Below are 72,089 nucleotides of genomic sequence, written 5' to 3'. Positions count from 1 at the left end.
CTGGACCGGTCATCTCTTCCTGGGTCAGAGCCGCTGACCCCCTCCACCAGCTGTAATAACTGTGTAGCGTTAGATTTCTTTTTTCTATCGTTCTATACCCAAACAAATACATAACATGTTTTTTGACAAGTTTGTCTGTACACTGGAAGAAAAAGAGCAGGACATGTGGGGTTTTTTCTGATGGGTAACGACAGCCTGGATCCCCGAATCGTCGCCAAGCAACGAGTGTGGTGGCCAGAGAACCTACGTTACAAACGACAGAGAGTTCTCAGTAAGACGAGTCCCCAGTACCACAAGAACCACTTTATGTTAGGGTGACCAGAAAGGCTTCTCCCAGGATGCTTGTTCTGTTATGTTAATCTGTCCCAGTTTGGATTCCCCGGTTGGCTGTTAGCCTCTATCCCTCATCGCTCCCCCAGAGCTTCCCCACTGGGTCCCCGTTCCCTAGTCCTGCCTTTCCCCTGCCCCTGGATAAAACCCCTGAGTTCAGCATTGTTCTCGCTTTTGCCTCTGGACCCTTTCGCAGTGGGGAAGCAATAAACTGCTCCTGTGGAATGCCACACAAAGACCCTTCCCATCTGTTTTGTCACCGACTTTATACTGAAGCTAGCCGAGCGTTTGTGCATGCACACGTGTGAGCCACAGAGCTGGACAGAGCAGTAATAACGAGAGTACATATTTGCTGTGCTTGGATTGATATTTCTTAGTTTAGACAGCAGCATTTGAGGCTGCATTGTCAGTGGGAAGTACAAAAAGCTTAACTCAGAAAGTGCTAAGCCCTTTTAATGAGCCCTCAAGGATGTCACACCTTGTTTGTCCAGCTCTCAGACGCACACTCTGACATATCTAAAAGCTGGTACTTTTGTCAAAACAGCCAACTCAAGTCCCCACGAGCCTTTCACGTCACAGTGTCAGTACTTGGCTCCAAGTGTGCAGGAGCTGCCACAGCACATCAAACACGGTCTGTGTGTCTGGTCACACAGCCTGTCCCTGGCACTTCCTGGCATTGGTGGCCTTGGAGGAATCTCTGTGGTGGGCAGTCACCAGGAATCTCTCCAGCAAGGGCGTCTCCTGACCACTTGAGCATGAGGGGCTAACTGTATGGGTCCATATGTCCCAGACACAGAAGGAGTTTGAGGTTTGCCGGTTGTTTTAATCTCCTTTAATGTAACTTGTGGTTCATTTTGTTCTCCTGTTTTTAAATAAGTTGCATAAATGTCTGCACACTACAGTATCTTTTGGCAAGGAGTTCCATATAATGCTCTCTATATGTGTGATCTGCTTGCTAATTTTAAACCATCATGATTTATTTTAGGGGAGGGGAAGTTTCTATATGCTTTGTATATCCTATATGCCCTTCTTTATTATACATTATGCTTTTGTCCAGCCTTCTCCCATTGTCCTGGGTTGCAGTGTATTCTATTGCCATCCTCATGAGGTGTTGAAATCAGGTGGGACAGTGTTTCCTTGCCTCCTCCCCCCAGACTATCTTGCTGTTAATGGCCCATCATTGTCCTGCCACATGACTCAGAGATAACTCCCTCCGGACCATCTTCTGTTAATGAGCCCAATCAACACCTGGCCTCATGACTCATTACCCCATTGTGAGATGCTCCACCCAGAGGGAGGAACCAAGCATTCCATCCTGGATATAATCTGAGATTCTGAACACCAGAGACAACCTTTCCACTGGATTCCCAGAGGACAGGAGCTACACAGCCACCACTGGACCTTCTGAGGAAGAGCAGACCCCTCTACAGGATCACTGCTTCAACAGAACCACATCCATCACTTCAGGAGGACTGCAGCCACCATCTTATCAGACTGCCACCACCACCCTGACTAACAGGGTGTCAGGTTGTATCCTGACTCTGTCCGTTTAACCCAGTGTTTTCTGCCTTTATCTTTTTGATTTCCCTATTAAATTGTTATTCTGACTTGGTGCCTCCCACTGGTTTGTTTTCAAACTAGTACACCCATTTGCTGTGCAGTGTGAAACATCTGACCTATTCTTTCCCTCCCTGAAAAAATTGTCATTAAATAATAAAGCATCTTGATCAATTTTGCTGTAATTCTTCATATTTTTATTTTCAATTTTTCATTTGCTTTTTTTTTAAATTTTGACAATGCGACTAGAAGTCAGAAGAAAACTTGGGATGGCTTAAGCAGAAATGATGAAGACCATGGATCTATATATAGAGCTAATTTACAGATGGAGATAAATTTTATAATTTAGCTGTTCTGAAAGAATAAAAGGCTTAGTCTGTCTTCACTGCTGCTCTTATTCTTGTTCCTCAAATTGATGGCCATTCTTTCTGACTCTTTAGTCCTCATTCTTTCTGCTTCAGAGATAAACTCTCAGCTCTATTAAAACCAAAGGAGTTTTGCAATTCAGCAGAGCGAGGACTTGACACTTAGGATGAAGATGCTGAAGAAACTGGAACATCAACTGTGGCTCAACAGATGATAGAAGCTGATGTGTTGACACTTAAAGGAAATATTATGTATAAATAAAATATACATTCTCTAGTCAATAGCCTTTTGAAGTACCAAGATACCTAGTTCCAAGGGCACCTAAGCCACACCTGGGCCTGCAACTGCCTGAGGTTTGGCAGTATTGTGCAAATAAGCACCCCAGACTGAAGGTGAGCCAGTGACATGCTATTGGGCTACTGAACAAAAGAAACTTAATGTATCTGCCTCCTTACATGCACTTTATATAATAGTCTCTTCTTCATAAAGTAGGGACCTTGGAGAGAGCTGGAAAAGGCAGAATCACACCCATGAAACACAGAATAAATTGTTTAAGGCCAAGATAAGAGCAGACCTGCTCATTTTTCAGTGTTTTCTTTGTCTGTTTCCTGCTCTGCATGCATTGGTATCACCTTGGGTATCTAATTCTTCTCATGCATCACAGAGGAATCCTAAAATCCTAGCCCTGGACTGTGATTTTACTGGGACAGACCAGGTGCCTTCAAGGTTATATGTAGCACTACTACGTACTGTACAATCAGATGCACATTTCTATTTCTAGCTTTTAACTTGCTTGAAGTCATAATAGTAATAAAAATAATAACATATAATAATAATTACACAAAGAAGAAGCCAGCTTTTATTAGATGAACTTATATGGCCAGGGAAAAAAGGCCAAAATTCCAGATCCATAAGTTCTCCTAGTCTAATGTATTCCTTCTCTTTATAAATATTGATGAATATATTCTTAGCTTTAGTGCATTTTTACCAGGAGAATTGGAATGGATCTAAAAAAAGACATTTATCATTCTCTTTTAAGCAAGCTAGGCACAGACAGGTTCTCCCCTAGCATGCAGCTTCATCACATTCCTGGATGCTGTAACATAGCCCATCTTATGAGGTCTGATACTGGAGAAAAAGCACTTTGCTTTTGCTGTCAGGTATACAATAGTTAATCCTTTCTACAGAGGCCTTGCATTTCTCCCCAGACTAATTACCATCAACTGAAATTTGCTGCAAGGTAACTCGTGGTGCAGAAATAACGTGCCTGAATGGCCGGGACGTAATTTAGTTACGTCTACAGCAAGTGAGCAATGCTCAACCCCAAGAGCAGCACGCTCCAAATGTACTGCACAGTACAAAATAATTCTATGGATAGTTTGGATCAAGCTCTGCTTGCATTTGCATCATTTTTGCAATGGTGACATCCTTGCATGAGAACAAGTCAGAGCCGATTCTTCTGTGAGAAGAACGTATCTTCTGTGAGATGATTAGCAATAAACAAACTCAGCCCAGGTATGATCATTATGCTGTCATTCATCAAATGCCTATGAAGGAACATTTGCATTTGAGCCAAGATCTTTACTTGAATGAAAAATGATCCCCACTGGAATCAAACAAGGCTATTTGACATAAGTACAGGAATCAATTTAGTATCTCTCTCTGCCAAGGGTCTCTGGGCCTAAGCCTGCTGCTGTTGAACTCATCAGATAGATAGGGCTCATTATCCTTGTAGGAGATTAAGGACCACTTCTACAGTCCTGCAGAAGGCTTCTCATCAGCATTAAGACTTAAATATCCTCATATGTGACTTTCATTCCTGCACAGGCATAAGGTTGCAAATACTTCTAGTGGTATTTCCAATGCCAGAGGAAAATCCTGCCCTCAGACTTTCAGGCTGTAGGGTCATGCTGTGGCTGTATGAAGAGGGTGTAACCTCAGTATGAAATTTTTCTCTTCCCACTGTTTCGGTGAGGAGAAATTGCAATTAATATACTTCAGTTTCAAAAGAGAAAAAAAGTAATTACAAAAATTACAGTAATTGGGACATTCAGCTGCACTTCAAAGGATATTCATTTCTTTAGCATCGTTGCTGAAATGTACTTTCAGATTTCCTAAAGAAATGTCCTCCCTCCATCATTAGTCTTCTGTAAAATGAATCCTAAACAAATATTATGGCATGAGTATGAGGTCACTGAAATCAAAGCATACAAGTCAATGACTCGTTATGTTTAAAAGTCCTTGATCTTAAGGGAAAAAACAGCAAGGGATTACATAAAAATTAAATCCATATAGTTGATATTGTAAATGAAAATATGTTTGAGCTTTGGACAATGCTCTCAGGCACATGGTGGGATTCTTGGGCTGTCCTGAGCAGGGCCAGCAGTTGGACTCGTGATCCTGATTGGTCCCTTCCAACTCAGGATATTCTGTGGTTCTACTATCTAGGTAAAATTGCAGTCATACCATACAAAGACAAACAAGGACAAAAAGCATGGGCATAGCCACCTGGTCATTGGAAAGCATGCTGTTACACCTAAAATACATGTAGACTAAGCTTCAGGCAGGCCAAGACAAGTTTAAACTAAAGAAATCTGACAAGTCTTCATCCTGAGGTCTTGCAAAATCCGTACAATTCCTGTGACCAGTTACTAGCAGTAGTTTTTACCAAACTACTACGCTGCAGTACAGTCACTGTAAGCTTTTGTCTGTAGAAACCAAGGTAAGATGCAGAAAAGGAAGTAGTTAATTTCCTTTGTGAGTTGTCTTTTTTCTTTACCGTAGTTCTATACATATCTTTCATTTGTGTCTTTCTGTGGGGGGAAAAAAAAGCAATTAAAATGTTGGCACAGGTAGGAAGCCAGTCTGAGTACAAAAGAGAAAACAATGTCTAACAGAGGCCTCAGAGGCATGGAAATGAGGCATAGAAATGCCAGAAATCACTGCAGCCCTTCTCCTCAGTTTTCTTTACATTTAGGGTTTGCAGGTTCCCAGTCAGCCACACTCTCCTGTTTCACCTGCAGGTGCTGCTCCCTGATTTCACAGAGGTGCCACAAAACATCAGAGACTTCCTCTGGGAACTGCAGAACTTACTGGGCCCCACTCAAGTACCTTCCTAGATCCACACAAGGAGCAGCTGAGGTCTCTTGGTTTGTTCAGCCTGGAGAAGAGGAGATTGAGGGGAGACCTCATTGGGGTCTGCAGCTTTCTCACGAGGAGAAAAGGAGGGGCAGACACTGATCTCTGCTCTGTGCCCAGTGACAGGGCCCAAGGAAATGGCCTGAAGCTGTGCCAGGGGAGGATTAGGCTGGATATCAGGAAAAGGTTCTTCACCCAAAGGGAGGTTGGGCCCTAGAACAAGCTCACAGGGAAGTGGTCACAGCACCAAACCTGACTGAATTCAAGAAGTGTTTGGACAACACTCTCAGGCACATGGTGGGATTCTTGGAGCTGTTCTATGCAGGGCCAGGAGCTGGACTTGGGTGACCCTTAAGGGTCCCTTCCCACTCAGCATATTCTGTGATTCTATGTTCCCATTTTTTCACATGTTACTTTATAACCCAGACCACATGGGTCATGTCTGAGCCTGACAAATGATCCACATTCCAGAGAGATGCAGGATGACCAGGGAAGAGACAGCAGGAAAAGCCATGAGCTGTCCCTGGATTGCTTTAGGACTGCGGGCAGGCTACTGCAGCCTAGAAAAGGCTGTGGGGGCTCAGGTGTGTCTAGAGGTGTTTGGAAACACAGCAAAATTCTCCAGCATGTGAGAGCATGTGCATCGCATGATCACGCTCTAAGGAGTCAGTGGGAACAGCAGCCAACCTTCCTCTCCCAGCCTGCCAATCCCCATAACTTCCACTGCCAGTGGGCCTGGCTTTTCTCACACCCAGACACCAGCCAAGATGCCATTGCCTGAGCTGTGTTTAGCCATTCTGTGGCTGATCCATGGCACTCACTGGCTGCTTTCTGCTCCACATCAGGCAGTGGGATCTTCCCTTTGAAACAGAATCATCAAATGGCCTGGGTTGGAAGGGACCTCAAAGACCAGCTAGTTCCAACCCCACTGCCATGGGCAGAGACACCTTCCTCTAGACCAGGTTGCTCAGAGCCCCAGGTTGCTCAGAGCCCCATCCAACCTGACCTTGAACACTTGAACCCACAAGGATGGGGCAGCCACAGCTTCTCTGGACAACCTGTGCCAGGGTCTCACCACCCTCACAGGGAAGAATTTCTTCTTCATATCTAATCTAAACCTACTCTCTGTCAGTTTGAAGACATTTCCCCTTGTCCTGTCACTCCAGGCCCTTGTAAATAGTCCCTCTCCTCATGGTCCAGCACCTGGGGTACTACCAAGTGGGTGTTCCAAAGGGAGGCACCACCATGGAAAAGCCATGGGCAAAATGCTCCCCAGAGGCTGAGTCCTTGAAGAGACCTTTGAATCAGGAGGGCATTGCAACTGCATCCTACTGATCCCATTTCCATAATTGAGAGACAGATCTGTTGGCCCTTAATACGGATTTTTATGCTAATCCTTCGCAAAGACTAAGGCAGTTGGACAAACACTTTAGGAAGATGAGGGCAAGGGAACTGCTCTGGGAGAGATCCCTGGCAGAAAAAGGCTGCGTGTTTCCTTGGCAGCTATTTCATTTCCTACCTGGATGTGCTGATCTGTTTATCCACTGCTTTTCTGATACCATATCCACCCTCCCGCTTTCCCCTGCCCCCAGCCCTTGCCACTCCCTCGGGCTCTCCCTATTGGTTCCTGTACCCCAACCCCGCCCATGGACCACCCCTGAGCCCCTGAGAAAACCCCCCTGCACCCGGATCACGAGGTCTCTCTGCCTCTGAGGGTCGCCTGGACAAGATGTAACTATTGAAGGATCCTCTTAAACCCTTTTGAGAGACCCTTCTGGCCTCCTTCGCCGTCACTGGTTGTAGCACTGCGAGCTGCCGGAGTGAAACCGCGGAGCCGTCCGAAATGGACTGCGGGAGGGCGACACGGTCACACTGCCCTAAGCAGCTCCGCTGAGCTCTCAGGAAAGCTGCAGCCTGCTAAACTAAACCTAGCACTACAACAACTGGAATGTATTTAAGGACTAATAAGAAATAAACATAGTTATGGGAGGGAGCAGTTGACTGTGAAAATGTTTAAAAGTAATAGACACAGGTTTCCGTGGCCTTTTGTGAGATGTGAGTAACATTGTTGAGTCTTCCCACATCCTCAGAAGATCCATTTAGACTAAGAGTGAGCTCCCTGCAGTTTTATGGGCTCAAAAACCTCATCTCTAAAACTAGTGAATTACCAATTAAAAGAGATAGTGCTAACTGCAGCAAAGAAGCCATGACAGATAGTAATAAGATCTTTTGTGTTTAAAGAAGAAAATGAAAAGTGCATTTGCTTTCAAGAAATGGTGATTCTCATAAGGCATTAAGAACAGCTTACCACAAGCTCCATGTGGAGCAGATGGAAAGAAAAATAATACTTTAGATTTGGGAATGAGTCCCCTGTGGGGCTGGTCCACTGAAAGATCTAGTTCATTATCTGTGGAAATGTAAATGTTATGTCACCACTACAGGGAAAAAAAAATGGAGTGGGCTTCTGTTTTAAAAGTCAGAACCTTGCATTTTCTTTAATTTAGCTGCAGTAAGATTATTTGCAATCTTAATTCCCTCTTATAAAGTGGTGCTCCAAAATCTAGGTTTTTATCTAAACCAGCAGATTACATTTCTGCACCGCTGCTGCGAAGAAAGTCTTCAAAATGTCACCTTATCTGAACCAATAGACTATCACTGTCCTTAAGCAGAAAATTATTTGAAAAAACAAAGCCCATTTCCAGTTTTACTGATGTTTTTTCACACTGCTGAGGTGTTGTAAAGGTTCCTCAAAGGGCAAGGACATGGTCTGTGCACAGATGATTTCCTGTTTTGACCTCTGCTGTTTCTGCCGACTTTGCCTCTGTCACCTGTGTCAGCTGCAGAACTAAAGCACAGTGCGCAACAACAAAGCCACTTCCAGGGGCCCACAGGAATTTCTTTAGCAAATAGGTATCACTAACCACACCACTGTTAACATTTCCTGTACAGAGAACATTAATTGAAATAAGATTTGGATGTTCTTGTCTCTTGCTGCAGTTCTTTCCCCCAAAACTGTTTACCACAGTCTGCACTTCAGCAGCTCCAGAACAAAATAAATGAGTCCATTGGTCTGTCTACTCTTGTAACTTATGCTACCAATTAACAGGGCAGTTAAGTGGAAGTTAATGACCAATTTTGAAATGTAATAATCACTTCTCCTGTGCTCTTATTTTTATTCACTATATTGTACATAAAATATGTCTATATGAATTTGTACATCATTTTCATGGGCAATTTGATGTAAATTTATCACTGTAAAGTAGAAATTGACATATAAAATTTATTTCTTTATTAAAATTCAGCTCAGAGTTTCCTGATGACCATTTACTTTAAATTCCCTCATAATAAGCTTTCTGTTTAATGACATGTGATGCTGTTTAGGCAATTAATTTTCATTTCTCCAAGAAGGCCATATTCGTAAAAGGATGTTTATTGCGTCCCCAGCCTGGTGCCATGCAGAATTGGAGGAGGACAGTATGAGTGACAATTGTAGTGTTATGCTTACAGGAAAACACTATAAATAGAGCAGCTAAACTTAGGGACACAACTGCTGTGCTCTCAGAATTTAATCCTCACACAAGGTGCTGAGCACCATGAAGCAGAAAGCTTAGAGAAATCACTAGGCATTAAGGTGATCCATCCACTGCAGAGTGGGGCACACATGACAGAAATGCAAGTGTTGCTGCAAAACCTTCATAGTGTGTTTTTTCTGAGCATATTGAAACATCGTGTGCAGAACTTTCATGGCATGGATACATGCTAAAACATAAAAGACCAGAGGATGACTAATGAGCCACACCATCATTTCCAGTGTAATGTAAGGGGTGCATAAATGTGAATTTCTCCCATAGTGCTTCCAAAAGTACCAGCTCTTCCCAAGAGTAAGCTCTCTGGGTAACTGCCAGGGAAGAAATTCCCTCAGAACCAACATTTAAAGCCACTGTGTAGATCTTTGTGGGAAAATGCCCATCTAGGTACCTTCAACAGTTTCAAATCTTTTTTTCGTGCCTGCCTGTTTTTCAACTAGTGCAGTGCACTCATGCTCTTAACAGGGATTTGTGAGCCTGCCCTTTAGCTAAAAGAAAAATCAATGTCATGTACATCCAGGGAATTGGGAATTAAATAAAAATGTCATATGGTGTGAAAAATCGAGGCTGAAATGTGAAAAACTGGTGAAAGGGAAACATATATTGCCTGCATCATAGCTTCATCTCCATTTGTGCTTTTTATATGTATACAACATTATCACAGAATCATAGAAGGGCCTGGACTGGAAGGGACCTCAAAGATCACCTCATTCCAACCCTCCTGCCATGGGCAGGGACACCTTCCACTAGACCAGGTTGCTCAAAGCTCCTGGCCCTGAACACTTCCAGGGATGGGACATCCACAGCTTCTCTGGGCAACCTGTGCCAGGGCCTCATCACCCTCACAGGAAAGAATTTTTTCCTAATATCTGATCTAAACCTACTCTCTGTCAGTTTGAAGCCATTCCCCCTTGTCCTGTCACTCCAGGCCCTTGTCAATAGTCTCTCTCCATCTTTTCCTGTGGGCTCCCTTCAGGTACCGGAAGGCCATAATTAGGTCACCCCAAAGCCTTCTCTTTTCCAGGCTGAACAATCCCAGTTCTCTCAGCCTTTCCTCATAGCAGAGCTGTTCCATCTCTCTGATCACCTTGGTGGCCTCATCTGGAGTGGCTCCAACAGCTCCATGTCCTTCCATGAGGATATTAAGGACAAAGGACCTCAGAAATAAGACAAGAATGGAAAATTTCAGTCACTTAGTCCAGCATGCTGCTCTCACAGATATTAATATAATTTCTTCCATAAACTTTAGAAACACCCATCTGAAAGCTGTCTAGATTTCTCATCACACTGCTTCAAGAACCTTATTTTTCCTGATTATTAGGACATTTTGCTAGGTTTCAAGATGAACTGTGCCAGCTTATATACATTTGTTTCTATATCCCCACCATTCTTCAGTGTTTGAGCTTTTTCCATCCCATTCATCTGCTCAGTGCACTAAAAAAGAGCAATCATATCCCTTCAGGCCTTCCTGCTACAAGCTGAACAGAACAAAAGCTTACCTTCATACTTTTAGAGAAAGAATGGTATAATTAATAGGAAAAGAGACACATAGGGAAAAATCCCAGTTCTGCCTGGAATAATGACAAAACTATTGTTCATTTATCCATCACAGACAGAGATGTCCAGAAAACACTTCTAAGTCATATAATCAAAGAGGGACAAGCCAGTGGGAATGTTAAATGCAGAGTAACATCTTATTATGAGGTTGTGATTAGTTGTTTCTAGGTGTATGAAAGGGGAGTTTTCTGCTAAGTCAGAGGCTAAAACCTTTGTGAACCATACAAGATGAGGGGGCTGAGAATGCTTTGTGTGAGCTTTTTCCCAGGATGGAAGCAGGGTTGGGATTTTTCATTTTCGAAAGAAGATAAGGGATGCATACAGGTGGTTCTGTTTGGAGAATGTGCTACCAACATGTGTGGGGCCCACAACAACCAATTCAGTCATAGATTCTGCTCAAGCTTGAGCTACAGGCAATGTAAATGCACTGATCTCATCACCAGCTCCAAACATAATCATTTTGCTTTATCTTCTATTATTTTAATTTAAAAAGCACAGAATTTTCAATACCTTATAGTTTTGGTTTGCAAAAAAAAAAAAAGAAGAGCTGAAAAACGTCTTGCATCTGCCATAAACAGAGTGGCACGCTCCAAATAGCTGATGAATTATTGCACGCAAATATTCCATAAATAATAATGTCAGCTTTCCAAATCTAGTTTTCTTTTCTTCCATTTCCTCTGATCTTTACTGCAGTAATGGAGATTGCCACTAGGAACTGTAAATTCACTCAGGAGCTAAAGAGTGTCTGAGTTTTGCAATATTGACTGGAGGGATGTTATGTGGCAATCACTAGTATATCAACCCAAACAGCTATTATGCCTTCCATGGGTCCCATGAAGCCTACCTGGAAGTTTGTGGAGTTCTCATTTCCTAAGATAAAAGAAATTCCATTTAGAAGAAACTCACAAGGGACTTCCAAACTCGAGAAAATAGCACAAGTCAGGCAGTTAAGAAATAAAGCCAGAAAAGGTGGCCATAAATAAAAAGCTGCTGGCAGACCTGGGTGCTCCACTGAGAGCTTCCAGGGAGAGATAATTTTGCATGGCAGGTCAGAGTTGAAGGAGGAAGACAAGGTGGGTTTCTTAGGCTGCCATCCCACGAGTGTGCATGTGTCATCTCGATTTAAAATTAACATCATTTGAGGATATTAACTTGTAAGTTACACAGTGCTTTATACTAAGCAAAATATGTGAAGAAAATTAACACCAAGTCTTCAGTTCTCCTCAAGGGAGACATTTTTTAGCATTGTTTCCAGTTGATTTAGCCTTTAAATGAGTAAGGTTATAATTGGTAATTAAGCTTGCTGCATTTTGGGCATAAAAATGAAGACAAAAAGTGGAGTTGCATCTTCTGAGGGGAAAATGAGAGTAAGCATAAAGGAAGCTAATGAGGCTAATATGACACAATTCACAGCTTCATTAACATCAGCATGCAAGTCAGGCAGGCTCCCTTGGACGTTAACACTTCACTTGCTGAACTTCAGCATCAGGTGTTCTGTAACAAGCCTAAAGAAAGTAAAGAGGTAAAACAGATATGAGATGAGAAAGTGATGAAACACAAAATATCCTCAGGCCTCACTCATGCTTTGAAGTGTAAAGATAAGCCAGAATCACACTACTGAGTTGTAGAAGAGGATCTGGAGCTCTCCATAACTTAGAAAATATATCAATCAGGTTTGTCTGCTAAAGATATAAAGCTGCTTTGGATATCACTGTTCATTGCATTTTGTAAAATAAACCATTTCAATTTTTTGTATTTGGCCAAATCTTCTGTATTAGCACATTGGTTGAGTATCCAATGGATTTGCAGCAAGAAACAGGAAGTTTCTATACATCCAAGTGACAGAGCAAATGGAAAACTGAGAAAGACAACAACTGAATGGACAACTACCCTTTGGGCCAAAACCCACTGAAATGACTAGGAATCCTTCAATTGAATTAGTGAAGTTTTATGTGAGTGAGCTGTATAACTACATGGTAGCACCAAAATTTGGGATACTCATGATAGAGGTCACTTCCCAATAGCAGACTGTGATTTTCCCTTTCTTCCAACTGTATATTACTAGTCCTTCCAACTAACAGCTTTGGTTGCTTCTGCCTCTATTCATCCAGGCAGTTCCCTCCAGATTTTGGCATTAATGTCTCTTGGGTGCTTTTCTCAATGTGCGCAGTCAGAAACAGCTGCATTCAGGATCATGCCATGTGCAAAACCTGCTGCAGTTCAAAAGAGAAACATGCTACCTTGGCCTCTCCTACACTCAGCAGTAATTTAATTCTACTTATGAAAGAGCTTTCTAAATACTTGAGCTCCAGAAAACCTCTAGGTCAACAATCTTTCTCTGCTAGGATTTTTATAGCTGGTACAAAAATGTGCCTTTGATAAATATATCAGGAAGGATAGAGATTGAGTGAACCAATTTTTCTTAAAAACAGTAACCAGAAATATTAAAAGCTGACAGAGCATTTGGCAGACTTGTGAAATGTTAGTTCTAAATCCTGTATGTCTTGGGAATGTAAACATCATCTAAGCAAACCTGCACTGAAAAGCAAGAGAAGTTTCATCCAGACTGCTCAAGATTTCATCAAGACAGTTGTTGCCTTTGCCTTCAACAAATGAGTAGCAGTGCTATTTGACACACCTGTTCACCAGCTTACTTTGCCAAGAAACATCCTAAGGAATAAATTTCTAACAGTTTCTCATAGCAAGACCATTCCTTATGGCCAGAATACATCATTCCACTTTTTTCTTTTCCTTCCCAATGAAGCTATGCTTTAAGGGTTTTTGATGTGTGGGCAGATGGAAGAGAGAAAGAGTAGCAAAGAGAGATGGCAGGTAGAGTGAGGGAGTCGGAGAGTTAATGAAAATACCTCCCCTCTGCAGATATTTGTGTCTGCTTTTTGCAGCCAATGTCCTTGGCTGGCAGAAAATTGGCTTTCAATTAGTAGGCATTGCATCAGTGTGATGTAAGAGGTGGCTTTGTGGGCTGGAGATAAAGTCAGAAGTTAATAACTGCATTGCCAAAAGATATGTCTGGTCATTCAGTGTCTCAAATTACATTCCAGTTTGGGAGGTCACACACTGTTTTGCTGAAATAGAGCCAGAGCTGCATGCTGGTTGCACACAGCTTGCTCAAGTAGGTCAGCACTGCTGTGCTGCCAGGGTGGCGTGTCTGTCCTTTCGCTGCTCTGCTCCATGGATCGTAGCTTTTTTGTACTGAAACATGACTTTATACCTGACACATATTTACAGGTGGAAACCTCCTGTAGTTCCAGCCACTTTTAAGTCTTCTGATAATCATGACAGCCCATCATTTGCAAACTTGTATTCTTTTCTCAATGTTATGAGAAACAATCATATCACAGTATCACAGAGAACTGCTAAGCTTTTGTTTCATCCATCCAAAAAACATTTTGCCTTTTAGGCTGTTGCACAGAAGAAGGAAGACTCATTCAAACTACATGGAAAATTAGCAATGATTTGGTATGATGGTAGATACTTTTATGCAAGTCACTGATCCCAAGATGCAAAGCCTGAAATGCATGAAAAATACAAAAATTGGTCTGCTGACAATTGTGTGGTGAAGTGACTGAATGCACTGGCCTTATTTACCTGATCTTTAGTGTCACAAGCTTCCTATTCATGACGTCAGGTCTTATTAGGACATCAGGTATTTTGCAAATATGCTACTGCAAGTATTTTGCTATTGAGGGAATTCTTTGGGCTGACTGTATACATAAATAGGCTGCCCTGGCTTGAAAACTGAACAAATAAACCAACAGAGGATGATGAGAATGTCTAGGCTGAAGAGAATTGAACAAATTATTACTGCAAGCATTCTCTTACATAGACACCTGTATACGTATATGTATATGTATATGTATATGTACTTTTTAATTAAGGCTCTACCATTTTAACATGTTCTGTGTTATTTTAACAAATTTCTAGATATCATCCAAGATAAAGACATTTTGGGGAATGAGGATATTTTTTTCCCCAGGAATTCTGAAGCAGACAGAAAATTAATATAGTAGATGCTGAGAGAATAAACAGTACTAGGATAATAGCTGATGTCTACATTGAATAACAGAATTTACATAAATATACTTTTGTTTCCCCTAATGTCATGATATAGCTATCAGAACAATATCAAGCTAATATTGATAATCAATAGAATTGGGTCACTATTTCTTCATTATCCTGGATTCTGTATGAGCATTGCTGTCAAGGGATATAAACATTGCTAAATTAAAATGGTACACGACACACTGTCATGTTTTGATACTCATTCTGCTGACATGGCCTTTGGCACAGGGTAATGAAAAATGCCCCTCCTTAACCTCTGTTAATAGTTTTTAGACCTTTCTCCAATTTTAGCCTTATTTGGCAGTGAGACAAAAGTGCCAATATTTTTTTTGCAAATTTAATGGAAGTGGGCACATAGGGTGGAGAGATCTTGACAGAGCATCTACACAGGAAAAGAGTGCAGTGTGAGCGTATAAAATATTTATTGAATACTAAAGATGTGTGAAGAGAAAGATGTTTTTAATGTCTCAGCTCAAAGACAATCTCCCATACCTTTATTTCTTCCTACACACCAGAGTTTACTCACAAGGTACAAATCTGTAGGAAATTTCATTAGTACCAGTGCTCACAGGACTCTGTGCTAATTCAATTTTCTGGGTATTTTCATATGAATGAAGTTCAGTGTGTGGTTTGGCAGTAAATATGGTAGTTAGCAATCCATCACTGGTCCAGCTATAGAAGCAAATACCTTAACAGAATTGATAAAAAACAAAATAATTTTTTAAAGCAGAATACTGTTATAGAAATAAAAATATTTTAGGGCTAAAAAAGAAACAGACATAATGCTCATTAAATGGAACCAGCAGGCATCTGATTTGAAATGGGATTAGTTCTCCAGTCCTGCTGTGCTGTTTTCATGTACATGGATGGATTAACAAAACAGGTTGGGTTTGAGCTTTTTTTCTTTTCCCCTTATTTCAGATCAGGACTATCAGCCACTACTTTTTCCTGACTTTGCAGACTAAAACTTTTAATGACTCCATCAATGGAAACTAGGCCACTGTCAATAATGAGCCTAATACTAACTGGCACTCTTCGGAGATTAAGGCTCGGCCAGCACATACAGTGATGTGTCATTTTAATTTTAACTAAGTAAAAAGACACAACTAAACACAGCCTTTGCTTCTCATTAAGTTTATTAGAGACAACATGTATGTTGAGCAGCTGCAGGGGGTACCACCTGCATTCTTCAGAGGCTGATAAATGGAATCAATAAGATAGTCAGGAATCTGGTATGTCCAGGGTTAGTGTCAGGAAATCCAACAACCAATGGGTTGCTGGGTCTGGTGAGGGATGTGAAAGGCAAAAAGAGCTCCTACAGGTGCATCAGCAGCAAAAAGAGGACCAGGAAAATTGTGAGCTCACTATTTAACAGGGTAAGGGATCTGGTGACACAGGACGTGGAAAAGGCCATGGTATAGGATGCCTTTGATTAAGACTAAAACCAGCCTGCGGAAATCCCAGGCCCATGAGACCTGGGACCTTGTGGAAAAGTCTGGAGCAAGGAGGGTTTAACTTTCATTGGGGGAGAACCACTTAGAGAGCATATAAACAACCTGGACATACCCAAAGCCCTGACACCTGATGGGACCCACCTATGACTGCTGAGGGAGCTGCACAATGTCACTGTGAGGCCACTCTCCATCCTGTTTGAAAGGCTGTGGCAATCAGGAGGGGTTTCTGAGGACTGGAAGAAAGCAAGCATCACCCCTGGCTTCAAGAAGGGCTATAAGGTGCATGAAGTGTAGGTAAAAAATGCTGCTAGCGAGGATTTTCTTGTTATTTTCTAAGTCCGTGAGAGATTTTTCTCTCTCACAGAAGAGGTAGCAGAGTATGTAAATAACCAAGCCACCTGCAACCTTGGAAAGTCTTGTTTATGGTATAGTAGAAAATATTTTGACAATGGATGTTTTAGGATTTTGGCTATAAAACAAAAAGGGGGAATTATAGGTACAAAAATCCTCGCTAGCAGCATTTTTGTACCTACACATGAAGAACTAGAGGCTGGTCAGCTTTCCCTTGATCCCCAGGATGAAGATGTGACATGTCATCCTGGAAATCATTTCCAAACACATGAAGGACAAGAAGGTAACTAGGACTAGCAAGGATTTATGAAAGGAAAATCATGCCTCATGACCTGAAAGCCTTCTTCCAAAAATAACTAGTTCAGAGGATAAGGTACAATCAGTGGTGTTCTTTATCTTGAGTTTAACAAGGCTTTCAACATTGTCTCTGATGACATTCTCATAGAGAAATTGGTGTCATATGGACTAGATAAAAGTATGTGAGGTGGACTGAAAACTGATGGAATTGGGCTCAAAGAGTTGTGATCAGTAGCAGTTAGTTCAGCTGGAAACCAATTCCTAAAGGTGGAGCCCAGGGACTGATGCAGAGCCAAGACTGGTTAACATCTTCAACAGCCACCTGGATGATGGGACAGTGTGTCTTCAGCCAGTCTGCCATTGGCACAGAACTGGGAGGGGTGTGTTCCCCTTCAGATGGCCCTTGACAGGCTGGAGAAATTGGCTGGTGGGAACCCCACAAACTTCGACACAGAAGTGCAAAGTCCTGAACCCCAGGAGGAATAACCCCATGCACCAGGACAAGCTGGAACCAGCTGGCTGGAAAACAGCTTTGTGGAAAAGGAGCTGAGGCCTCTGGTGGGCAAGAAGTGGGACATAATCCAGCAGAGTGCCCTTGCTGTATAGAAGGCCAACATCCTCCTGAGCTGAATTAAGCAGAGTGTTGCCAGCAGGTCAAGGGAGGCAATCCTTCCCCTCTGCTCAGCCCTGCTGAGAATATAAACACCCTGCAGGGCTGGGTCAAGCACTGGGCTCTCACTGCAAGAGAGGTGTAGTGTCACTGCAGCCAGCCAGTGAGTGCCACAATGATTGATGGTGTTTGTCCTACAGGGAGACGCAGAGAACTGAGAGTGTCCAGCCTGGAGCAGAGAAGGCTCAGAGGGATCTCTTCAGTGTGTAAAAAGACCTGATGAGGGGAATAAAGGGGAGGGATCCAGGCTGTTCATAGTGGTATCCAGCAACAAGACAAGAGGCAACGGGTACTAAGTGAAATATGGGAAATTTCACTGAAACATAAGGAAAACCTGTTTACTGTGAGGGTGGTTGGACACAGGCACAGGTGCCCAGAGTGGCCAAGGAGTCTGCAACCTTGAAGGTATTGAAAACCCAGGCAGACACAGCCCTGAGCAACCTGCTCTGGCTGAGCTGCCCTGGGCAGGGGTTGAACCAGGCAATCTCCTGAGGTACCTTCCTGGCTCAGCCAGTCCCCAGCTGCGTGTGTGATTAGAAATATTGCAGAGTGTGTCATGCCCAGGTGATTCTAAAATTGACAGCCCACATTCTCCCTTGTTTTTCATTTTCTCCAATGTTTAGGCATCTAGGCTGGATTAGTAATGGTCTCTTTCAACACTGTGGTATGGCACTAACTCTTCCTCCTGCTGATGTAGGCAGTTTCTGGATGTACAGTTGGTGCAAATACACCCAAACATATCCACCAGAGCTGGAAGGCAGGACTAAGCTAACAACCTGGACACAGGGATGCCAACAGCCATGCTACAGTGAAACTGTCTCCACATAAACACACAGGAAAAGCCTTTGCAACAGGGAACCTCAGTGGCCCAGAGTATTATGGTGAGTTCACCATCCACAGAGGGGCAAATTCATATTGCTGGAAAGTGCTGCTTGCTTCTGCAAGTACTGATGCCCGACTGACGCTTTCCGCTGAAGCAGTAACTTTTAAACGTGTGTGTGTGTGTATAAATACATAAACAGCAACAGCAACAGGAGGCATAAGTAGCAGCAGTGTCACTGGTTAAATGAGTTTCCAAAGACAATGATTGTGTTGCAGCAGTAACTGGAGTTAGTGTTGCAGTGAAAAATTCACGCACTTCAAGCAGTTTCTTGAGGCAAGCCTTACCATCACAGAGGAATCCTACCACCTGGAGGATTATTATCACCAAAATACAGAGGATATACAGAGGATAGAGAAGAAATAATTCAAACAATGTCATTGAAAGAGAAGGTGGTACTCATTTTTGACAGCCTTCACTAAAGGTTTTTAGTTTGTCATTACAATTTTACACCGGCATCTGATTTTTCCTTTTTTTTTTTTTTTAATGCACTGAATCTTCACTCTGGGAAATAAATGGGGGAAGGAACCACATAATGGATCAGTCCCTTCTGATATCCTGTTAAAGAACAGTTTAGGATTAAAAAGAAAATGTGAGTTCAGTACTATGAGGATGCTGTTTTCTTTGCATTTGCTGCTACAGAAGACTGTAGTATGAGGACAGCATATTCTGTATTTCAATAGCACAACTGATGCTGCCAGTTCTCTAGGAAAGTATAGAGCATTTGCCAAGATCCTGGAACACCAATATGCTTCAGAAGCCACTCCTTAATCTGTATAGTAGCGATACCCATTTCTCTGCTCTCTTGGACAGGTAACTATATTACTGTGTCCTTTCCATGTTGATATTTCAACATGTGGAAAGCCATTAAAGACCACAGAACTGTCATAATGCTGTAGGTGTATATGGAGTTTCATAACTCTGTGTTGATGTTGTTACAAAATATTATTACAAAGATTCTCTCAAAAATCAGCGCTTTCTGTGCTAGTCAAGTGGCCCTCACATTTAAGGCACTCCATCTTTTTGCAAAATTTCTCACATAATGTTATTTACCAGTTAGACAAAACTTCCACAAAACTTTTACTCAAGCAACATGAGACTAGCAGACTACCTAAGATGATTTTCAGAAGACCACAGTTTGGTGGCTTAAGACTTGTTAAGAACTGCATTAGTATTTGTAATAAAAAGAAGACTAGAATCTGTAGGTTGCAAAACCAGGAGGAGTAGAACTGGTGAAGAGAATGGAGGGTACAGAGCACAACGACTGCATTTTACATGTTCAGCTCTGGGCAACAATGCAGAAATAAGTCTTGGGTGAGATAATAGCATGGATTAATTCCTTTGAAGTTTGCAAGGAACTTCCAGCAAAGGAGGAGGTACTTTGTGAAAAGGCCAGAGGTGGCTGTGTGAGAAACAACTAATGAGACAGTGAAGGCAAGTGTTACTGACAGAGAGCAGCGAGGGCTGTGCTCAGGGCGACAATAACGCTGAGTCATTGCAGAGCCGATTGATCAGAACCTTTGAAGAGGACAATGAGCTTGCCTTTCATGCTGATGAACCAGAAAGCCAGAAGAGAGACATAGACATTATGTCAGCAAGGAAGATAATCCTCACAGTGCAGTTCTGAATGAGCTTTCAGAGAACACGGTGGAAGTCGCAGGAGACACACAGAGAAGTTGGTAATAGCTGAGGTGTGAAGTGACAGGGGCACGGGGACAGTCAACAAGGCTGAATCTCTTAATTGACATGTAGGAAGAAACAAGATACTATAGGCACGTTGTTCATGTATAGCTCCACAGAGACTGCAAGCAGTATTCAATTTAAAGACCTAAATGGCTGGAAGGGCAGTGAGGCATTTACAGTACAAAGAGGGAGAAAGAAAGGTTTGTGACAGAAGAAAAACAGGACCTGAAAGTACTGTGCCAAATATAAGCTGTGGTAGCTGCCCTCAAGGAGGTGGCAAAAAGGTACTGATTTTAACTGGGTGTGAAAAGACAGGCCAGCAACAGAGCAGAAGAGCTGTGAATCACCCCAGTAAGATATGAGTCAATGCCAAATTCATGGATAAGAGACCTAGAGACAGGGCTCACAGTCATGAGGACTTCAGGGGATGTATTACAGATCCTGATTAAAAGCTAATTAACAAGAGTCAGCTGCTTGAAGAGAAATAGCCAAGAATTAGAAGTCATACTGGACAAAACGCAAAAGCCAATACGAAATCTTGATTTTGGAAATGATGGAATGACTTGCATTGTCAGACGATACTGAGAAGTCAAGGGAGATTCAGGTGGAATTGGAGGGCTGAGATTTGGGCAGGAGGAAGGCATGCTCAGCTTGGGACAGCACTTTCTGTGACTTGCAGACATCCACAACTTGTGCATTGTTGTGATGATCAAGAAGGAAGATGAAGCTGTGCCAGAAACAAGGCTGTGGAAGTGGACAACACATTCCATTAACCTTGGAAAAAGAAGTGTAAAGAGCTTTAAAGAGCACTGTTGATCATTAAAGGGGCAAGAGGCATTGTAAAGGATATCTAAATCTATGGATGAAAAAGGAATGCATAAACACCACTTAGAAATTAAGTGCTATTTCATCATTACAATTAATCAATGAGTTCTTGTTAGGATTAGGAAATCTTGTGCTCTTCTGAATAGAAAATCAGGATAAACTAGTTACCAGAAAGTCTTTTACCAGAGTGTGAAGGCATAGAAGTCACTCCCCTCCTCTGTCTCTCATTCATGACTTGTTTGAATACCCACATACTCATCTATCATGTCTCTGATCCACTGTAGCCAGCAACCTGCTGCAAGCCTTTGTTTAGAAGACACAAATTATTGCTCCACCCTTGTGTGCTGTGACTCACGTGTAATTTTAGGTTGGCTCAGCTTCTTTCATTTTGTGGCCAATAGATGAGTGGCAGATTTGTTTTTCTAACCTCAAAAAATACAGGACATGACTTTCCAAGGAATATTTTTTCACACTAGCTTGGCATTTCATTTCAGAGGCCAATAAATATGAGCCAAAAACCAATGAGTAACCTATCCTTTTCTCACTGCTTTGCTGAGATGACATCTGTGAATCAGAACAGTGGTATTATGGAAAGCTTCTGAAATTTTCCCTTGCAGTGTCTCTTCAAGTCCTGAAGTTTACTGAGTGTTCTGAATAGCCCTGTATCTTCTGGCACTAATTAATGAACAAAACTAAACTTCCACAGGAGGAGATCATAAGGAAGGCATGCAGTTCAGTGAGCTCGAGAAGAAAAAGAAGAGATAAGGGAGAAAGTCTGGTGGTGTGCCACAGCACAGACAGGGTGTTTTACAGTAGGAGCAGTGGAGAAACTGTGTGGTTTCGTATGGCAGAACAGGAGGAAAGGGACAGGAGAAATACAGTCACAAGGAGAAGAGAAAACCAGAAAAAGGCTGGAGAAGAAAGACTTGGGCTGTCTTTACCCAGGTATTCAGGCAGTTGGCTTAAATTGACACTACTACTGCTCTCTTGAGGGTCTGGGCAATCACGAAGGAAACTGGACAGGAATCTGACTGATGCTGATTACTTTAGAGGATCATGAGATCATGGCCTGGAGGTAAGATGAAGCAAAGGGACTGGATAAAGGAACAGAAGGACTAGGAGCAAGAGATAAACCTAGTGTTTACATCAAGTTTGATGCAATTTCAGGCTGCTCAAAGGTCAGTCACATTCCCACCCTGAAAACCCTTACACCAAATCTACCAGTGATATATATAGCTGAATATACAGATATTTCAGCGAGCTGATGAAGAAAGGCATTGATTTTTCTTTTTAATTTTGTTTTCTTCCTTTTTGTATCACCTCAGTGACTCATTTCACCTTGCAGCAGCCATGGGATCACCAGATCCAACACAAAGAAAATGGCAGGGACAGGGAATGTGGAACTACCCCTTTTCAATTAGGTTTTATGCCACAGAGTAAGGGGGCAAAGACCAGTCAATAAAGATTTTAAATAGGACATTAGTAAAGGTTGCACACTGAATGAAGTTGAAAGAGGACTGGGAGAATAAGAAGAGATAACAGGTCACAAAATAGAGGAGTGGGTACAGGATAGGCGCTACGGCAAATCATTCCTATCTGTACTTGTCTTCCAGGGGTGAAAGATAAAATAAACTAGGAAAGGTTAAAGAACATAAGAACGAAAGATCTGTAAAAAAAATGGACAGCAACAAGTAAAAGAAATTAGGAAAAATCCACCACAACACAAAAAAAAAGCAAAACAGAAGAGTTGGAGAAAATGCATGTCTTTATTGATTGCAGACAGAAATGCCTGAGAAACATGAAGATCTGCCAGAGTGCCTGGAAAAGCCACAGTCGCCTGACCTACCAAGTGGAAAAATATCCCCAAGCCCAGGGGACAGCAGAAGGGAGAGAGCAGAGAGGGCAGACAAAAATGTCAGGGAGGCAAACCTACTTCATCTAGTCTGAGTTGAACATTCAATTTTTTTACAAACTTTTCTCATTTCTTGACTCTCTTAATATACAAACCTACACAGATACTTTCATTTGGGCAGTGTCAATATTATTGGTGATCTCCACTGGGGATCTCCACTGCAGTATTTTTGATAATGCCCAAGAAACCCCACCTTCCCCTGGACTCCTGTTTAACACTGTATTTTTCAGTAAAAATGCCTTTTAGCTTTAGAACTCCTAAATCTTTGCTCAGGAAACTGGAACTAAGTATGTCTATAAAACGCTGCCACAAGCTTTCATTTCCAACATTTCAGTATTTGGAGGGAAGACCCTGATGAAGCTCAAGCCATGATTTTATGATACAGGGTTCAGAGTACTCATTTTCGTCTATGCATTACCCCTTCAGCTGCCTTCCCCCAGTGTTTGTAGGGCTGCCCTGTGAGCCACAGTGAATCAGCCAGAGGTAGAATTAACTCTCTTCCTTTAAATCAGCGATCCAGTCCCTTGTGTCACCTCACAAACACAGAAATACAGAGAGAAAACACTGTGGGAACATGACCAAGCAGCTGGGGGAAGGTGAAGCAGTGGGAATTACTGAAACATGATCACTGCCAAAGCCTCCCTGTTAAGAAAATGCAAACTCAGTAGGGAAAAAGAAACATAGAAAGACCAGATTTGTTTCCTACTAAAATGATTTTCCAATGTAAGTAAACTGTTAGCTAGAATTACATGCACTATCTGATAAACCAAGGGAGGAAATACAAATGTGTATGAATACGTATAAACCACACCATGGGCTGCAGCTATGATTGCACAACCTTCATCTTGGTATTTGCTGTCTTTTTTTCAGAAATTTGTGCCTGAAACATTAGTTCTCCTTCACTACTTTTACTGCAATGACCTCTATATTTTAGAGCAATATTTGACAAGAAAAGCAGCTCAGTTACCGAGAGCCATACTGTCTCCCACATGTCATTTATTAACAAGATTCATGACTTTTTTGCCCTTGGATTTCACAGCAGCTGCTGCTGCTGCACTGTGGCGATGAGCTGTTGAGACTCAATAGACACCAGATTCTGGAGGGGAAAGTATTTCAATAATTATAGATTTTATAAAGCTCTACCATCATTTGTCCAGTCTCTCCTTTCTGTTTCTAAATCTTCCACCCCAGGCTGATGTGCCTTTTTCTGTCTTAATATTTCTTCTGCAATGAAGTCAAGGTGTCGCTTCTTTGCTACCTTTCGTGTATATCAAAAAAGCAGATGACAATGGGAGAAGGAAATGCAGCCCCTCTCCCAGATCCAGTTCTCAGCTTGTGGCAGAAACAATTTCAGGAAGATTCCAGTGAGCTCTGTCATAAAATATGCTTCATCATCCTCCAGCAGAAGCAAATCTAAAGTCAGCTTGCTGTCTAAGAGCAGTAAAGGATGGCACTCTAGCACAGTGTGGGACTTCTTTTTTTCAGAAAATCATACAAGCATAGAATGGCCTGGGTTGGAAGGGACTTTAAAGATGTTCTAGTTCCAACCATGGCAAGGACACCTTCCATTGGACCAGGGTGCTCAGAACCCCATCCAACCTGGCCTTGAACACTTCCAGGGATGGAGCAGCCACAACTTCTCTGGACAACCTGTGCCAGGGCCTCATCACCCTCACAGGAAAGAATTTTTCCTAATCTCATCTAAACCTACCATCGTTCAGTTTGAAGCCATTTCCCTTTGTCCTGTCACTCCAGGCCCTTGTAAATAGTCTCTCTCCATCTTTCCTGTGGGCTCCCTTCAGGTACTGGAAGGCCGCAATTAGGTCACCCCCAAGCCTTCTCTTTTCCAGCCTGAACAATCCCAGTTATCCCACCCTTTCCTCATGGCAGAGCTGCTCCAGCCCTCTGATCACCTTGGTGGCCTCCTCTGGGCTGGCTCCAGCAGGTCCCTGTCCTTCCTGTGCTGGGACCCCAGAGCTGGATGCAGCACTGCAGGTGGGGTCTCAGCAGAGCGGGGCAGAGGGGCAGAATCCCCTCCCTGCCCTGCTGCCCACGGGGCTTTGGATGCAGCCCAGCACACGGGGGTTTCTGGGCTCCCAGAGCACACGGCAGGGGCATGTCCAGCTTCTCATCCACCAGCACCCCCAAGTCCTTCTCCCAGGGCTGCTCTGGATCTGTTCATCCCCCAGCCTGGATTTATACCTGGTGTTGCCCTGATCCAGGTGCAGCACCTTAGACTTGGTCTTATCAAACATCATGAGATTCCCATGGGCCACTTCTTAAGCTTGTCCAGATCCCTCTGGATGGCGTCCCATGCATTTGTCTTTTTTTGATAAAATTAAAGAAAACACCCCAAGAAAACACAATGAAAGAAACAATCAAAACTGCAGAGATGTGTTTCAACACAGTAGCTTCTGGAAGATTACTTAGCTCTCCCATAAATGATCCCACTTTGACATGTAGGAATGTGCTGTACGTAATTTCCGTCAATTGTGGAAATTCCCCAGACGATATGCTCGACCTCTTCCCAGTGGTGCCAACCAACAGAAAAACAGGCAGCGGGCAAAAAGTGACACCCAGGAACTTCCACCTAAACTTGAGGAAGAACTTCACTGTGCAAATGAACACATACTGGAACAGGTTGCCCAGAGAGGGCGTGAAGTCTCCCTCGCTGGAGATATTCCAGAGCTGTCTGGATGCAGTCCTGTGCCATGTGCTCTGGGATGACCCTGCTTGAGCAGGGAGGTGTGACCGGATGACCCACTGTGGTTCCTTCACACCGTACCCAGAACCTGTGATTCTGTGACGGGTTGTGGCTTCACCTTCGGAGCGCCAGCAGAGCCCTGGCCGGGTTTTAATCCCGGTTCCTGAACGGAATCGATATTCCATCACTGTACACTTGTTTTTTTAGCCCTCACCTCTAACTAAACCTAGTCTCCCCAGAAGCCGGGCTTGCTCTGCATCCCTGCTCTCACCAGGTGCGAAGGCGCTCTGGGTGAGGCACCGCGGGCAGCCCCGGCCGCGCCAGCAGCAGCGCCGCCACAGCGCCCACCCGCGCGACCGCCTTCCCCGCGCACACCCCGCCCGCGCGGGGCAGACCAACTGCTGCGGGGGGAGCGCGGCCGCTCACCGCCGCTGTGCCCGCTCGAAGGCCCGGGAAAACCGGAGCTCCTCGCTCATCCCGCCTCGCCGCCCGGTTCTGAGGCGACTCCAGCCGCCCGGGTGCGGCGGGGCGCCGCCCGGGCCCCGCGGTACCCCCCGTCCCGCCGTGCCGTGGTGGCGGCCGGAAGCGGCGGGCGGTGCCCGGCGCCGAGAGCTCCGGCGGCGGCGGCGCGGGCGGGCGGACAAAGCGCAGCGGGGCCGGGGCGGGTGGCGGTGAGCGGGGTCGGGATTTGGGATCGGGGTAGGATTAGGGGTAGGAAATGGGGGAGAGCCGGGGATATCGCGGTACTGGTGGTGGCGGGGCGCCCGCGCCGCTGGCGCGCGGAGGGAGGGAGGGGGCAGCGGGCAGCGATGATGGAGGTGGTGATGGAGTTGCGGGGGAGCAGGACGGGATGGGACGGGGCAGCCTCCGGGCGAGGGAAGGGGGAAGTCTCGGTTCGTGCCGGCCCCGCTGTGCGGCCTGGCCTCAGTTTCTCTAAAGGGAAAACTTTCCCGGGACGCTCCCGCCCTCGTTCCGCCCCTGCCCTCCCCCTCCGCGGGCGCGGAGCTGCGCCCGAGCGGCTCCCGGAATAACCCTCCCGTCCCTTGTCGCCGCCGTCCCCCTCCCCAGGGCACTATGAACGAAGAGCAGTTCGTGAGCATCGACTTGGACGATGACAACATCTGCAGCGTCTGCAAGCTGGGCACCGAGAAGGAAACCCTCTCCTTCTGCCACGTCTGTTTCGAGCTGAACATCGAAGGTAAGGTGGGAGCAGGAGCCATCCTGGGCCAGCCGGCCGGGGCCTGAACGCAGAGCCGGCTCCTCTGAAAGCTTCCATCGAGTCGCAGGTTTGGAAACGTGTATCTGTAGAAAGTTTTAAATCAGTTTGTTTTCTAGCTCGTTTCCGGTAAAGGTGGGTGCTGCTCCTCCAGATGTGAAGGTGAGCCCCCCTTTCCAGAGCCTCTGAAATGCCCTGGTGTTTATTCTGTCTCCTGGCATTAGACCTCTGATGTTGAACTCGGGATCTGAATCACGTTCAGCCTTTATTCAGCGGGTTTGCTCAATAATTAGAGAGGGGTCTATAAAGCAAGCTTAAATTGCAAGTTTTAAAGCGTAATATTTGGGGTTTTTGGAAGCAGATCACGTTGCTTTCACTAGAAGTACTCGGAATTATTTTTTGTTTTCATAAAGTGTTGGTATGTGTAATATCATAAAATGAGGTTCAGTATTAAAGCTTCCTAAGGTCTTCAAATTGTAAAGTAGGAATTTTGGCCATCTCTTAAAAGACTAATCTTGTAAAACCATTTTGGCCTCCAGAATAGTATTTTTAAAATTTTAAACTTGTTTTGGCGAAGAATTTACCCATCTTGTTGCTTTTCTTCATGCATGAATGAGCAGTAGATTATCTTTGTCCCTTTTTTACGTCAAATTGCTTGGCGTTGGAGCAACAAAGTAATTTCTTCCACTTACATAGAGTGCTCTTTGCCAATTATATGTGGATAGGACTACCTAGAGTGATTTCTGTTGCTGTGAGGCTATTGAATATGAAGATCTTAACAGTGTTATGTGATTAGTCCTGTATCTTGATAACGGATAGTAGACTTTTGTTGCTAGTACAGGCAGTGTATTTCAATCTGAACCATGCTTTGGTATTTCAGTAGTAATTGCCATGTTTTATGCTTTTGTTTAGAAGAGACATGCCTGTGTACTTGCACTTCTTGTTAAAACTCAAGAGCAGCTGTCTAAACTAAGGCAACTGGTCAGTCTGTTTGACTTTTCTTATTGCTTTTAGACTTCTCAATATGGAGAGAGGCTTTTTCTCTCTCTAGGCTTTAAAAACATACTGACACAATGATAATTAAGTACTTCCATTACATTACTAATCTAGTTTTGTTTTGAAAGTGTTGAAAGTGGTAGAGCACATTAAAAAATTGCTGGATGGTTCCTGTGTGCTGTTGTTTCAGATAAGGTGTGGATTTGTCAAAGCTGCTTGTTATGGCTGTGACTTTACAAAAAGATCATGTGTTTTAAGTGGAATAGCTTTTTTTTTTGGCTCTAAATAGCCTTGATAGTAGGAAAGACTTAATCTGTGCAAAGCAGACAACTTTGCATAATCTTCTAAATTTTCAGTTAATTTTAAAAGGCGGCTATTTGGAATAGAATAGTGATGAAAGCTCCCCTGAAGTTATATGAGCCATTGCAATCTTTTATTTTGCATAATAAAAGTATACATATCTTTGATCATTGTAGCGTCAAAATGCCTCCATTTCTGATAGTCTGTCTTTTGTGTGCCACTTTGAAAAGATGTACTGTTACTGCTCATAGGGAGGGGAAACTTAAAGGTGGCAGAGGCTGTGTCAGTGACTTTTTATGAAGAGCCATTTTAAGACTTTTTAGCTTAACTACTGCATGAGTCAGCGCTTTACCATACCTATGGTCACACTCATCCTACTTTGGACATATCTCTACATTCCTGTATTTTTTTGTGACAAAGACTGATTTTTACACATCTAAAATAAGTCTTTTGGCAGCTCTGGGTGCAGCATGAATTGGATAATTCACTAAAGCACAATGTTATACTGGATATTTTCATACTGACCTTCTGGTTATGTTTTAATGGAGTTCAGATGCATTATAACTTGTTGAACAGAATCAGCTGCAGGTTGAATCAACTCTTGTAGATGTGTTATCCCACACTTACAAATAGGTGTCGATCTCACTGGTAGTTTGTCTTTTTATTTAGCATCATATTTAAAACTGCCAGCAATTAAAACCCATACATATATATTAAGTATTTCAGGAAGTGAACTAGGCATTTCTAAAAAGATATTCATGCAACAGCTAGGACAGGCTTGCTCATTTTCGGTGTTGATGTGCATGTGGAACTGCTCCCTCAGAGAAGCAGGAAATAGCTGCTGGTGGAGAGCAGGCAGGCTATTAGTCACAGCTCAGCATCTTGCAGGATGCTTGAGTACTCCCACTGTTTGCAGCACCCTGTTAACTTCCATGTGTTAAGTGCTGTCTGACTTAATTGGAATGTATGGCACCTCTTCCATCTTTCCTGACCGAGCAGTTTGCACTAGGAGCTGGGTCAGGATAGAAAGGAACATTACAGATGGATGTGCTTGGCAATCTTAGGTTTGCAGTTGGACTCAATGATCTTAAAGGTCTTTTCCAACCTAAATACTTATGGTTTGTAAGTCTAGGTATGAAATTCTGGAAGTAGGTTTCCCAGTTTTCTTTTTTTAGTAGGGCATCATGTTCAAATGCTTTAACAAAACTGATGAGGACAATTGTGTTTCCCCTCCTGCCAGCAGCATCTGACTGCTTAAAGCTGGACATGGCAAATCCATGCACTGGGAACTAATGCAGCTGAACCCGCCTTGAAACAGACTTTCTCAGGTGTATATGAGCAAAACACTACAGAAATGTAATTTACTTAGCTGCACTTAATTACAGTGTAATCTAGTGATGGTGAGTCTTTGCATCTCCTGGCATCTGTGAGTTCAGCAGCTGTACAGTTTTGCCTGTGTCTCGATGGTGGTGTTGTTGATTGGCTTGGGTCAGTAAGAGGAGGAATTAGAAATGGGTGACTTGGAGACCATCCCCATCTGTAATAATGACTTCTATCTGGATTAATGTTGTGGCATGGCTCAGCCCTTACTTGCCTGACACTGGGGTGTTTATTTGTAACCTTTATTATATTTGCACTGTAGCTTAGTAACGTTACATAACTGAGGGGGAAAAATTTAGTTTCTCTTATAGCTCTGTAAAGGATACTGCTATACAGAAAGCTTAATCTGTGGACAGTCTTGATTAAATAACTGTTGAATTTCTGAATAAGGAAGTCAGTTACCGTATCATAAAACCTTTGCTTTTATCAGATATCAGGTCTCCATCATGATATTTTTAATAGTAGATTTTTAGTCTTTTTGTGAAATAAAATGAGCTTAACCTAAATTGTGATTATGCTTCTTTACCAAGTTCAGTGAAGTCACAGAAACTGCTGGTTTGAGTGCAGTTGGGAGATCAGCTGTGGTGTCTGTCCCAGAATTTATTCAGGAGTGATATATATGGATTATAGGATCTATTTCTCTGAAGCTGTCTGAAAGAGTGGTAGCAAGGGGAGACGAAAAGAGAACATGGGCGTTGGAATAACTAAACCCAATATGCAGGTTTAAACTTAACCCTATTAAATGTCATCAACCTTTCTTGAACGAGGCAAGAGCAACGCGCCTCAGGAGAGTTTAGTAGTTCTGGTCTTCAGTCTAAAAGGGGTAGGAGCAATGTTTCCTTTTTCCTGGAAAGGACTGTATTTTTTTTCCTGTTGCACTGGCTCATCCGGCTCACTTAGAGGATTCACAGGCAGGGAAGCTGAGTGGACTAAGACACACATAAATACTTCTGTTGCCAAACTAGCTTTTGTGTCTGAAGGATCGTTGTCAGGTGATTTAACACAACAGAATGCTAATGTGCTTCTTAAAGTTTAAAATACGAAAAGTATTTACGTGTGAAATACTAAGCATTTTGAGAAATGAAGCTGATTCTGGACAGCGTTTGTAAAGTTCTAGATGGGGTTTAGAATATCCTGGTAGGGTGGATCTGCTGGAGTTTGATGTTGGCTTTTGTTTGCTTTGTGCAGATGAAGTGAACATCAGAGATCGTGCATTGTTTGTTTTTCTGAGTAGGTGTCACAGTAGTAATCAGGGGATTGAAACAGGAAATGTTTTAAATTCATACGTGACTGGTTTTGCTTCAGGCAGGAAATCACGTGTTGGGTGTTAGTTGAAACAAAGTTCTTCTTTTTAATTTCATCAGAATATGAGAAAGTGATTAACTGAGCTCTGCTAGCAGAGATACAGTACTAACAACAGATCTGCAGTGATACCTCGAGGGTGAGGAGAACGCATGAACACTCCAAAATACACACGTGTACATGTATATAAACTGTCTGTAAATGTATACATCAACAAAACAAAATCCTCTGCCTGAATATGGTGTTTTGAAGCTCCACTTGTAGTATTTCCAAGTTGTGTATGCTCCATCCCTAGAAGTGTTTTAAGGACAGGTAAGATGGAGCTCTGAGCAGCCTGGTCTAGTGGAAGGTGCCCCTGCCCAGGGTAGGAGGTTGGAATGAGATGATCTTTAAGGTCCTTCCCAATCCAAACCAGTCTGTGGCTCTGTATCCCATGTCTCACCCCTCACCCAGCAGCAGCCAGAGGGTCCTGTCCTGTGCTGCTTAGAGGTGTTCAGGTTTCTTCCCATGGGAAGGCATTGCACACAGCAATGTGTCCTGGGATGCTCTGGACACCTGTGGAAATCCCAGCTTCAACATCTTAATACTTAAATGTTTTTGTTCGAACATCAAACTTGGAAGTCTGCAATAATTATGACTTACCTTTACATTATTTTTCATAGTGTATCTGTCTTTAACTGGGTTTATGCTGGTATTTCTTAATGCAGAATTATTTAAAAACCTGACGTTTCCTCACATTCAAGGGTTGTAATGGAGACAAACAGTAATAGAAGTGGAAAATCTGATTGTTTGAGATGATTTTTTACTCTTTTGCTTATCTGGTGCTGCCAACTACAGTACCATCTTGGAGAATGCTGGCTGACAAGCAAACTGGCTCACTTCCATTTCTGTTTAGAGCTGAGCAGCTGAATAGCAAATGACAGTTCCCATCCCAGGTCTTGTAATACAAGAGACAATGTGTAAGTACTGGGCATCCATTCCCCTAATTTATGTTGAGATAGTTAGGTTTCCATGGTCCTTCGAAGTGCTGATAGACTCAGCTTTTCAGGCAATTTCAGCATCAGGTTAGTGCATCTCAGTTTCCAGGCTGACCAAGGATGGTATAAATAAGTCTGTCTTACCACATAGCTTTTTTCCTGTTAAGGTCTATAAAATCTTGTATAATATCCTCATTCTGTGTTCATTTAAAATAAAAAAAAAAATAAAATGAGGGGGTGGGTTTAGTTGTTGCAAACTGTAAACTCGAATTTCACTTTTTTCCTTTTTACACCCTACAGAAGAATATCTCACTGCAATAAAATGTGTTGTAAGGTGTAGTTGAAAGAATTGGAAATTGCTGTGTAATTTAATTCTGTTCCAGAATATTACACATCCTTATTTTTTCAGTGTTAATGAAAAGATAAACAGTAAAATAGATTATTCTGGTGATAAAAGCTAAAAATTTCCATCATTGCCCTTTAGACTAGACAGATGAGAACTTGTTTCAAGGTAGCATTTGCAGGCCAGGGGTATGACTCATTTCTGCAAACTTGAATGGACATGTGAAATTAGCTGCAGTTTCCACTAAAGCTCAACTACATATTCAAGTCTGAACATGATTGGAGATGCTTTTCTTGCTCTGAAAGCTTATTGGGTACCACTGAGTAATGTCAACCTGTGGGTCTGGTTCGATAAGTACATTTTTGCATTCTTAATGTGTAAATCTAGGAGGTTTGCCCATGCAAACAAGATAATTGAGTATTTACGTTACCTGGCATCATCCAGACTACAGAAATACTGGCTCATGACTTCCACGCTCTTCTAGGTCTGTTTAACTGATTTTTCTCACAAAGTATGTGACATAATATTTTCTGTAGTAAAGTTTTCATCAGAATGCATTGCTTTGCTTGATACAGGAGCAAACTCTCTTAGTGAAGTAGTTTATACGGAACATGACTCTTGAAAATATATTTAAGGGGCCAGCTGGATCTCTGTTCTGTCTAATATAGTATGTCTTTGCTCTGTGCTAAAATATAAATGAGCTGATAGAAATGAAGTGGGAGGTGATTTGTGTGCACACTTGATGTATGGAAAGTACTGGCATTATCATATGAAAGCAAGGAGAGAACTTTAATTTATGAACAAGATAATATCTAGTCTTTACAAAGTGTCTGGTTTTAGAAGTTAATGAATGGCACTGGCATTTTCTTCTAGCCAGTCTAATAAATCATAAGATTTAACTCTCAAATGAGATTGCATGTAAACCCTTAAAAATAGCAGTTGGTTTTACGTCTTGTCAGGCAGATGTATTGGAGATACACATTGCTAATGATCCTGCTTTTCAGTGTTGGCAGAATTGTACAGCTGAAGGATATCAGTTTTCCCCACCCTTGTCATTTAGACATGTGGATAACTTGTTGTCTTAGGTTATCATGGACTGCTTTTGTTTCATGTATTTTGAACAGGTCTTGGGATATGCTTTTCTGAGACCTCCCCCTCCCCCCCTTCAGCACTCTTGGTAAACAGCCTATACAGCAGTGGCTTAAAATAGACAAGAACGTTTAATGTCATGTGAGGCATTTCTGTGTGCTGCAGCTCTTGGCCCTGCACGCTAGGTAAACCACACTTGAGCTCATCTGAGCATTGTGTTCCTTGTGGACACTTGCAGATGTCTGGGAGCTGTTCCATGAGCTGGCTGAACTTCTCTGTTTACACAGTGAGGTGGACAGCTGAGGGGAGCAGCAACTGGAACATTTCAGAACACACAGTGAAGACCAGGGTTCTTAAAGCGGGCAGGCACAGGCAAGGGCTCTTGCTTACTCTAGGATTAAAGGGGAAGAGCAGAGGTGTCTGTCACAAATCTCTCTGGAGGTCACTATTTCAGATGAGGTGAATTGTGCCTGAGAAGCATTTCTTCACTGGCTGTGAAGGCAGGTCTCCACAGCCAACTCAAACTGGAGACAGAAGAGATGGTCAGGTATAAATCTTACCCATAAGTATTTGTAAATTCTTTAAAGGGGTTTTATGTAACTAATGGCATAGTACAAACTTGTCATCGACTATTCATGTGTCTAGAAGTATTCTTGTTCATCTTATATTCAGGGGGGATTTTCCACTTCAGCTGCTATTCACCATTTCAAAAACTAGTTAGTTTCCAGCATTACATTAGAAATTGCTAAGAAGGCAATGCAGGTTTTCTTTAAAGTTATTTCCAACTGATTGAGCTGAAAGACCAAATAAGAAGTTTGGTTGTTTTTTTAAAAAGAGAATAACAAACAAATGAAAAAAACCCACTGTTGAAGATAAACAAGTAGGCTAATGATCACTGATTTATTTTTTCTGTGCAAACATTTGTGAAGGAATGTGAAATAATCTTGGTATTCAAGAACATTCATTTTGAAAAGGACTTGTTGATTACTATTATAATCTCCAAATAAGACTATTCTAGCCAGCTTTATATAAACTTGAGCAAACATTTCAATTTAGTTCTGTATCTTTGTAATGAAGAAGAGTTATACATAGCTCTCAGTGAATCAGTTGCAAAGGCAGAAATAAGGTCTTTGTAGGTTTCTTACCCTCAAGAAAACGAGAAAGCAAAAAACTTTATTATGACGGAAACTCATTTACTTTCAAGTACAAATGCCTTAAAATGGGGTAGGATTTGTTGAGAGGTGATTGCACACCTGGTTATCTGGTAAATATTCTCCCTGTTCTCTACTACTTTACAGTTATGAATAAATAGAAGTTACAAAAACGTGTATTAAACTGCCTGATCCCTGGTCATGCATTTACAAAAGCACTTTGTAGGAGTGGATTAGGAGTCATGTTGACTGCCTGCCTTGCATAGCTTAGAAATTGAAATAGTCGGGGTTCAGGTTAAGGTGTTTTTTGCCTAAGCATTAGGCACTTATGTAGGAAGTCCTGTTCTTCAAGTCAGTATACAAAGATATTGTTGAGTGAAGTGATACATTCATATTTCGTATAGGACACATGAGTTACTAGAGTCAGAAACAAATAATGGATTGTAAGCACTTACACCGTTTCATGATTTGTTTGGAGGTTTGGCATTAGCCTGTGAATCAGGTGCACTTGAGGAATGATTTCTGGCATGAGCTTGTTTCCTAATAGCATCTGTGCTGTCTTAAGTTTGTTAGATGTGGTCTTCTAGATATTAGTAAATTTTGAGGGATTTTTTTCCCCTACAGATTAAACTTTTCTACTCTGGGTGGTTGTGGGCTTTTTTTTTTTGCTTTTTGAGGGTTTTTTTCTTTCTCTGAAAAAATAAATATGAAGCCTAGGACATACTTGGACATAGTCTGCAATCCTGTTCTTGGAAAGTAAGACAAGGAGCAAATGTACACATACCTGCTGATGGGGGGGAGGAGGAGGGAAATTGATGGGTTTATGATTGCAGACTTGAAGAACCAGACAAAAAGTAAGAAAGATTGACGTTGATATTGGCAAACAGAAATGTGGAGACAGAACTGAAACCCTGTGAAAGTCCCCGAAACTCACAATAGCTGTTAACCAAAATTACACTGTTGCTTCTTGTTTTGTACAGAAATCTTGCCGTGCTTTATTCGTTTCTTTGTGTAGTGTTGAATAAAGTAACGTGTGTTCTAAAACTGCATCATCTTTATGTATCACTTGGTTCACTCCAGCTCACCCGATTGTAGCTTTTTCTGCAGTCGTGACGAAGGAAAAAATATGAAGTAATCTGAGTGAAGTATGAAGTCTTCCCGACAAGAAATGGACATCTTTTCTGGCTCATAAAGCTGATGGTATTGCCCTCAACAGAAGGATTTGTTCCAAAGAACCATACCCTTACTTGCTGTAATTCTGGTGTGTGATTGCTAGTTTGTGCTGGCACAGCAGCTGGTGTCCCTGCTCAGCTCTTCCAGAAGGTTATGGCTGATGTTCTCTGCGTAGGAAGGTACTAATTGTCACCTTAGGACAAAAGAGAGATTGATGGTTGTTTTAGTTTTGTGTGTGTTTGTTACAGTAAAAATCCAAGGCAATTATGTGAAAGCTGAAGCAGTTCTGTAGCAGTTCTGTACAAAAGTGGTTTGGTTTTGCACATTTTCAGTTCCTTACTTTATTCAAGATTCCTTAGGCAAGACCCCTTTTGTTTTTTTTCAGTGGAGTAAGAGAAGGGGTAGGATGTAAATTCTGGTCTTGTGTACTTGGAAGTGTTTTGCAATAACATGCCCTAAGCTCAGAAAGAGGGACATTGCAGCCGATATGTGGCATATAAATAGCAAAGCTTAAACTCTTGAAGTAATGTGGGTTTTTTTTCTGTAATAATTGGTCATTTCAGGCACTCTATTACTGAGTTCAGATAAAACAGATTTCTTTGCGCAGCATGCCTCTAGAATGGGGAAGTTAGCAATATTCAGAACTCTTAAAAGATAAATTCATCAGAAGGAAAGACTTGAATAACCTTGAGCTTAAGACTTGGACATAATTCAGTTGGGGCTTCATAAAGTCACGCTGCACTTGTTCTTTTTTTGTGTAACAGTTCGCGTGTTGGCTGTTTTGTGTGGTCTCATGCTCCTCTCCTACTGGACAAGTCATATTTATTCTCCTTAAAATAATGAAGGAGCCTCAAAGGAATTCCTTTAAAGTGATACTGTCAGTATTCTGTCACTTGCTGTGCAGGTGTGTTTGTTAGGTGGGTTCCTGAGCATTATTGTATGGAAAATTGCGCAAAACATGTTTTTCAGCCCATTGACTGTTTTCTGTAAGTAAAAGAAAGCACTACAAGCAGCAGCAAAGTAGAATGTTGAAGAATCACTTGGGTAAAGCAAATAACATTGAACAAATCACTCTGGTTTTCTAGGGTTTGTAGTGTTGTGAATATATTTGCCTTATAATTTCAGTTGACAGTGTTTGCTTTCCGTTGATGGCTTAAAGATTTACGGTTTCCATTATGCTACTTGAGTTGAGCAGGCTTGCTCTATTTAAATAGTGCTGATAAGTCATGAAAACAAATGAGTTGTCTTTTCTTGTTTTCACTAGAAATGGTTGTTGGGGTTTTTTAAGTCTCTGTAAAGACAGAGAGGGAAAACAGCATTGCAAGTAGGCAGCAGATCATGCAGCACTTAAGAAAAATTGGTGAATATCTGTTTGCTGAAAGAGGTTGAAAGGTATTTTGAAGAGTGGACTGGGAATCTTGACTGCCCACTGAAAGGGGGCACAGAGTGTACTTTACTCCACAACTTTGTTCTTAAAAGGTGCCTCTGGTTAGTTATGTGAGTTTTGTTTCTTCTGATAGTTATCTCAGGAACAGAAGGAACGTCTGTTTTCATGACTTTACCTTTTTTCCCCTGCTGCTAAGAACAAAATAAATTCCACTGCTGTTTTCTTTTATTTTCCACTTTTTTTAGACATTTTGACCCATAAATTGTGTGCACTCTCAGAAACTCAACCAGAAGATAATGGACTTAAGTTTCAGTGCTGCCCAAAGAGTGGTAAATCAACAATTTATGATGGCTACTCTTAGTGTTTGAACTCCCCAGCTTCAAACAGCAGTTACCAGCAAGGAGATAATCAAAATGAAGTGCTTGGATTTGTTTTCACCAGATTCATGTTAAGAATTTTACTTTTCAGATTAGTTTTGAGAGTAGTGTGTGATTTTGTGGTGTTCGGTAACTTAAAACACTGTATCATTTGTTAATCGTTTAGGGTGGGGAGATTAACCTTTACCACAAGAATTTAAGAGGTAAATTAGGAACTGAGAATTGTAACATGTAGCTTTCTGCTAATTGTATGGTAATGTCTCTATTTCCAGATTTTGTTACCTGTTGCATTTAATGGTTTTTCTTTTACTTTAGTCACTTTGAGTAGCTAAAAGGTAAGATGGCTGCAGCTTGGTTCACGTTGCCTAGATTCAGAGGTCCAATTACATTGTTTGTTGGTTTAAATACTTTGGCATTGAGCACTGTCAACCAGTGGGTCACAGGTATATTATTGTTATTTTCAGTGACAAACTTGTTAGACAGGATTGTTTTTCATTGTATTGGGAACCTCCCAAGTAGTATAGAGGGTGTTGAGATAAGTGGCTAACTGTTCATTACTCTGGGCTTGGGTTCTGAATCTACTGTGTAGGTGAATCTGAAGAAAAATAAATATCCCCTGAAGTTGCAGAAAGTAATTTTGTACTAGGGCACTATTAACTTTCTGGAATAGTCATTTCTCATACCATCTGTGTTCACTCACCAACTGTAGATCTTCACAGATTGTGTTCCTTTTTAACCTGTCAATCACTAGCAGTTACTTAGAGGTTTAAGTTACCTGCTGTAGCTATTTGAACAGTCTTTGAGGGAGGATGAGCAAAGAGGAGAATAAACATCTTGTGTGATGTCATGGTTTAACCCCAGTGGGATGGGGAGAGAATCTCAGCTCGTGGGTTGAGACAAAGAGAGTTTCAAAGGGAGAGCAAAAGCTTCCCATAGAAGCAAAGCAAAATAAGGAATCCATTCACTGCTTCCCATGGTTGGGCAGGTGTTCAGCATCCCCAAGAGAGCAGGGCTCTGTCACACATAGCGGTGGCTTGGGAAGACAAATGCCATCACTCCAAACATTCCTCCCCTCCACCTTCTTCCCCCAGCTTTATACACTGAGCATGATGCCATATGGTGTGGAATATCTCTTGGGTCAGTTGGGATCAGCTGTTCCAGCTGTGTCCTTTCCCAGCTCCTTGTGTGCCCCCCGCCCACTCGCTCTCAGGGTGGTGAGAGAGGCAGAAAGGGCCTTGACTGTGTGTAAGCCCTGCTCAGTGATAATGAAAACACTGCAGCACAAATCCAAAACACAGCCCTATATCAGACTGTGATAAAAATTAACTCCATCCCAGCCAAAGCCAGCACACCTCAAATGAATTTCAGGGCCGTTTAATGTTGGCAAGCATCGACAGGATTAGAGCTTGCTTCCCTAGGTAAGCTGCAGGCTTGTATTCGTGCAAAATAATAAACTATGACTGAAATCTGAGTTACATTTGACCACTTGAATGAGGTAGGCCTGCACCCTGCAGTATTTGAGCAGATGGCTCATAACATTGTGCATAGAAGATGGGAGCTTATATGAGTGCTGTCAAAATGCTCTTCAGGATCGTTCTATAGAACTTGCTGATACACATTTGGGTTTATTTTACTTCTGCAGCTTATACTCTTGTGTGTAGGGGTGCTGCAATGCGTGTGGAGTTGTCAATTTGCTTCATCTCTGTCACCATCCAAGAGGCACACGCTGAAGTCCTGCACTAGAGATTATGGTGTGCAAAACGCTTTGCATGCCAAGGACTCCAGCCTGAGGGAAACTTCACAAATTTTGGACTGTGAGGTACCCTTGTTTCCTTCAGTGAAAAGACTGTTAGTAGGAAAGCATCACTGAAGTTTTTGTTTTCTTGGTTGCTTGTGAGTAAAGATTTAAAAAATAGCAGTAAGTGAACTTCTTTCTATTGTGTCTTTACAGGAGTACCAAAGTCGGATCTTCTACATACAAGGTCTTTAAGGGGGCACAGAGACTGCTTTGAAAAATTCCACTTAATAGCCAATCAGGACTGTCCACGATCAAAGCTCTCTAAAAGTCCTTATGCAGAAGTAAAAAATATCTTGAGCAAAAAAATTAACTGGATCATACAGTACGCACAGAACAAGGATTTAGACTCTGATTCTGAAAGCTCAAAACCATCCCAACACCAGCTTTTTAGCTTCAGACATCAGACTGATAGAAAATTACTCCCACAGTTTGACTCCCCAGTACCTAGATATTCTGCAAAATGGATAGATGGGAAATCTGGAGGCATCTCAAGCTGCTCACAGACTCTGCTGGAACCAAGAGAATCCACTGATTTCAGACTTGGTGCTACCTTCTGCTGCAGCAGTGTTTTGTGGTCCAACCGCAACCAAGTCCAGAAAGCTGAAAAAGCTGAAGATGATTCACCTGCCAGTGTTCATAGGAGACATCCTCAGCACAGCAGGGAGGAACGTGAGTATACATCTATTTACACACAGCCTAGCAAGCATGGGCATTCTTTCAAATACCTATTGACCCCTTCACGTCCCCACAGGGCCTTAATGCTCATCCTGAAGTCCAGAGTGTAAAATCTGTGAGGAAAAAGGCTACATGGCTGAGCAAATAGGGTGGTTTGGCTGGTGGGATTTTTTGAATTCTAGTCTTAGCTATAGCCCAATGTGATGCAGGACATGCCTAATTTATGAAAAAAAAAAGTCATTTCAGTATCTTATTCATGGAAGTTGTACAGCCCTGCCTGTGAAGGTGGAGGTTACTCAGATCCTGCAAATCTCTCTCTTCTTGAATTTGCACAGTGCCCTGAGTTACATTTTACAGAGAGCTGCCCTAAGCAACAAGGGAAATTGGATGTCACATAGCAGAGCAAACTTGTGAACAATCTTAATAGTAGCAGACTTTGCTTGTGCATTTTACTGGATTTGTTTTTTCCTTGTGTTTGTTGAGCATAAGAAAATGAGAAGCCCCTTATGCCACCGTGTCCTCTTAAAGGCTGTAGCAGAAGACCTGAGCCATATTTTGATGACTGGAACGATAGTGAAAATAACAGAAAATTAGTTTTCCTGTTGTTTAAGATCACTAGAATCTTTAGAAAAATCTAGGATGTTCTAGTGTCTCTGGAATCAGGCTGCATGAAATAGGTTCCTAGAGGTACATGCTGTTACCATCCTGCTTTTAGGCAGTACTTGGTCCTGAACTGGTGTATGTCCACTCTTACTTTTGTAGATGAGGAAAGTAGTTGGAGAGGGTTTCTGAATTTCAAAAGACCCAAGAAAGAAAGCAAAAACACTGCTAAAAACTGTTAAACACTGTTCCAGGGAAAAACAAGTGATGAAAACCAAGGTAATAATGAAATTCAAATGTCAGAAGAGTCAAGAGAAAGAGGTACTGTAAAAAGTTGGAATTGGCTTCTTTAGGCTCCCATTTTTTTTAACAAACTGACAACTCTGTCCTTGCAAAGCTGAGTCATTTCTCATTCTCTATAAAAGGATTTTACTTAACTGCTGCATGATGTGTCATGTTGCATTTGTAGTGAATTAGTAGCCTTAAAGCCATAAATCAAAACAGATACACTGGACTGTTTGACCACCTGTCCACTGGAGTCATAAACTGGGATTACATAAATCAGGACAGCAGTTAACAGAGGAATTATGAAAGCTTGACCTGGTTTATGGGGTGGTCTAACTGAAGTTAGTGACTTGGAATTTATCTCCAGTCTTTGGTTTCGGGACAGGAACATAAAGCTGCATTGAGCACAATAACAGGTTTTTTCTTCTGTTTTGACTACATAATGCAGCTTTGAGGCATTTTTGCGTGTATTTCGCAGTATTTACCTTTAAAAGACATTCATTTGAAGGCTCTGTGATTGTATAAAGCTTGTATTTTAGATGAAAACTTAGACTGCCAGAATTAGGTACCTTCTTACTGCAGTACTTTCACTCTTAACAACATACCTGTCTACCAAAAAAAGTATTAATGGAACTGTAAATAGCTTGGCCAATATTTCTTTAGAATTTACCTCAGCTGTGGATAGAATAATATTTTACCATTTAAATTCACTGCTTGGCCTGTCTGCCAGATGTCAAAATGTTAATGAAAATACTGAAGAAAGGGGAAGTAACATCTTTCCACTGGGTATAAAAGAGGGAAAAAAATCTTGTCCCTTTTAGCTGTTAATTATGATATTAAATTTGGTCGGGGTTTTCACAGTGTTTAAAGGGTGTTAAAATGTGAGAAGGGACTTTTCAGGTGTATTGATAGCTGAAGGTAGGAAGGAGCACCATTTTACCTGGCTGATGGAGGAGAAAGGTGAATCTATTTCACTCTGAACTGGGATTATGTCTTGAGTACCAAGTCTTAGCTATTGCCAGCTTCTTTGGTTTGGCAGTACTGTCAGCAATTTAACATCCCACAACTGCCAGCTGTGAAAAAGTTTGAAAGGGAAGGATTAGGATAATCAAATAATCCAGTGGGTAGGTAAAACCCATCTTTGTCAGAACTCTGGACTTTAAATTTGCCATGTAGAAACCTTTTGCACAGAGAAATCGCTGAAAAAAGCTGCACCATCGTTTTTTCTCAAGTATGAAGTGAGAGCTTTGCTAAGCTGCAGCAGAAACAGCTTAGCTAAAGTTTAAAAACAGTATTTTGAACTTGCAAGGTCTTAAAGCTTGTGCCTGTGCCCTGTACCCCCTGTGGTGTTCAGATTGTTGCTTTTCACCGTGGTGACAAGGGCATCTCAGCAGCAGGCATGGCACCATGCGTGTCCAGTGCAGGGTTCAGGGAATCTTAGGAAGCAGGCCAGTGCTTCCCTGCTGTTGATCAAGGGCAGTGAAGAACACGTTCACAGCTCCCTCCGTTGAGGTTTAACGTGTGTTTTCGGTGAGGATGATCAATGCACACAACCTGAGATACAGAAGGGATTTTGAATGATACAGAGGATCTTTGAGTTCTCACCAGGAGCACAGAAAGAAACCTGTTTTTACAAGCTGGTCTTCATATCAAACCAGGATTGTCCTTCATCATTTGTCACTGAGATACTCAGTGGAAACTGTAAGTTATTCCTGTGTGCATAAAGCACAAACCTTGATAACCAAAACAGGGAGCCGCATGGTAAAAATTCTGTCAGGAAGCTGTTCTTGGAGGCTGGGAAACAGGGCAGGACTTACCTCAGAATTGTCCCCTTGCCCACAATTAAACAGATGTGCTCGCAGGGGTTACACTGGGGAAATCATGTTTTGCAGTCAGAGGAGGGTATAGTATTTAAATGTGCCAAGCAGTTCTGATTCTGGATGCTGCTGTTTTCAGGGGTTGATTTTCCACCTTTTTGTCATTGAAGAGAGGTCTTTCCAATGGAGTAAATCCTTGTCTGTATCAACATGAAGAAGAGAATTTTCAAACTTTCCTCAAATAACTGATAAATACTGTTGTCTCTGGCTTACTGCCATGCATCTGTTGATTATTAGGATGCAAATAGGAGAAATCTTGAGAAAATAGGAGTCTGCTTAGGGATGCTTATGTGACTTTGGTAATAGTAATAACAGATTTTATTGTTGCAGTGACTACAATGACTCTAGGAGAGTTAAAGCAACTTAATGAAAAACTGCTCAAGCAAATCCAGGGTGAGACTTTTTCAATACTCTTTGTTTTGTGTTTGTTGTGCTTTGTAATAACAAAAGGTCTGTTTATAAAAAAGAAATTTTGATTGCTGTTCTGTCAGTTAAGTTTTTTACTAAAGTCTCTTGTTTTACATGGAAATACATGATGTAGAGAGATTTCTAGGTGCTTTCATGGTGTAATCTGCTTTGGTGCTGCAAACTGGCACAGTATTTTCTTTAAGAATTTGACTAGAACCATAGAATTCTTAAGGTTGAAAATGACACTTAAGATCATCAAGTCCAACCATTAACCCAGCACTGCTAAGTCCCCCACAAAACCAAGTGGTTCCTAAATGCCACATCTCCATGTCTGTTAAATCCCTCCATGGGTGGTGACTCCACCATGTCACTGGGGAGCCTGTTTCAGTGCATGGCAACACTTTCCATGAAGAAATATTTCCTAATATCCAATCTAACTTTACCTGGTGCAACCTAAGGCCGTTCCCTCTTGTCCTGTCACTCGTTATCTGAGAGAAGAGCCTGATCCCACCTGGCTCCACCCTCCTGTCAGGCACTTACAGAGAATGATAAGTTCTATGAGCCTCCTCTTCTCCAGGCTGAGGCCCCTCGGCTGCTCCTCATCACACTTGTGCTCCAGAGCCTTCCCCAGCTCCACTGCCCTTCTCTGGACTTGCTCCAGCACTTCCATGTCCTTGCTGTGAGGGGCCCAAAATTGAATGAACAGGATTTGAGGTGTGGCCTCAGCAGTGCCCAGCACGGGGATGATGGGATGATCTCTGCCCTGCTCCTGCTGCCACACTGTGACTGATACAGGCCAGAGTCAGCTTTGTTCTGAGTTCTAAACTGATCCACCTTGGCTCAGGTTGCCCATAACGAGAAACTAAGCGATCCTGTTCAGTTTGCAATGCATACAAAGCTGGGCTGGACCCAGGAGAAGCAGAATTCCTGTGCGTGCTCCCACTTAAATGCCCTGCCTCTTCCCTAGTGTTGTTTGTCCCTGCTCCCTAAGCCTGTGTCGGTGCAGGGAGCGAGTGCATTGACCCGCTGCTGTTGTTGCAGACGTGTTTGAGGAGCTGACACAGCAAGTCCAGGAGAAGGACTCCCTGGCCTCCGAGCTCAACGTCCGCCACATCGCCATCGAGCAGCTGCTGAAGAACTGCTCCAAGCTGCCCTGTCTGCAGATGGGAAGAGCGGGGATGAAATCCAACGTCCCCATATGAAGGGAGACAGCTTCCAGCCCCCCCAGAGAAACTGTCCCTAACAGCATTGACGACCATTAAGTACAGCTGCACCCATATTTAGAAGCTTTTAAGAAAACTTGGGCAGCTTTCTCTTTGTATTCATAATTTGCGGGAAGTCTTATTCCACTTTGGGTTTAACAAAAAGGGCAAATATTTTGGGTATTAAAATCTACTGTAATAAGGTTTATTCACACTTGGGGATTTTTTCTTCCCATAATTACGCATGAGACTTGAAATGAATTCTGTGTTTTGTTTATAATAAAATTGTTTCTAGCAAAGAATGACCTGAAGCCTGTAAACCTGCCTCCTTCATACAGAGGACAAAATAAACATTTGACTTTTGATCAGGTCAGATCCTGTTACATCCAAGAGAGCTTTAAGAGGAGAACAGTATTAATGAAACTCGTGTTTTCTTATTTATTATGAGCAATATTTTATTATTGAAATTTTATACTAAATAAATATCACTATTTTAGGTACTTTTCCAGATCTCTTTATAAAAATGTCTGAATTACTCTGTGTAACGTTTATGCCTTGTGTATGATTGTTTATCCTTTTTCAGGTCTGTATCTTTCATGATACAATTTTAGAAAGTATTGTTTCCCAAAGAGATGAATTTCACATGTTGAAGAAAAAAAACTCTAGTGGTGTATCACTTATTTTTATCAGCTTTATAACTGAAGGATTTGGTTCATGAGATGTTTAAAAAAAGCACAGCACTTGCTTTAAATTAAGAAAAGAACCCATACTTTGGTTTTAATGCATAGAAGTTGAAGTTGTTTTATATGTGTAAAATTTTCAATGCTGAAAAATAACTTTGATGAAACTCAATAAATTTGTAATACTGCAGTGCTTTGTTACGATTTCTTTATAAAGTTGCATCAGGCTGATAAAGTGGTTTAATTCTGAAATGCAAGTAATAGTGATACATTATAAATCAGAACAGCCTTTGCATTTTCTAAACCTACATCAGTCTACCATGACAAGAAATCTCAGTCTTCGCCAAAAATTCTGCAGGGCTGCATTTGAGTAGCTGAAAGTTGCTGAGTTGCACTGAAAAAATCAGGGGGAGGATGGGATGAGTGGAAAATACAGGCACACACACAAAAAAGTTAAAAGTCTCTGCTTTCAGCTCTTTAAGTAAAGACCTGAAGGCATGAGTAGCATGAAGAAAGGTTTAGTTTTGATTTTTAACTGAAGCTGAGAAATAAGCCAAATTTCAGAGTAGGTTTATTGATTGGCCTTTGTATGGTGATAACTGGGTTACATAGGACAGGTTGGTTTTATTTGTGTTTTTATTATTTTTTATTGTTTTCTTCCATATCCTCCAGCTGTTCCAAAGCCCCCCCACAAATGCATGAGGTCTTGAGTTTGTCTGTGTATTTTGTGTTTCAGGAGGGGAAAAAGTCAGTAGCATCATTGCTTGTGTATGCAAGTGGACTTAGGAGTAAGTGGGCACTAGAAAATCCCTAATTGTAATTGTCAGAAGATGGATTAATCTCCATGTCCAAGTCTGTTTGTAAACCTTGTTGATTCAGTACCAAGGTAAAGATCAGGTGAGAGAAGTGTCACTGAGAAGGACCTGAGCGTCCTGGTGAAGAACAAACTCAGAGCCAGCAGCGCCCTTGTGGCCAAGGAGGCCAGTGGAATCCAGGGATGCATTAGGAAGAGCATTGCCAGCAGGTCAGAGAGTGATCCTGCCCCTCTGTTCAACCCTGGTGAGGCACATCTGGAGTGCTGTGTCCAGTTTTGGGCTCCTCAGGACAAGAGAGGCATGGAGCTCCTGGAGCAGCTCCAGTGGAGGTTACAGAGATGATGAAGGGATGGAGCATTTCTCATGTGGAAAGGCTGAGGGAGCTTGGGCTGTTCAGCCTTGAGAAGAGATGACTGAGAGGGGACCCCATCCATGTCTGTCAGTGTCTGCAGGGAGGGGTCGGAGCATGGACCAGGCTCTGCTCAGTGGTGCCCAACAATGGCACAAGAGACAATGGGCAGAAACTGATACCCAGGAAGTTCCACCTGAACATGAGGAAGAAATTCACTGTGCAGTGACCGAGCACTGGAACAGATCACCCAGAGAGGGTGTGGAGTCCCTCACTGGAGATATTCCAGAAGTGTCTGGATGCAATCCTGTACCATGTGCTCTGGGATGACCCTGCCTGAGCAGGGAGGTGGGACCTGATGACCCAGTGTGGTTCCTTCCCACCCAACCCATTGGAGGATTCTGTTACTCCTACCTGTGAAATGGCCATCGTGCAGTCTGAGGGAGGCTGGATTTAGCATTCCCCAGATGTCTGATCAGACTGATGAGGGTCAATTTCAGTTCAGCTAGATAGTGAGGAGAATTAAGTTATACTTAACACTTCTAGTGTTTGCTTTTGTGGGAATTAAATGTGGAATATCTACATTTTGAAGTCCTTACTATGATTTGAAGCATTTTATTTTTGTTACATTAGATAGGTTATTGATCCAGGCAAGGTTGAGGGGGGATTCTTTTGTTTTTAAGAGGACTTATAATTAGGAATGTTGACTGTGGGGACACGTAAGCCATGGAGAAGCAATTTTTTTTGTGCTTTGCCGCAGTAAGATTGTGACTTGGGGGAAAGCTAAGTGTACACCTGGCACACATGGTGAAAAATTAACTGTATAGCTTTTTTTTCTCAGGCTCAAGTTCGAGAGGGGGTCAACACATACCCCAGTGTCTGTCAGCTCTGAACTGCATTTGCTGCAGCACATCTCTGTAGCCCAGAGGATTTCAAGAGGACAGGCATGGCTATAAGAAAATGTGCAAACCATCACATGTGTGGAGGATTTCTTTCCTCATTGCTTTCCTGACTTTCACTGGAAAATATGTGTGGTGTAAATATAGAGTTAAATGCGAGCTGTTTACCTAGATCTTGCATTAAATTTGAGTTGCTTCCGTATATGAAATGTTGAATCTCCAGTATTCAGGATTCAGTTCAGAGATGGATGTATCTTGAGAGCAAGTCGTAAACAGTCTTTAAAGAGGCCAAGGGGAGAAGGTTTGGATTTGCGAAAGTGGTGTTTGAGGCCATGAACACCTGTCAAATCGACCTGTTGGAGAGAGGACAACAAGATCATCAGAGGGATGGAGCACCTCTCCTATGAGGAAAGGCTGAGAGAACTGGGATTGTTCAGCCTGGAAAAGAGAAGGCTTTGGGGTGACCTAATTGTGGCCTCCCAGTACCTGAAGGGAGCCTACAGGAAAGATGGAGAGGGACTATTTTCAAGGGCCTGGAGTGAAAGGACAAGGGGGAATGGCTTCAAACTGACAGAGAGTAGGTTTAGATCAGATAGTAGGAAAAATTCTTTCCTGTGAGGGTGATGAGGCCCTGGCACAGGTTGCCCAGAGAAGCTGTGGATGCCCCATCCCTGGAAGTGTTCAAGGCCAGGTTGGATGGAGCTCTGAGCAGCCTGGTCTGGTGGAAGGTGTCCCTGCCCATGGCAGGGGCATTGGAACGAGATGATCTTTAAGGCCCCTTCCAATGCAGGCCATTATGTGACTATGATTATAAGATTCAAATACAATCCAATCTGAGAGTCTAACAGTTAAAGTTTACCAGTTTTCATTTGCATTACAAGCTACTGCTTCTTAAAATGGTAGCAAGAACTGGCCAGAAACTGGCACTTAACAGAAGGATATTAATTAATAGTCTCTGAAAACAGGTAGAATTGCTACAGTTTTGGGGGTTGTTTGTTTTGGGTTTCTTTGCAGTTGCTAGTGGTAAAGGGTAGAAACTTAATTCCTTTAACAGAGGAATATATTACAAATCAAATATTCACTGAAACTGAATTTCGAAACCTTTTGTGACTTTATTTGTATTGCAGTGCCTGGAGACCCCAGCAGTGAAAACACAGCTGCATCTGGGGCTGGGTTAGGTAATAATTAAATTCACAAGGAGGCATCTTGATGGGAATGAGATCCATGTGATAGAGCACACCACAGTTAGATCCATTTAAGATCTTAATCTATTATTTTCATGCAGAATCTTCGTTTTTAGGAGCAACTTGGTAACTGCACTAGAAAAATGTTGCTCTCTCTGTTTCCCAGTTTGGGAATTCACCTTGGGCAGGTGTATTCTACTAGCAGCATGGATAATGCCTGTGCTGGTTTCCATGCCAGGAGGCCATGTCCAGAAAGTGGGAACTTGGGGCTTATTGCTGTTTTTTAATTAATCAAACCCTCAGAACAAAATTGATTTTTTTGTTTGGTTGGTCAGGATTATTTTTTTTTTATTACAAATATTTCTGCTATATAAGAGAGTAGGTTTAGATGAGATATTAGGAAAAAATTCTTTACTGTGAGTGTGGTGAGGCACTGGCACAGGTTGCCCAGAGAAGCTGTGGCTGCCCCATCCCTGGAAGTGTTCAAGGCCAGGCTGGATGGGGCTCTGAGCAACCTGGTCTAGTGGAAGGTGTCCCTGCCCATGGCAGGGGGTTTGAACAAGATGAGTTCTGAGGTCCCTTCCAACCCAAAGCTTTCTAGGATTCTGTGATAACACTGTCTAGGTAATGCAACTGTTTCTGTCAAAATGGGAAGTGCTAATTCCATGTGGCAGACGTAGTAGATTGCAGGGGCATTTACATCTGTTTTGCAGCTACAAGATCTAGATACACATATTTAAATATTGGAGTTAATTTTGAGAGAAAAGTAATAAAGCAATCTGCTACTTTCTTTTTTTCAGATTAGCAGATTTCTTATTTTATTTTTTCCCCAGGATTTTGAGTTCTAAGAAAGAATAAAATGTTGTTTCTGGTTTTTACTGGATATAAAATTGATGACATGTAACTGCAACTACACTAAGGAAGCTGCATCTGTAGAAATAGCATTGAGGCTATTAAAGTTGGTTGGGTTTTATGTTAAGGGAACTTCCACACAATAGCTGTGGTTCCAAAACATCTTGAAATCATGATGCTTCTGGCTAAAGAAAGTCAGGGTTTAAATTCATAAAGTCTGCAAGGAAGTCTGTTTTATAAAAAGTCCTTTTTTATTGTGTTGTGTGAAACAGCCCTCTGTTCTTTTTTTTTTTTTTGCAATATTAAATGTGTTAGCATTGCTTGGCTTCAAGTTCTAAAAAATTATTTCATAAGGATGGTATGTTAAGACAGTGTGTTGGAATAAAGGGAAGTAGGAATGCCAGTGGCCATAGCTCTCAAAGTAGATTAAATTCTGCAGTAGAGTGGAAAAAACAAAGATGCTACTAAACTACTATTGTTTGGTAGTGTAATAATATCACAAGTCAGTTGCGGATCCTGTGGTGAAATGAAAGATGGAACTTTACTGGGTTTTTCACCTCCATTTAATTTGTATCCCATAGGGTTCCCATTGCCATAAAGTCCTTAAACCTGCAGGAGTGTCTTGCAATCACTTCTTTATCTAACATCTGCTTAAATGTTTATTTAAAGGACTGTTTTTCTCAATTACTGAGAACAAATTAATTTGCTGGTTGTAGTTATGCAGTTAATTCTTTTCCATAGGCCTTTCCAAAGGTAGCCACATCAGACACCTCCCAGTCCTTGCCTGCAGGAGCATCCTGCTCTGTTTGCTGTCATCTGCAGTCCTGAGTCACCATGAAAAGCCTGACAAATGCCATTGCTCTTCTGTTGGCATGAACAACAACAGCGAGCTCATGGTTCACTTCTCAGTACTGGTAACACCTGAACATTTACTCTCTTCCCCTGCAACACCCTTGGTAACCCCCAAGTTCCTTCCTCACTCAGCCCCTCACCTTCCATGGTTCTGGGCACAGCTGCTTAACCCCAGCTCAGGTGTCAGAAAAGGTACTGCCACGTGAGACTGCGCCGTGACAAAGAGAGGCAAAATTGCAGGCTGAAGTCAGGTTGTTGACAGAGCAATTTATTGGTAGCTCAAGGATTCAGGAGTAGAGCATAAATATGAAAAGGTAGAAAATCAGGAAGAAATTGGGTGTCAAGCCCAGAGCTGGCTGAAAAAGTGGCTACCTGAATACTAGGGAAATGTTCAAAATATGCTTTTTTGAGGAAGATGTTACTTAGCGCTGATGAAAAATGTGCATGATTATTTATAATCACCTAATGGCTAACAAGGGAAGGCTTATGCTGTTCTGTCCTGTTCTCTCATCTACCTCAGTAACTCAGGAATCAAACAGGGCCTTTTTCAGTTCTTTAAAGTGTAGTTTTGGCATTAGGCTAGCATTAAAAAAAACCACATTGTAGCATTTAGTTTTACTCACAACAACAAAGAAATGAATGCAAGTACCTTATTTACTGAGGTGCTGGATTGACGCCACATCAAGATGCCTCTGAGCAAAACCCTCTGCAGTAACAAAAGGCCTACAGAGACTGGTCCTGGAGCAGCTCATATGTGAACCTCTACTGCAACAACTTCAGGATCTTCATCATCATCCTCATTTCAAAAGTGTGCAGTGCTGAGATGAAGCAGAAATAGGCTATGGGATAGAGGTGGCTTTTGCAGTCTAAGTCACATGGGGTATCTGTGTGGCCATACTCACAAAATTGATGAGGTACATTCACATCTATCTATAATGAGAACTTGGGTAAGAATTTTTCCTGCCTCTTATTTGAAAATTTATTGTGGTTTTTTGTGTATTCTGAATACTTTCGAGCCAGTGTGTTGGTTCTGTGGTCCAAGAACATAGCAGCCTTCACTGACTTCTGTTACGGAGAAAAAATATCTCTGTGTATAACATAAATACAAGAGTGTATGTTACAAAGCATGGATTACTGTACCACATGAGTGAAGAAACATGGCTGAAGATTATTAGCCAAGGGTGGCCTAACTTCTTTTCTTATTTAATAACACCAGTCTGGTCCAGGGTCCTGAGCAGAACACTTCCAGTAGTTCCTCTTTAACGTATTTTTTCTTCCTGATAAAGCAGAAAAAATAAGTACTCTGTGAAGCCAAATACCAGCTCTAAATGATAGGACTTCTTTAATCCACCTAAAGCAAGATGAAATTATCAAAAAATAGTTTCAGGGTTTTCACCATTTCAATGATTTTTGCTAATCTGCTAAAAAAAAAAAAATACTGTGGGTAGCCAGTTTAAGGGGATTGGGGCAGGAGAAGCAGTGGTTTTGTGGCTTCCAGTAGATAAAGTAATTAGAATTCAAAATCCAAGGCAGCCAGCCTTCAAAGTAAAAAAATAATAGATGGCAAATTATTCTGTCTAGAGCTGTGAATTGAAATAAACAATTATGGGCTTCTCTCCCCAGATGGCTTTAAAAGGAGATCCTCAATAGATGTTTATGAAAGGTGCACTTTTGAGAATCACTTGTGCTCCTTTCTGCCTAGAGGTTTGTTTGAAGTGCCATCACTTTAAGCTCTTTGTGTAGTTAATCTTTAACAAGGCCTTTTTACAGGTGGCTATAGTTGGTCCTTCAGTGTGGAGGTAAGTGAAGGGATAATACAGTGTCAATCTGTAAATAACTTTGGAACATGCAATATTTCCCCTCCCTCACCAGAGTACAGGCTTCAAGCAACAGCACCCTCCAAAACTGCATCCAAAGCCCCGTGGTCAAGTGAGGGAGGGGATTCTGCCCCTCTGCCCTGCTCTGCTGAGACCCCACCTGCAGTGCTGCATCCAGCTCTGGGGTCCCAGCACAGGAAGGACAGGGACCTGCTGGAGCCAGCCCAGAGGAGGCCACCAAGGTGATCAGAGGGCTGGAGCAGCTCTGCCATGAGGAAAGGGTGGGATAACTGGGATTGTTCAGGCTGGAAGAGAGAAGGCTCTGGGGTGACCTAATTGTGGCCTTCCAGTACCTGAAGGGTAAGGAAAGGAAGGTGAGACAAGGCAAGGCAAGGCCTTTAAAAAGTGCTCAGTGCAGTCATGGGACAAATGCACTCACCTGCGCCACTAACCAGCAGGCAGGTCAAACTCGTCTTCATTAGCCTGAAATCCTCTTGTAAATGTTTTTCCCAGCAGCAAATGAGTACTTGTTTTTTTATTACTATATGTACTCAGAGCAGTTTCATCCAAACTGGCCAGTTCTAAAAAATTGTATTTTTTCTTCATAATCAACTCTTGAGAAGGGAAAGAGGTTAATTTTTGAAGGCAAGGTGCTGGTGCATTATACTGAGAGGCAAAGGAACAGGAAGGAAAAGGCATGGCCTTCTTTCTCTTTTTTTAGCTTTTTAAAAAAAGATAATGAGATTTCTCACAGCAGTAACTAACAGGATCCTGCCCTTGGAGGAGGCAGTCAGCATCCACCCAAGGATTTCAGTGAGTCTCAGCATCAGCTACCTCTGCAGCTGACTCCACTGAGAATTCACCCTGAGATCTGGGGGACGAGGATGAGTGGGAGGAAACCGCTTCTTTCCAGCCCTCCCCAAATGAAGCTGTAATTCTGTGATTTGAGATAGCCCCACGCAGACCCCAAGAGCTGGGTTTCTGCCAGCAGGCATAGGACTGTTTCCCTCCAGCCTCTGCTCCCACAGGAGCAGGGCTGAGCTGGCCTTGTCCTTGTGCTGTCTCCCAGCACCCACCACCCATCCTTGGGCTTGCAGGGAGGGGGTGGGGGTGAAGCACAGCCTGTCCCGAGGCTGTGTTTTTCTGCTGGGTGACCGTGGCCCACAGCAGAGCTGCCAGAAGGCCTTGGCTCAGTCACAGAGACAAGCCCAGCCTGTTGCTTGTGAACAATTGCCGTTGTTTTCTTTCAGTGTGACAAATGGCCAAGGTCGTTGGCTTGTGCTTGTTTTTGTACATGTTAAAATAACACAGCACTTAGACAAGCTTTCCAGTTTTGGTGTGTGGGTCAAAGAAAGACATTGATCCAACAGGAAAAGCAGACCAGTTTTTCTCCCAGTAATTGCAATGGTGTCTTTCAGTGCCAGAAAAATAAAACTAGTGGCCAGATGCTTTCATCCATTCCCGTATTTCTGTGCCATCCTATTCACAGCAAATCTGCTAATTAAATGCATTGATCAAAATGAAGTGCCTAATGTTTAAATTCAACATTTTAGTGCTCGGTACCACATCATGGTCAGTGTAATCTCTTTGCTAGCTCTGGTTTTGTGCTGCATGTTGTTTAGCAGCCGAGGTTTTCCACAGAGGAAAAATCAGATGACAAAAATATTCTTCTAAAAGCAGATGACTTACACACAGTAATAGTTAGCATTTATTTGTAAATACAACACTTGTGTGTCTGCAAATCTCAATCAGAAGTATATTCATTGTTCTATCTGGCCAAAGGGCTTTAAAACAGACCCAGCAGTGACAGTGAGACACCTGGTTCAGTGTCATGGAATCACAGAATGGTTTGGGTTGGAAGGGACATTAAAGCTCACCTTGTTCCACCACCCCTGCCAAAGGCAGCGACGCCTTCACTAGACCGGGTTGCTCAGCACCCCATCCAACCTGGTCTTGAATGTTTCCAGGGATGGGGCACCTACTTTCTTCCTGGGCAATCTATTCCAGTGTCTCATCACCCTCATTGTAAAAGAGTTCTTTCTGATAGCTAATCGGACTAGGGCCTGGTTTAGTTTAAAACCGTTACTCCTTGTCCTATCAAAACAAGCACAGCTAAAAGATTTGTCCCTGTAGTTTGTCATCTTCAACAAGACCTGAGCAGGCCTGCCAAAGGAAGTCATCATGGGGAAGTTACTTCATGGTGAAGGTCAGCTCAAGGCTTTGCCAATTTAGCTTTGATATTCTTCATGTTGTTATCAGAGAGGCAGATCCTAGACACTGCGTAGCTGACTGTGAAATGCAGCTTTTCACCCTGCTGAAAGCACACGGCTTAGTCATCATTTATATTATTTATATTAACCTTCTACTTCAATGCATCAATTCTTCAGCACAGTGCCATTTTCTATAGGGCTTTGTGAACATTTCAGTTTCATTTGCTGATCATAGGCTTTTTTAAAGGTGTGATTGAGGCAAGACTAATCTTTTCTGAAAACTTGTTTTTAGCTGCGTATTATCTCTTGAGAAAAAATTACACATTTTACACAGCTGATATAAGCAGGGAAAGAAAGCATTGCCCAGCAATGCAGATTTCAGACTCCACTGATCACAACACGATCCCTCAGTTGCTAGTTTGGCATTGCTGGTGTACACTCCTCAAGACAAGGTGTCTGCTTCCTTTCACACTGCTGGTAGCTGCAGCTCTAATGAGCTCCTGTGCCTATGTACATTGGCATAAGGTCATGGAACTCTCCCTGGAAGGATGCCCTCTCCTGCCCCTGTGAGTCTGTGTCCAAAGCTGACTGAACTACAGACCTCTGAGACATCCCTTGTGCTGTGATAGTCACTTAAGAGATTGTGCTTCCAAGCCTGGCTGGCAGGGCTGTCCATGACAGGCTAAGTCCTCAATCCAAGCCAGCTGTCCTGTGGGATGTAACTGACCACGAACTCCACCTTCTGCTGGCTCAGTGCTGGGTCTGGTGAGGCAAAGGCACCTCTTGGTCACCAAGGGGGCAGATGAGGGAAGTCTGTTCCCATCCCTTTCATAGCTGTTCCACAACAGAAACATAATTCATGGTGTTACATAAAGTCGGAACTAACCTGGCTCATGCTGAAAGAGAGCGAGTCAGAGACCAGCTCTTGCCCTACAAAGCCGAGGAGGGTGCAAGGGCCTGACGGTGCTGGAAATGGGCTGGGACCAACAGCTGCTTCTTGCTGCTCTGGTAAAGCCCCCAGCCCTGCTGTCAGGTCATTGTGCTTCCATCCCTGAAGCACTCTCAGGCCACCAGCTGACCCTGCTTGGTGCGAGTGGGAGCCCTTGGCACCAGCTCCCTGAGAACCCTGCCAATGGATCCAGCTTCCCTGAGAGGCTCATGCTGGCAAAACCCTTCCCCTGAGCAGCCAAGTGTGATGAGCCCTGGAGTCAGGCTGAGGGGGAACCACAGATGGGGAATTACCCCCAAACAAGGCTGGAAGCTGGTCAGGATGAACAGAGCTTGTTGGGCACCTGTGTATCCTTGTCGTTTCTCAGTGCACGAGCAGACAGACTGGTCGAACACTGAGCAAGGTTAAAAGACAGTATCTCAGGCTGCTCATTCAGTGAGTTCCATCTATTGTGGGAATGAGGGGGAGGAGGAGGAAAGCATAGAGAAAAACCATATGTGATGGTCTGAGCAAAGACTTTCTCATCATGACTAACCACAAAGGGACAAACCACACTGTGCTGCTAACTTTAACTGCGGCGTGGCAAACCAGAACGCTTCATTTTGCAGACTTAGCTTCACATGCTGCTAAGAGCCTTTTCACTGGATTTAAGACACCTTTCACAATTTTGAACTAAAACTGGAAAAACTAAAGATATTTCCTTCTTGCGTCATATTCAGACACAAGATCAGATCTGTCCAGAAACACATATCATGTTAATACCTTTGCTTACACTTGAGGGAAAGGTGAATTCATGGTGCTCTGGCAGAGCTCTCATTCCCAAGGCAGGCTTGAGGTTTGCCCAGCAAGCAAGGACTAAATGACAATCTGGTGATAAGCAGCATGCACTGGCTGCAGGCCACTGAGCAGCTCTTGCACTCGCTGTTGCTCTCTCGCAGGCAGACACACACCGTCACTCACTATCAGGGATCAGCTGAGGCAGGAATGTGCCTTGGGAGATCACCTGGTCCAAACCCTGCCCAAAGCAGGACCAGCCAGAGCAGGTTGCTCAGGGCCGTGTCCAGACAGGTTTTCAATATCTCAAAGGCTGGATAATCCACATCTTCTCTGAATATCCTCCTCCAGAATTTAAACACCATTACAGGTGAAAATTACAGAAAAAAAGTACAGCTGCCTGCATTGCAGTGCCACTAGTGCCACTACTCTCTGCTTCTTCTCTTTCTGGGAGGATTAATCCTTCCAAAAGTTCTCTGAAATGGACTGCAGGGTCCTTTGGACTTACTGAAAAAATGTAGGGCCCAAAATACAAACAGAAAGTGTTTTGTGCACTACAGTCCTTGCTCTGGTAAATTCGAAATTGCCTGAGATCCACTGGGAACTACTTCCCTTTCCTATAAAGCAGTCTTGCCTGGCCAGTCACTGGTAAGCAAGCGTGGTGCCAGGTCACCTGTAATAGGGTGGCTTTCTCACTGCCTTACAGAGCCTGCTTGTGTTGCCCCTGTAGACAGTGATAACCACCGTTTCCCTCTGCAACTGCTGCATGAAAATAGTTGCAAATATTCCTTATTCCTTTATTTTCCCTTTGATATGAGTCAGCTGTTCTATATTACAAGGCTGTATGCCACTTCCATTTAGAACTGTTGTGCTTTGGAGCCAGTTTTTACCTCGTGGTATTGTCCTGTGCTAAGAAATATACTGAAATTGGAAGCTTTGGCCTAAGCATTGGTAGAAGAGGAAGACAGGTAATATTTGCAGTCCCTTGTTTCAAAAATCCAGTATAAACTCTCAGCCTAGCACTGGAATTTATGAAAGCAGCACAGAGCAACTTGTCTGTTTTGTCACTTTCTCTTTATAAACTTTGCAAAGGTACACTTGGAAAGGAAAAAGGAGGCATTTGCAGGGAAAAGTGTTGAGATCTGTCAAGACAGATCAGGCACAATGGGGGTGACAGTGCAATGGAAAAGACATCCTGAGACTGGAGTCCCTGTTGTTCTCATGGCTTTTCTTCAAATGGAAGATGCTTGACCCCACCCAGAGTACTGCATCCAGCTCTGGGGTCCTCAGCACAAGAAAGACATGGAACCTGTTGGAGTAAGTCCAAGAGAGATGGAACACCTCTCCTATGAGGAAAGGCTGAGAGAATTGGGATTGTTCAGCCTGCAGAAGAGAAGGCTTTGGGGTGTCCTAATTGTGGCCTTCCAGCGCCTGAAAGGAGCCCACAGGAAAGTCAGAGAAGGACTTTTTACAGGGGCCTGGAGTGACAGGACAAGTGGTATGGATTCAAACTGACAGAAAGAAGGTTTAGATTAGATATTAGGGTATTAGGAAAGAATTCTTCCCTGTGAGAGTGATGAGTCCCTGGCACAGGCTTCCTAGAGAAGCTGTGGATGCCCCATCCTTGGAAGTGTTCAGGGCCAGGCTGGATGGAGCTCTGATCAATCTGGTCTAATGGAAGGTGTCCCCACCCATGTCAGGGGGCTGGAATGAGATGATCTTTAAGGTCCTTCCAATCCGGGCCATTCTACTGTTGTTGCTCAAGTCTAGAAGCCTTCAGTCAGCAGTGATGGAACTCCACCAATACCTGCTCTCTGGACAAACCAGGAGTCTCCAGGTGCAGCAGCTTTTGAAGGGGGCTGCCTTGTGCTGGTGCAGTGCTTTCCCTGCCAGCTGAGCCAAGCAAAGGCATCCCCACTGCCCCATCTCCCCTCCTTCAGTACCAGAGTGCTCTGTCTCTCCACTGCAACCACTGAGCCAGCACTGGCGTTTTCCAGACCCTTCTGGAAGTTGGTCCTTAAAGAGGCACAAAACCAGCTGCAGCCTTTGCTGAGTCCCACTGGCTCACGAGGAGCACCCACAGCTGGGCAGGGAGGAAGGTCAGGCAGGACAGGGATGAGTGGGTGTGTTGGTGCAGCTGTTTGGCATGAGGTGGGCTGAGGAGGTTTGTGCTGCCAGCTCACACCCTTGCCCACCCTATGTGGAGAAGAGAAAGAGCCATAACCCCCTTCATACCGAGGCACAGTGTAACCAGAGGGTTGGAGTGTTCTCACTGGCTTTGTGCCTTCTTTTCTCCACATCCCTTTCCTTATGCAGCCTCCTCTGCTTTTGCAGGTGGGCAGGCACAGAGTGTACATTGTGTTCTGGTGGCTTGTTTTCACCCAAAGCAGTTCCCTGAGCTGATTCACAGCGTGGTCTGAGAAATGGCTGAGTTGATGCTGCTTCACAGGCCATGGCAGGGCTGGTCCTGGGAACAGTGCTGGGCAGAGGGAGGGCCCTTGCTCTAGGCAGTGCCCTGCTCCAGTATCACACCTTACCCTTCATGTGGGGGAATAGGTTGTAGAGCAACAGCAAAAGAGCCAAACTGCTTCCACAGACACAGCCAAGCACTCAGTTTAAAGTTTTAAAATCAGAATCACAGAATCATTTCAGATTGAAAAGACCTTTAAGATGATCAAGTCCAACCATTAACCCAGCACTGCCAAGTACACCATTAAACCACATCCCTCAGTGCCACATCTACACATCTTTTAAATACCTCCAGGGATGGTGATTTCAGCAATTCCCTGGGCAGCCTATTCTGATGCCTTTAGGGGAAGAAATTTTCCCTAATGTAACATCTAGACTTGCCCTGGTGCAGCCTAGGGGCGTTTCGTTGTGTCCTGTCACTTGTTACCTGGGAGAAGAGCCCAATCCCACCTGGCTCCACCCTCCTGTCAGGCAGTTGTAGAGAATGAAAAGGTTCCCCCTGAGTCTCCTTTTCTCCAGATCAAACTCCCCCAGCTCCCTCAGCTGTTCACCAGATTTGTGCTCCAGACCCTTCCCCAGCTCCACTGCCCTTCTCTGGACACTCTCCAGCCCTTCAATGTCCTTCTTGTAGTGAGGGGCCCAGAGTGGGACACAGGATTGGTTGTGTGACCTCAGCAGTGCCCAGTACAGGGGACAGTCGCTGCCCTGGTCCTGCTGCCACACTATTGCTGGTACAGGCCAGGTCCCATTGGCCCTCCTGGCCACCTGGGCACTGCTGGCTCATGTTCAGTCCTTTTCCCCAGGGCAGCTTTCCAGCCACTCTGCCCCGCCCCATAGCACTGTTGTGACCCAAGGCCAGGACCTGGCACTTGGCCTTGTTGAACCTCAGACCACTGCCCTCAGCCCGTCAGTCCAGCCTGTCCAAAGATTAATTTTACTATTATTAACTCTGAAGGATGAAGGTGGCTAAGAGGAGAGTTTCACATATTACCAAAGGCACACAATGCCTTTCAGGGTCAAATCCTGTATTGTTTATGACAAGTTTTCACCTTTTCTTTAAAGTACAGTCTCAAACTGTAGCAACTCTAAAACCTCACTTGGAGATGATGAATTTTTAATATGATCAGCTCTGACTGCATACCTGGTCAGTCAAGTAGTGCAGCATTGTGTCTGTCCTCATTGATGTAGAGGCCTGGAATACCACAGGATTCTCAGCAAGCATCCAGTGCAACGATCACAAATAAAGAGCTCACTGTGGGGTGAAAATTAGTGTGGAATAAATTTAAGAACTCCATTTTTGTTAAAATAAATTTTTGAAAACTACATTGGAATACATCTACTGCCACAATGATTTTTTGAGCACAGAAATAAACTAGAGCCTGCTTCTGTACTAGGATACTTGAGCATAGTCACCCATTCCTAGCAGGAACCACTGAAGTTTGAAGTCTTGTCTACATGAATCCCAAACCGACATGAATAGCTTAGCTTTTTTAGGACTTCACAAAAGCTTAGGCTGTCAGTGTTGTTATTTATTTAGTGACACACACACACACACACACTAAACAAAAGCCGTGAACATGGCATTAAAGACAGCCTATAATTAAGCTGGCTTGATATAACATGCCAGAATAATCCATGTGACCTGTGGTATGGTCTTTTTCTCCAGGGCTTCTTGATGTTCATGTCTACATACAATTAGATTGTGTGGAGTTTGGTCATGTGTCTGGCTCACTTGGAGGGTATGTGTTGCTTTGGTGGCTATTTAATATGGTCTTTGATCTCTTCCCGCAAAAAAAAAAAAAAAAAGAAAAAAATTGAGTGCACTGGGACATATTAATGAGGAGCATTTAAGACACTAAGAAATGACTAGGTCAGGCATTCCTAGGACTAGATGGTTTCTGGAAGAGAACAGAGCCAGCTGCAATTATTCTACCTGCAGTGAGAACTGCTTCTTTACAGGCCTGAACATGCCTGTTCCCCAGCAGTCCCTGAAGGTTTAGTGTGGGAAGGACTGGCGTGGCGCGGTTAAGGGAAAGAACCGAACGATAACAATCGTCTTCCTGTGAGAATGAAGGATGTGGTTGCCTCAGGGAAGGTTTCCATCTGCTTTCACACAGGTCTCAGGTGGCCCACACGATGATGGTATTGTTCACCTTCAAAACTGCAAACACACTTCTGCAATAAAAGTGTAGAAGGGATATTGGAGGTGGGAGGGCAGGGAGGGGATGCTTCCTCTCAAACCACAAGGCTGGTGGAGATGCTGGATCACAGGTATCGTCCATTTTGCCTGGTATCCGCTTTGGAACACTGAAAGCCCAGGAAAGAAGCTGGGAAACCTGGAAACATGTCCTGACACTTCCCAGAAACAGCTTCAGAGCTTTGACCTACCTGATTCTGTTCCTGAGCCAAGGCTGGTATTTTGCCACAAACAATACCAGATAAAATACATTCCAAACTCTACCACACAGACAAATGAAGAGTGAAACAAAAGTTTCATACAAGTGAAGTTGCATGCATTTCATGGAAGCTGTTTTTCTCCACTTAAGAAATCCAGAGTGATAAAAAAGTATTTCAAATCTCTATGAAGGCGTGATTGCACACATTTGACAAATATTTTGCAATTGTATAACATGTCAGTTGTGGAAACCAAAAGTTATGCCTGAGCTTGATTGGTCAAATGTTGGATTTGATGCTCTCGGAGATCTTTTCCAACCTACGTGATTCTCTGATGCTATGAATCTATGATTCCATGGCAAAGGACAGATGTGCAGCACAGGCCCCCACTCAATTCCAAGGGAAGTCCCCTCACTCCCAGAGTGCCCCACGCTTTCTAGATTACACCAGCCAAAATCAGAGGAACCAGCACCAGACCAGGACCTTTGTAGGTAGGAGACAGCTCACAGCAGCTTTCCCCTGGCTGACATCAGTTGAACCAGCTGTCCTGATCACTTCAAAGGATCAAGGGTGCAGTTAAAATTACTTGACTTGTGCACACACAGAGAGCATTTATATTTCCTATCAGTGCTGTGAATTTCGATTCTTACTCTCCACCTGATAATTCAACACTTACAAAAACTTCCGCTGAGGGCTGCAGTACAGCCGTGTGCAGTGTCCCTAATAAAGCCAGCAAGACAAAAGCTCTCTCTGGTGGTACATTTCAGTCGTTGCATTTTCCTTTCCCTCCCATTCCAAGCACGCCGAGCAGCCCGGTGCTGTCCCTCCCTTTCCTGATGAACCCACCCCGAGCTAGACCAGGATTAGTGACAGCACTGGAGCTGACACTGAGCAGGACATCATCCTGTTTGAACAGAGCTGAACACACTTGGCATAAGACAAGACTATGGACGGTGAGTTGAAAACTGTATCTAAAGCTTTGAGGTCAGAAAATTCCCAAGTATTGGCATTTATGAGTACTTCAAACATATCATGAAGCCCAAACACATCCACGAGCTCAGGAAACAGAATCTACCTCAGGTTTTACTGATTTACTTATTCTTACAGGTACAATTTCTTACCACAGCAAAATGTAACCTGTCTGCCTTTTCAGCCCCAGGAGACAGCTTGGAGCAGCAGACGTGCTTACGTTCAAGTCCAATTTCTGTGCGTAGCACTGACTGCTGAGCAGCTATCAGTCTAAATTCACTTGCTGCTTCCAGGGTGGAAACATAACAAGTAAGTTAATGCCCTGGGAATGAAAGGAGGCAGAATAGCCATAGCTTGTATAATTTGCTGCTGATTTCTCCGAGTACAGTTCACATCAGTGGAAGACTTATGTTTAATATGGATAGGGTTAGTGCATCTAGCAATAAATTATAAGACAATGTGCCTTCCCATCCTTTCACATAATGCTATTATTCACCTTTTTTGGGAGAATGTGTTCCAAATAAAAAAAACTTCTACAAGATAAAAAATTCATGATACCAAGGAATCCTTCAGTCTCCAAGTCAAAAGCTAAGGCACAGAGTGTGCTGTTTCTTCACATGCATATAATATTCACTTGTCTGTCAACTACAGCCCAGTTACGTTTGAACACTAGAAGAAAATCAGATGTCACACAGTCATATTATGGCTGTCTCCTTATTAGGCATTTATGTGTATTCAGCACAGGTTTGCCACTCACCATATCATGTGAACGATGGATTTCAGTGAATTGCCTTCTCTTTCCAATGACCTATTTGTACCTTTTGGCACACACATCTAAGGAAGGCAGGAGAGTCTGGAGTCCAAATCCTCTGGGTAATGCTCAAAACCTCATCTGATTGCTATTAGGCGGTTGTATGCAGCATTGTATTTTGTACAGATAGATACGTATGTATGTGTACACATGTACATATACATATGTGTATGTAGATTGAATTTCTGCTTTCTATATAATGGACTAACACATGACTGGGAACATCAAATACAGAATTTCAGACCTGTGACTTCAGTAGAACTGTTCATAGGTACAAATGAAACTTTTGTTTAGGTACTTGGTTAGGGTTAAGGTCAGGGTTGGGTTTATACTGGTACCTAGGCATTTTGAAATGATGTGCAGGGGGAGGAAGATTTCATAAGCAAATTTTTAATTTCCTAAGAAATAATTGCACAAGCCAAGATTAAAGTGCCTTTAGTGCTTTGTCTTGTTTTGGAAGAATTTTAAGACAAAGAAATATATTTGATGAAAATCTGATGTTGATTCTGTCTCCGTCATGGACACATAGACAGGTTTCCAGTCTGCCACATGAAGAAAACTCATTAAGTTTTATTTGTTATCCCTCTAAAGTTTGGCATTCCTGTTAAGTAACAATGCATTCTAAGCACAGGTGGACTTAGAACACCCCTAAAGCAACCAAGAAACTTGTGTCCTGTATCATAGTCCTAACAATTCTTGTGGGCCTGAATTTCCATGTGTTTGAAGAAATATTTCTTGATTAAAAAGATAGGTTCTGATGTTTGCTTTATGGCAGAGGAGCAGCATGCTGTAGATGACTGAGAGCATGCAGAGCTGTATTACAAATATACATTAAAAATAGTATGTATTTATACTGCTTCTTGCAGAAACATACCTGGACATCTTTGTCACAGCCCAGGCAGACAAAGAGGCTTTCAGGGGTGGTTTTGCACAGGCAGGGTAGAACATGTATCTGGCATGGCTGCCAAGGGCTGTCTTTTAAAGGAGGATTCCTCCAGCTGATGTAAGGCACTGTGCCGAACTTGACCTCATTCCATCCCAGCAGTTTAGAGGTGTAAGTCTCGCTGTCACTTTTCATACTTTTCAGTACTTAGTTCACTGCTGAAACTGGTGTCTCACCTAGGACAGTGGGCACCAGGGAAAAAACCTTTTCATCCATTTCAAAAGAAGATTCAAGAGTAATTGCATATTTTCTTCTTCTGGCTTACTTCTAGCCTGCTGCAGAGTCCAGAGGAGAGAGCAAGCTGATGACACAGAGGAGGAAGCCTCTGACAGAACAACCAGTTTGGGACTGAATCAGAAGCAATGTGCTGACCTTTGTCTGGAGCAGGCACCATGCTTGCCAGCACTTGTTCAGGCTTGTTGTGAACACAAAAACAATGGTGCAAAATCACTGTTCACCAGTGACTCCTGAAATTTTAGCTTGCTCACACCTCTCCCCAGTGTGTCAAGGGGTGGGGGTGATGCCATCTTGGTTTTTGCCTTTTTTTCTTTTATATGTTCTCTGTATTCTTCGCACATATATTTGGAGTTCTGTAGCCTATTGTTGTATTTTAGCTAGTTTTCCCAGTACTTTTCCATGCCCTTTCCCTAGGCAGGAAGACAAAACAAATTTCAGAGCTCCAAGCCCCTGAGGGTACAAGGTTCCAATTTTATCTTGGTTCTCCCTGGCTACCAAAGTTGAGAACAACTCTTCGAGATACATTTCATGGACAAAGTACAGCTAGTGCCAAGCAGTGGGGCTCCAGAGAAGGGGCTTGACCTGGGGGGGAATTGCATCACCACTTGTCCTCCTAACTGGTGCTTTTTATCAATTATGCTAATTTCCTAAAACCTATGAACACTGTATTCACCCCATGTGGGTGGGCTTTTGTGGATATTCACCATAAACTGCCCCTAGAGGCCTCCAAATGAAGATCCACTTTTATATTACCTCCTAAACTAAAAATTATCTCGAGTTTCATTTTTAGGTTGATAAAGGCCACAGGGGCAAATCTGGGACTATGAGCTGGAGCTGTTACTGTCTAAACAGAGGAGAAAATAATGCTGCTGGTTCTGGACTTGCCTTAATGTAAAGCTGCCTGGATCTCAAGCTTTAACATGTTTTTTCCCGCCATCACAGTAAGTGTTGGCTACTTCTGCTCTTCTTCCACAGGGATTTTATACTGCCCAGGAAATGTGAGCTTTCTATCAGACTACTTTCCATGCATACTGAAACAGATGCCATTTCACACACAGAATATGCACAATTTTCCTCTTTAATACAGGATGTCCAAGTGAGTTCTTGTCCTTCACTTCTTTTCCAATCCCTTTACAGCCACTCCAGAGGCTGGTTCTGGATAGATGGTGCTTCTTAAACCAATAAGCCAACTTTGTGACATGGGAAATGCAGCCAAGAATGGTTTTATCTTTATTAATAAATGACCAGAACCCAGGTAAACAGAGAGGTGGCAAAACAATTGATTGTGTACAATACTGACCTCACAGCTACACCATGATGGAGTAAAACATTAACCTGAAGAAATGGGGTATTGTGTTCATAAATAGATAGGTGGTGTTTATGATCACCTTGTTACTTACACCAGTCCCATGAAACAGAAAAGCAGATTAATTTAGCAATGTATACTCTCAGTAAAATGGTATTAAAGCTTTTCTTCAAGAGCAGCCCTGGGAGAAGGATTTGGGGCTGCTGGTGGGTGAGAGGCTGGACATGCCCCGGCCGTGTGCTCTGGGAGCCCAGAAACCCCACCGTGTGCTGGGCTGCATCCAAAGCCCCGTGGGCAGCAGGGCAGGGAGGGGATTCTGCCCCTCTGCCCCGCTCTGCTGAGACCCCACCTGCAGTGCTGCATCCAGCTCTGGGGTCCCAGCACAGGAAGGACAGGGACCTGCTGGAGCCAGCCCAGAGGAGGCCACCAAGGTGATAAGAGGGATGGAGCAGCTCTGCTATGAGGAAAAGGTGGGATAACTGGGATTGTTCAGGCTGGAAAAGAGAAGGCTTTGGGGTGACCTAATTGTGGCCTTTCAGTACCTAAAGGGAGCCCACAGGAAAGATGGAGAGAAACTACTTACAAGGGCCTGGAGTGACAGGACAAAGGGAAATGGCTTCAAACTGAACGATGGTAGGTTTAGACGAGATTAGGAAAAATTCTTTCCTGTGAGGGTGATGAGGCTGGCACAGGTTGTCCAGAGAAGTTGCTGCTGCTCCATCCCTGGAAGTGTTCAAGGCCAGGTTGGATGGGGTTCTGAGCACCCTGGTCCAGTGGAAGGTGTCTCTATCCCTGGCCAGGGTTTGGAATGAGGTGATCTTTAAGGTCCCTTCCAACCCAGGCCATTCTATGATTCTATGACTCAAGCAGCACTAAAACATGACATCCTTAAACTAGAGAAGCAGTAGGACTGAACCATGACCAGACAGAATTGTCTCCTCCCTGTCTCAAAAATCAAGCTCTAAGCTGAAATGGACATTCTAGACAGAACCTCCAAACCAGTGTTTAAACCTGCACCTGCTGTCAACCAAAATGCAGCTTGGGCTGCTTCCTACCAAGCCTCCTCCCTCTCCTGAAAGTCTGGCCATTAAGTTTTAGTTGCTTAGTCTTATGTCACATAATCAGTCTTCTAGGCACAAACGCTGTCAAAATACTGTTAATTAGTGTATGAGAATCCATTTGGTAATGTTCCTTTAAAAAAAAGAAAGGAAAAAACAAGCAATGAATTGGCTCATGTTGGAGCTGTCTGCTGCATTGTACAAAGTGCCTGCTTCACTGGACAACTAATCCAAAGTAATCCTCTTTTGAGATCACCGATTCACCATCTGATTTGTACTCTGATTTGCACTGGGAATGCCTGCTGTGGCAAATTATTCCAAAGTGGCAGATTAGATTATTTTTCACTGCCTAACTTTGATCTCCAGAAACTAAGACAGCACAGTCTTTCCAACAGCTGATGAAATAAAATGGAAAAAAATACGATCCACACATTTTTATAAAGTCTCCTACTGGGAATAAACCTAAAATAAACATTATATTTTGGCAGTCATGCCTCAACTATCTGTGAAGAGAAGGTTCATAGATTAAAAGCTTTGCTTTTAGCTTTTCCATAATCCTATCCTGCAGCTTCCCATTTCCTCTTTTTACCTAATGACTCACAATTCTGTCAGCTTTTCCAACTACTGCTTAGGTATACTTTCTCTTCTTTTGCTCCCACAGCTCTCATTGCTGGAAGAATTCTGACGTGGTGAATGCTGTGGACTTTGATACAGGAAACCTGGTTTGGGGTTATCTTTCTGTTGCAGGGCCCCTGTTCGATCTGTGGTATCTCACTGAACTAATTGCTGACTTGGTTCCCCCTCTGTGAAATAAAGACAACCATCTGCCCACTCCTTTACCTCTCAGCATTTGGTTGTATTTATTATTTAGATTACAGGATCTATGTGGTAGGACAGGTTTGCCTGCTGTTTGCCTGTAGTGTCTAACACAGCAAGGCCAGTCTGGGTCAGAACATTGGACTCAAGCCTACCACAAAAATAGCAATATGTTATTATTTGCTAGTGATAAGAGTGTGTTTAATATTTTAACCAAACTAACACCTGAAAGAACATTATTAGGTTTCTGTCTTACTACATTCCTATTTCCTACCTGCACCATAAAAGGTAACAACAATGCACATGTTAATATGTGTGTGTGGTGGGTTTTTGTATATAAAATACTATGGGAGGTTTTGGGTTTTATGGGATTTTGTTTACTTTTGTATGATTGTTCCATATTCTTAATCAATTATTTCCCCCCAAAAATTGCCCTTTCATTAAATAATTCCCGCAGTTCAAGACTAAAGTGAAACAAAATCAAGTGTCATGAGATACAGTAAGAGTGCAGAATCTAGTACTTTCTTCATAGTTGTATGTGCCACTTCATTATCATGAATGTATAACATCAAGTCATTAATGCAGGAATTTTTACCATGTGATTTTTTCTCTTCAGTTACATAGATTAACATTAACTAAAACCATAAGATAAATCAGGATTACAGGAATAGAAGAGTACAGAGGAGACGGAAGGACAGAAATACGTTCAGATTTCAGAAAGTTTTGGATGCATGGCTATGACACTTTGCCATATCTCATGAATACACAGGGTGATGGTCCCTGGATGAGGTACAGCAATCATATCAACACTCATTTAAAAAACATTGACATTACTAATTAGCTTGAGGCTGACTTCATGAAGCCTGTCATATTTCTTAGGTAGCTGTATGATATATCCAGCAGAACTGATAATTGGCAAGAAGCAATTAACCAGATTTCTCTCTTTGGTGCCTGCCAAAAATATTTTAACTTCCAAATAGCAACAGTTTCAATGAATATAAACAAATGCAAACTTCTCATGGCAGGTTGAGCTGCTTATGTAGTGAATTTGACAGAAATTGATGTTTTCATAATGCACCCAGGTTTGATTGACAGAAATTTCCACAGCACATCCTTTGCACCGCTTTTAATGAAGCTGCAGTTTTCATTCTCAGCTACATCCTGTTGCCTGAGCAACAATGGTTTGGACTTGGCTTTCTTTGTTTCACAATTCTAGTCAAATTAAACAGGGAAAAAAAAACAAAAAAACAAGCAGCATGGAACTCAGCAAAAAAAGTTCTGTGCTTTTCTAGCCACATCTCCCACAGATTCACTGCTTACCCAAATTGTGCCCCAACAGAAACAAAAAAGAAACTAAAGGGTTCTTGCTGCACAAGTTTAAAGGCACAGAGCTTCAGCAGCATCTCTAAGTTATGGCATATGTTGGCTCTAACAGTGAAGTTGCTTGACAGGGAAAATTGAAAAAAAAAGAGAAAGGCAGGAAGGTAAAGAGGGGAACGTGGCCAGCAGGAAAGCAGCAGCAGGGTCCAGGAGGCTTGGGAGGCTCCCTCTCATGCAGCAGTTGGCTGTGATGAGGATGATGAGGCCTTTTTGCCATGCTCTTCCAATAGCACAACACTCCAGTTCTTATCAGCCCAGCAGCCCTGGCCACCAATCACGTCTGCAGTGCATAGTGAGGTTACCTGGCTGGGGGGGCTGAAATGAGTGGCATGAACAAGTTTCACACAGGGTTTCCAAGCAGTTCTCCAGTGGCCAGAGCCTTTCCTCTGCTCAGACAGAAGTCAAACTAACAAGCTAAAGACAACCCCAGCATGAGTTGTGTTTTTGCTTTATAAATCTTATTTTTCAGGGCTTGTATACCAGAACCATGTTGTCATGCCTCAGTTGTCCACAATGAAGACAAGAACTGGAATCTAAGCAAAAGAGCTGTTTCATTTTTGGGGTTTTTTTCCCCTTCTCTGGAGGGGAGAGTTCAAATGCAGATTTTCTGAAAGTGCTGTTTAACCTAACATGCTGTTTGGAAATTAGGCACTTATACCCCAATGAAAGCCTTTCAGAGAAAGCTCTTTACTGAGAAACACGTTAAGCTTGATATTATCTTTCCCATCAGAATAAATTAATTGCACAGAGGGAAAATCAGCCACACTCAAATGCACAGCTTGTTATATCCTATGAATTTCCACTGTGCCTTAAAAAAAAGTAACAAACATAAAGTGCATTTCCTGCAGTGCTCATTGCTGGATAGAATTCATGCCAATTACAGGGTTATGTTAACATCTCTGGGAAAGCATGAATAATGTAAAAGTTGGGAAACACTTTTTTTGCTAAATATTAGCTTACATCCTTCACATTTTAGATAAAGGAAATAACAGTTTGACATCTAGTTGCTGTTACATTAAGTATCCAGCCCTATTCTAGTATTACATAAATGTTAACATGGTATTAAAGCAAAATCATGTAGTAAAATGGGGAAAAAAACCCTCAGAGAGTGCATAATTTTAAAATATATATACATAAAATATGTAATATAAATATGCATGGCTATGGATATAACATCTAAAATCCAAGAATAAATAGTATATCGAAAGACGTTTTAAAAATAGAATGAAGAACAGCAACTTTACCAGAAATGGTCAGACAAGCAATCCTAACTGCTTAAAATTTCACCTGTAAATTCCTTTTATTAAATACATTTTTCCCTGCTCAGCTGTTGTTTTATTGCTGATTCTTATAACAAGCCTCCCTCCAGTCATGCACTCTTGAAATCTCACTGCTTCTGAACACGCACATTCCCCACACATGAATCATCTCACAGCAGGACAAACCTAATCCTTATTCTTCCGCATGGAAGCACAGTGCCAAGCCAGGCCATTTGGGGGACACGACGGAAGAGAACCCGACACCACTCTCAGTGCACGATACATCCTTCATCTTCTTCCATACATTTTCTTGCTCCAGGCAACTCGGTGACATGCCAAAACATGGCTTTTTAGTGTAATTCAATAGGACAACAATTTACTTGTGTACAATGCATTTTATGAATAGTAATAGCATTGTTTTAGGTCAAGTAACAGGCTTACTTTCCAACTAAAAGGATCAGTGGAGTTGATCCTGAGTGGATCCTGATCCCTAGGAGTCAGGGAAAGTGGTTCTGAATCCCATTTTCCCCTTGGTCCCCCAGAGCTCCATTGGCTGTGTCAGCCATTATTCTGCTACTAAATCAAAAAAAGCAAAACATGAGTTTTCCATCCTCCACAGCAGTAGTCAGGAAGTCTGGGAAAGGTGAAAACCCTCACTTTTGCAGAAAACTCTGACACCACAAGGCATTCAAACGCTCCGGGATCCCTTCCTGGTCCATGCCACCACTGTCCCCTGGCTGTGGGTGGCAGGGGAGCTCAGTGCACTCACCTGGCATCTTCCTGTCACTTCCGGCACCCTCAAAAAGCTCATGATCAACAAGTCAGAAGGAAGATGAGATTGCCAGATCTCAAGATTATACACAAAATGCTGACAGGACAAAGGTCCAGTCCCGGGACGGCAGCTTGTCCACCTTGATTCCTTTTTACAGCAGAGTTGTCAGGTTTAGTGCTGTGATCGCAGCCCTGGGAAGCCTGTTCAGTGCCAAACCACCCTTTGGGTGAAGAACCTCTTCCTGATATCCAACCTAAACCTAAACCTCCCCTCACAGCTCCAGCTGTTCCCTTGGGTCCTGTCACTGTCTCCACAGAGCAGAGATCAGTGCCTGCCCCTCCTCTTCTCCTCATGAGGAAGTTGTAACTGCAGTCTCCTCCAGGCTGAACAGACTGAGTGACCTCAGCCACTCCTCACACGGCTTCCCCTCCAGACCCTTCACCATCCTTGTGTCCCTCCTTTGGACACTCTCCAACAGCTTAATGTCTTTTTTTATACTGTGGTGCCCAAAACTGCACACAGGACTCAAGGTAGTTTCTTTCTTACATGTCTCAAAAATTTTTAAAGAAAGACTAAACTATTACCATTTCTCTTATCAGCAGTGTAGAAAATTATATTTAACTCTTCATACTATAAATACAGACTTTTTTGTTAGCATTTCCATTTCCTATTACCATACAAACTAGGCCAAGAGCAGCTCCTGCAGAGGTCTGCACAACAGTCATTAGAATGCGTCTTGTGACATCGGACAGACCCATTGCTTACCACACCTCTGTTCTACCCAGGTGCTTCTCGACAGCATCTCCTCCTTTTCTGTATCCAGATGGAGCAGCTGAAGGTATTACCTACCCACCTTTCTGCTGACAGATCACTCTGCTAGCACAGTAGAAACTGTACACACACACATCAAATTAACCCCAGCAAAAGCCTACCCAAGCTCATTTAATCCATCCCCATTAGCTTATTGCACTGTAGCCAAAGCAGAGGCCTTAGAATGATAAACAGCCATCAGACACTATCACTGGTCATTGAAATACAGCACTGAGAGATGATAAAGGATTTCTCTTTAAGAAAAAACAAAATTCAACACCAAAAAACTTGAGCAAAATGTAGGACATCTGCTATGTCCTCGAAAAGTAACCACCCCACCTCTCCAGCCTCCTGCAGCACATGGTCCAGGGCGAGAGACCAAGAGCTCAGAACTGTGTGGCAATTCAAACCTCACAAAAGGCCAAGATTTTGATCTGGGGAGAGGCAGAGAACAGAAGCTGCCCCTCAGCTCTGGTTCACCTCTGGGCTAGAACCAGCCGGGATGGCAGCCAGCACTACAGGGCATGGTGTCCATGGTTTGGGACTGCATGCTCAAAGCTAATCCAGGGCACAACTGCTACGGACTGTACTACACGCTTTGCATGTGGAAGGATTATGACAGGCAGTGCTCACTGTTAAAGACAGTTAATCTTCTAAAATTTTGCTCTAAGGTTTGAAACCAGCCTAGCTACTTCTAAACACACCCATCACAGAAATGCCTAGTTCCTGATTTAAATGATAAAAACATGTATAGAAATTGTGGAATTATGGATTTTAACGTGTGAAACTTTTTTGTCTGTCATAGGACAGGATTTGGTGTGTCAGTGCTCCCTTTCCCAGTTTCAGCAATTCACTCCTTTGAGGAGTCCTGCAAGGCTTCCATGCACCTCATCTCCATGTTAGTGCATGACATGAGATTAATTAGAATTACTACCTTCTTTTCTGTTAACCTCAGAAACAGGATAATTGGAGTTGATGGAAAAGTCTGATTTCTGTTAAGAGGAAAAAGGTCAGAAGAACATATGTGAAGGGAACACAATTTTTCTGTAAGGACAGCAAATTCTTACTGCATTAATGTCATGAGGACAGAGAAAAGACATTGTCAAGTTAGATACTCAGAAATGGTAAAATGTAGACGTGACCCAGTGTTAATGAAAATGGCATTAATGCCATTATCATATTTTTGCCAGCCCAAACTTTCATGGCTTATGTTGTGATAATTGAAATTAATATAGTTTACTTTGTAAAGGCAAATTATTCATAAAGAACATGGTACATACAGCGCATTGTAAATATTTTTGCATTTTCAGTGTCAGCTCATGTCTAGCTGCCTCCTGAGCATTAATTCAACCTGCACTGTATTGCAAAATAAATTACTTGAGATTCTTAATGTATCCCATTTTCCTGTAAACAATGAAAGTCGTGTGAGGAATAGAAATGAGCTGGACTGAACGACACTGAAGTTGCAGCTACGTTATATTAACAGTGTCATTAAAATCCAGTTGGCTGGGTCTCCAGCATGCAGATTTCAGCAAGGAGTCTTTGAATGTGGCA

At 42.8% G+C, this 72,089-nt stretch overlaps 1 protein-coding gene across 2 annotated transcripts; it reads left to right on the top strand.

Moving 5' to 3' along the window:
• The first annotated feature begins 26,006 nt into the window (after positions 1 to 26,006).
• LOC309571559 (protein EURL) lies at positions 26,007 to 44,785 on the top strand. Of its 2 annotated transcripts, none has more exons than XM_082279180.1 (5): positions 26,007 to 26,065; positions 26,463 to 26,592; positions 39,037 to 39,552; positions 42,651 to 42,713; positions 43,770 to 44,785. In XM_082279180.1, the coding sequence occupies exons 2-5, from the start codon at positions 26,469 to 26,471 to the stop codon at positions 43,928 to 43,930; spliced, it is 864 nt and encodes a 287-aa protein (XP_082135306.1). In that variant the 5' UTR covers positions 26,007 to 26,065; positions 26,463 to 26,468; the 3' UTR covers positions 43,931 to 44,785. The 2 variants fall into 2 exon arrangements, with proteins under 2 accessions (XP_082135306.1, XP_082135307.1); XM_082279181.1 differs by lacking the exon at positions 26,007 to 26,065 and adding an exon at positions 26,089 to 26,105.
• The last annotated feature ends 27,304 nt before the right edge of the window (positions 44,786 to 72,089 follow it).

This window comes from Coloeus monedula, assembly GCF_965178545.1.
Source record: "Coloeus monedula genome assembly, chromosome: 3".
NCBI classification, from domain to species: Eukaryota; Metazoa; Chordata; class Aves; order Passeriformes; family Corvidae; genus Coloeus; species Coloeus monedula.
Note: the sequence above shows the minus strand (reverse complement) of the source record. Positions and strands in the feature narration are given on the sequence as shown.

What these genes read in the sequence shown, in the direction of transcription:
- LOC309571559 (XM_082279180.1), top strand. Translation starts at nt 26,469, where the DNA reads ATGAACGAAGAGCAGTTCGTGAGCATCGACTTGGACGATGACAACATC. An exon ending in TCAGCACAGCAGGGAGGAAC is followed by an intron (nt 39,553 to 42,650) that starts GTGAGTATACAT and finishes TTATTGTTGCAG; the next exon opens with TGACTACAATGACTCTAGGA. An exon ending in ACTGCTCAAGCAAATCCAGG is followed by an intron (nt 42,714 to 43,769) that starts GTGAGACTTTTT and finishes CTGTTGTTGCAG; the next exon opens with ACGTGTTTGAGGAGCTGACA.